The 71,878-nt window shown below is 41.7% G+C and overlaps 1 protein-coding gene across 2 annotated transcripts; it reads left to right on the top strand.

Moving 5' to 3' along the window:
* Positions 1–23,988: 23,988 nt before the first annotated feature.
* RASGEF1B (RasGEF domain family member 1B) lies at positions 23,989–59,446 on the top strand. Of its 2 annotated transcripts, none has more exons than XM_032997975.2 (14): positions 23,989–24,167; positions 36,805–36,987; positions 38,764–38,886; positions 39,834–39,971; positions 45,394–45,606; positions 45,705–45,779; positions 47,028–47,123; positions 47,724–47,826; positions 48,574–48,653; positions 49,952–50,047; positions 52,021–52,116; positions 53,379–53,502; positions 54,152–54,224; positions 55,413–59,446. In XM_032997975.2, exons 2-14 carry the CDS (start codon positions 36,811–36,813, stop codon positions 55,435–55,437), a joined length of 1,419 nt encoding a protein of 472 aa, XP_032853866.2. In that variant the 5' UTR covers positions 23,989–24,167; positions 36,805–36,810; the 3' UTR covers positions 55,438–59,446. The 2 variants fall into 2 exon arrangements, with proteins under 2 accessions (XP_032853866.2, XP_032853865.2); XM_032997974.2 differs by lacking the exon at positions 23,989–24,167 and adding an exon at positions 29,191–29,407.
* The last annotated feature ends 12,432 nt before the right edge of the window (positions 59,447–71,878 follow it).

Here is a 71,878-nt window from a genome sequence, read left to right as displayed (position 1 = left end):
ATCTTTTTTGTGGTTTGATCATATGAAGTTAGCATATTTCCCAGGGTTTCTAACCAAAACCATTAATCTAAGGCTCAGATTTTGAGGAGATGCTTTCCCCGTGCCAGTGAAGCACCACTCCTGAGGCCAGGGCTGCAGAAAGGTTCATTAATGTGAGGGGATCACCTGGGGTTCATTATAGCCCAGATGCTTGGCAGACAGACAACAGAAAATCTGGGCTCAGATTTTTGAAATATTCACTGAATCCCGACTGAATATCAGGGATACAACAGAACCACGGCATGTAGTGGAAAACACTTGTTTAGTTAAGTTTCCTGTCTACCTCCTGGATATTTAACTTGGCAATTTAACTAACGTTTCTGGGCTTGGAAATAGTAGTGAAATATCATTACGGTACCATCTGTTATCAACCCTTGAGCAAAGAGAAGCAAAGGGCAAACCAAAATCTTGTTCCACAAGAACATAAAGCAGTTGCTGTTTTTTTTAACTTCCTTCTGTTCTCTGGTGCTATGCTGTTTTCCGACTATAGGGGGAAGTTTCTGCAACCTAAAATGTGCTTTGTTTCTATATTTTGAATATTTGGTGTTCAATACTATTCAGCTTTGAGTGCTGCAGTGAAATGAGTGGGATAGGCCATCTTTTCTGTGAATTGTCTCAAAGAAGCTTGGTGGTCTTCACTGTATTGCAGGCATCTGACCAGGCAAAATGAGCCATTGCCTGGGAACGATTGTGTCAGGATCGGGCCTGCAAAGTGCTGAACATTCTGGCCTCCATCCATCAAAACACTCCAGGAATACACAAAATACCCAAGAGACCTCATTACAGACAGAAACTGTACTCCTAGGTTAGAAGTTAGGTTAGGTTAGAAGGATATCCTTGTCTGGATCGAAGCTTGAATGCTGAGTGACTTGGAGGATAAAACACTGGCTCATTTTATTTTCATGCATAGAGAAAAGGCAGACGAACAACTGCAAGTCCAGTTAAATCGAGATGGAATTTTTAGAGGCACTAGGATGCTTAATGCTGCAGCTCAGTGCCAAAAAGGCCTCTGAGCAGTGAGTGAGCAGCTTAAGTGTTGAACACTCATTTTTCACTGCTCAGAGAAGAATGAGACAAACTGCTCATCTCCACTGTGCTCCTTCCCTGCCTGATTCCATTGCTTTGGCTCTGGTGCTCATCTGATCCTTTTGTGAGCTGGTTCACCCTGCTCGGTCTATCTGCTTTTCCTTTTTAAGAAAAAAAAAAAAGAGGTCAGAGAAGTGCCGGATACAGAGCAAAAAGGAGGAGGGAGGACCTTCTGGGTGAGTAAATATTGCCAGCCTTAAACATACTTGATGTAAATGTCTGAATGAAATACTTATAGCTCAATGCTGTCTCCTGGCTAAAACCAAATGAAATTGGAATTGACTGCTTTAGGATGACAAAAGGTTTGAGGAGACTGACCTGCCTATAGAAGTCTTCTCAGGATCTTGATATACCTTTAATTCATGGATGCTTACTTTGATCATGTTGCTTTTTACTTCACATCAGATCCCTAAGACCAAAATTTGCCTTTAGTTCACTATCAGTTGCGTGCTTCTGCTAAAGTATTACTTCTGGGAGGAAAAAAAAAGTTTCTGGGGTGATACATACAGCTGAAAATTTCCCCTGAGTGCAAATAAACAGAATATATCTGTCATCTACGTCTTGATAACAGCTTTGCATCCTTCAATCTTGGGACAGCACATGCAGTAGAGTTGCCTATAGAGAATTTTTGGCTGTGTGTTACTTCCTAAAAATAAATTGATGATACGAAAGTCTTCTCAAATCACAGTTGTTACCCAGTGGAAATGAATTTAGCACTTCCTTGTGCCACAGCTTATAGTTTTGAGGGGAAAATCCTGATCCTGCTGGAGTTACGTGCCATGTATACAGTGGAAATTTAACAAAAGTGCTTTGACAGGTCTGATACACTCAGAGAAAAGAAATCTGTGCTTTGAACCAACTTCATTCATTCCATCATCTGCCAGTGCAGTCTGTGATGCTAAAACACATCTTCTGCCAGTATAACTGTGCCTAAATATAGGTTTTGCTCTAGGTGAGTGGGGATGTCACCACCACAAAGCCTTGGTAATTTGGCTGTACTGGTAGAAATGTATAGAATAACCAGCTGTACCAGGATGCTGGCCAGACATTAGGGAGATGTAAATGGCAGTTTGCAGCTTATTGGATATCAGGGAGAACATGCCCAGAACAAATTGTCCCCACATTCGTGCCATCGCTTTAATAAGAATGTGCTTTCATGGCTGCCTTAAATTAGTCTAGATGTAGTTCTGGACCTCTCAGTGGCTCTGCCAGCTTAAGTGGCCTCAGGCTAGTTGTTCATCTTCAGTTGTGGCAGTCCAACTGTTCATGAGACAAAAGGGGGATATGGCTTGGGAGGCTGACCCAGAAGTCTTCCTGTCAGTTCTTTTCCATGTCCAAGTGGTGTTCCTACCGCAGCTTCCCAGACAAGCTGTATTGGTACAACCACTGGCCAGTGATGAATTCAGAATGAGCTGCTAGGGGCAGAAACTCTTTAAACTGGTGCTTACTCTGAGACAAGCGGCCATGGCAGCAAGACTCTTGGCTCTTTTTATGAGTTTCAAGACAGGTTCTTTTTCTCTGTACCTGCTCCGCGTGCATAAACACAAAGCTGCGTGTTATATTGTTTATAGCATTTCTGTGCTGGCTACCACTGACCTCATCTGAATGAGTTCAGATTTGCTGTCATGTGTGTGAGTGCATGATCAAACAGCCATAGTAAATGTAATACCAACTGTCAAGAAGATTTAATCATTACATGAAGTGAAACATCTCCCAGTAATGCTACAACCTAATCAGAGGATGCTGTTTTGCATCCATCACTGTCAAATGCTTTAATAGTTTTAGTCAGAAGGTATTTCAGTGATTACAAGGTGCTTGTGATTAAAATTAGTACAATTACACTAAAGAAATGGGATCTGTGTAGTTGCCCAAAGATGCATTTTAAAAAATAGAACTACATTTCCTGTATAAAGGATAAAACAACCCTAACACAAAGTTCATTTGAAGGCTTATGCCTTGTGACCCATGTGTTTTCTCTGTTAGTGTGTTTGATTCTCTTGTATGTTGCCAAAGAAAATCCTTCCCTTTGAAATACAGACAGACTTCAAGACATAAAAATGGCATGCCTGTCAAGAAGAAAGAGAATTTTTATGGGTGAAAATAACCAGAGAAGGATATGGAACAGAGATGTGTATTTCTTCCTACTCTAGTATTAAGAATGTGTTTATATGTTTGTAGACTAAATAAAACCACATGTTCGGGTTAATGTCTGAGCTATAGTGACACTTTAATTTAGGATCAAATGTGCTGTACTGATCTTCTAAGGAGAGCTACTAAATATTGGCTCTACTGTGTAAGCCTGATACTTCGTATAAATGATGCAGGCCTTGCTAATGACTGTACCCTTGAAGAGGAGCTAGAATATTGATAAGAGGGCAGCATTCTGCCCCAAAAGACACTAAAGGCTGGATGATCACCTGAGAAGCATGAAGACAGCAGAAATCAGTGGTAACTGAGGGAAAGGTAAAGTTGGTGGTGGGGACACCACGACCACTGACTCAATTTAAGACTAAGAATACGTGCCCCCCCCCCCCCCCATGAGTTTACGCACAATAATTAAAAGACACTGTAAATTTAAATCAAGATGAGGTATGTTGTTAACCAAGGAGGGACAGAGTGATAAGAAGCTAACCAATGGTCATTACAGTAAATGTGTATTCATGTAGTTTGAAGTGTATAAATACATTAAAGTTCTTTTGTGTGGTGTGCTAGCTTTGTGTAATTACCACCTAGCACACCTCTTTTGCAAGCATGGAATAAATAAATATCTCATCACTGTGTGTAAGATCGACTTATTGCACACTGGATACCAAACCCTATTTGAGGGACAACATGTTGTTTTTCTGGACAAAACCAGAAAAACTTCAATACTTTTCTCCAACATTTATAAATGTTGACTGAAAATTGGCAAGTTAATAAGGTCTGGACTGATTCAGACTAAGGCCACAGACTTTAAGGAGCAGTGTGATTCTGTGTTAACTCCTTTCTAGCTGACACTCTCCTGCCCAAATTCTGATGGTGTTACCAGGTAGGAACCCCTGTCGGGTAGCAGCAGTAGCATAATCTTTGTAAGCCTCACACAGCTGAGGTCAGGCAAGAAGTCTTTCTAAGAGCCTTGTCTGGTCTTATCAGCACCGACTGATCACTACGTGTTCATTTCAACATCAGAACAGTAGTAATGGGCAGGAGTAGAGAGGGAATGTCTTCCTTCTGTATCTGCTGAAAAAGTGGTTGGGAGAGATGTCAAGGGTGCGGTCTGCTAAAGAGCAAAGCAGCGTGGCAGAATGGAGGAGAAGAGTTTCTGCCGCTGCTGGAATGAGGACAGGGCGATTTCAGACTGTCAGATAGAGCTGTTTTCAGAGAAGAGCACTGCAGAGCTTCTCCCCTTGTGTATCTATCTGTAGAAAGTAATTTGTAGGGCAAGCAAGCTGTGACATCGAAGGGTTAGCAAAGAGCCTATACATTTTCGTTTAGTCCAGCTGAAGGCAAGAGTTTCTTTGTCAAATAAGTGGGGGGATAAGAGAAAAACACAGATTCTGTTCCTCTGAGATTCCACTTAAAAAGACAAGATATACACCTCCTGGCCTCAGTTCTTTGCCTTGATGTTGAAGTAATGCTGGCTCTGTTGACTTCAATTTGCATTTCCTGGTAACTGGTATTTTTTTTGAAATCTTAGCTCCTGGAGACATAAACTTATATGAGAATCTTAGTTTACATTTTTGCTTTGTTTTTCTGAAGCAGCAAAGGCATTAAAAGTCTCCAAACTATTAGCTAGAAAGCCTCAAAAAACACAAAGGTGACTAGATATATTGAGGGGAAAAAAAAAAAAAAAAAAAAAAAAGAAAGTATTAGTAAGGAAAAGAAAGAGGATTTTATTTTTCTTATCAGGCTCCAGCTTCTGCTTCTTGTGAATCTTGCTTAGTCTTTTTGACTAGTTAAAGGTAGAAATGTTGTTTAGTTATAGCTTTCTTGTAATGAGGAACATTTTGGCTGGTTTTAGCTCTCTTTCTCTAAGGCAGTTGGCATTGTTGTCTCACAGACAGTTTGTCATAAGTTTTAGCCTGTGATGCTTTTGCATTTCTCAGAATCTGCTTTTCTTTTCAGTTCCTCTTCCACCAAGCTTTGTTTTAACTCACTGGGCACTCCACAGAACTCAGTCTTGCTTGCAGAAATAATTGGGAAATCAGCTGAAAGACTTCCTCCTCAAAACATTTTGATGAGTGCAGGATTATTAGTTCTTTGATAGGAGATTCTGAGGGCCAAGCATGTTTGTGTGGCCAGGGGAAAACGACAGGGACATTGGCTGGGAAGTTGAGATGCAGGGCAGGGGTGCATGTGGTCATGTTTTGATTTATGAATAATCTTGCTGAATACTTTGCATTTTGGTAATTCTTATGCATGGGATAGTAAGCAGAGCCTTTTCATTGCCTTCCACAAAGTTATGTGAATTTATACTAGGTGAAGTCTTGGATCAATGGGTGGAAAGCAAAATTCAGCTTATTTAGCTAGGAGATCACTGCTGAAGTATCTCTTGTACTTTAATCTCTTGCATTAACTATTTGGGTTTTGGTGTTTGTTGGTATATTTGGAGGGTTTGTTTTGTTTTCTTTTTTTTTTTTACTTTGAGTTCTCAAAAAGATTTCATTCAAGTTATACCTGACATAAAGTTCAGTTCTCAAATGATGATAGTTGAGTAGGACCTGTTTTGGGATAGACAGCATGCTCCTGAAGACCCTTCCAGTCCAATTGTGTATGAAATTCATGGCATCTTCTTTGGTTAAAAATTCTGTCAGTTCAAGGTCTTTCATGAAATCTTGTAATTGCACTTTTCTCAGAATAGCAGATGACTTTAGTGTCCTGTGACTTGCATGTTTGTGTGTGCTGTCCCTGATGAAGCTTCTGCCTTGTGGATTAGGGGAAAAAGGATAATGCATTCTAATCCTCAAGCTTTGGACTTGGAGCATAAGGTAAAGCAGCCTGGAGATTGCTCTTATTTAAGCCACTGTTTCTGTAACAAGTGAATATTCTCCATATGCACAGCATAAAGGCACAGTTGGATATAAGGTAATTCTTTACTCAGTGCATTGTTAGCTAGCCAGAGCTGAACTGAGATTGTTCCCCACCATTTGCGATCCACCTCACCGGCTTTGGTGGAGCTGCTCCTGCATTGTGTAGTGTCATCATGAAGTTGCATGGGGAGACCAAAGTGTGTTACTTGGGTAGCATGTAGCCTCACCTCTGTTTCTTAAGCTGGAGCGGTTATTTAGCAGGGAGAATGCCCCTAGAGTGTTCTGCTGCTTATTGTGAAGGTTATTATCAGTGTGACCTAATCAGAGGGACTTTTTTAATACCTCATGATAGAATCAATAAGGCAAGCAAGGGTTTTCTTCCCCTAGGAAGACACACAATTACTCCATTCCATGACAGCAGCCCTTCAGTGGAATAAGCAGGGCGCTTGAGATCCAACAAGTATTTCAGCAATAGTTCAACAGCCTTTTATTAGTGTTTTGCCTAATGTAGGGTAAAATCATTACCGTCTTATAAAATGAAACATTAGTACTGTTTGGATGCTTAGAAAGCTGCTGTAGTAAAAATACAGAACAAATCAGCAAATAAAAGTTTGATGGCTGAAGCAATACATCAGAAATTATTTAGATTTTGTCTTTGCTGCAGGAGAGAATTGCCTATGATGTAAGGGATACCTAAGTGTAACCTGACATGCAATTTTAGAAACTTTTAGCTGCTGAGCCAAATTAAGGCAGCCCAGGAGTCTCATGGAAGTCTTAATTTTTCACCTAATTTAGACCCAAAATGACACTACTTTTCTTGCAACTCTCTTGTAAGAATGGATGTTTCTACTGTGTTGTGAATATTAATGGTGCTAAAAATTGTCAGCCTGGAAAAACCCTCGCTGCTTTTGGAATTTCTTGTAGTGCTTCAGATTTCTACAGGTAGAGTTGCTGTTATGGTTGTTAATCAGAACCTTATTTTCTGCATTTCTTTGCATCAGGGTTTGTGACATGGCAGTGCTCAGCATGGTATGAACAAGAACATAGTTTTTGCCCTAGGGAACTCAGGATCTGAACCAATGCAGAAAAAAATGATACACCAGTCAGTACCAGCTACAGCAGTCTGTGCACATCAGGGCACATCAGTGGCCTGAGCACTTCAGAATTTCCTTTACTCATCACTGCAGAGGAGAGTTTTGAGGTGGGTTTGAAGAAGGGTAATACATTAGTTTTGAAGGAGTTCAGAAGGTGCTTTTCCTAGGCCTGAATTACAGCTCAGGAAAGAACCTGCCTGTGTGTGTTAATAAAGAGAGGAGGAAAGAGATGGAGGTCGGCTGGACATCAGGGCCTGACACCTGGAGAAACGGTGTGGCACCAGTCGGATTTCTTCAATGAAAAGGATTTTTGTCTGTTTAGAGGCAAATCATTTTAATGGTTTGTCATTTCCCTTTGCATATTATAAGTCATTAAATTTTCAGTAAATAATACAGTAATACTACTTCCTCTGCCTTATCTACCTGAGGGAAAAGTTTAGGGAGAGAGGATCATATAGGTTGGCATTTCAGCTCTCTTCCATGATTCAGGAACTTCCTTTACTTTGATTCATAAGACTGGGGAAAGGAGGTATGTTGATGTGAAGATGAAGCAAGCTCCTCTTTGCTTTATATCTTTAAGAGTACACTGGATTAAAAAAAAGAAATAAATAAAATCTTCCATTTGTTGTTATAATAGAAATAATTAGAGTGTGTGTGGTGGTGGTGGGTGTCAAAATAGTCCATGTTTTTCATTAATAAGTCATCTAACCCAAAACACCCATTCTAAATCCAGGAAGAAAAAACATTTTGTCCTTCAGCCACATAAATAATCTTCAGTGAGAAGTTTAATCTGGATGGGACAACAAAGAAGGAAGCAAACATGATCTGCAACGGTCTGCTCTCAATGTGCTGTGCAGTTTAGCAGCTGTTCTACTCGATGGCACAGTCTTGGAACCATCATTTGTGATGCAAAACAAGTTGCACTTTAGTTAGAAATATTAAGTGCAGGTATAGTCGGTGTCTGTTGTATTTGTTGTGCAGGGTTCTGTGTAGATATCCTGAGTGCTGGTTTAAATACCTGCAGTTGACAAGTAAAAGCAATAGCTTTCAAATCTTCAGCCTTATGAACTTTGGAGTGGGCTCTTCCTGTAATGCCAGATAGACTCCTTCCTGATTCTCTATCCGCAACTCTAGTTACAAGGTTCTGCGTGCCAAGTCTTTGTCAGGGCATGTCTTCTGTGCCCTAGCTGAGTTCTTCATGGTGATGTAAATACACGCTCAAAACCCATCTGCTAAGTATTTTGCCCAGTTTTCTTTGTGGAAGAAAATGGATGTGAAATAACTACTTAGAGTTTGTTAGCAAACTTATGCTGCTGTATAATTTCCCTTCAATCACCAGAGTCTTTCTTAGAAAATTCCACGGCAAGATATGTATTATGTTGATCCATCTCACCCCCTAGTCTCAGTACTGCCATCTATATCACTTGGCTAGAATAATAAAATAAAAGAGATTTTTTTTTCAATAGATACTGGTATTCAGATAAAGCTTTTCCTTTGCTGTCAGAGTTTGTTGAAAATACCAGCTTTCAAAAACCAAATGTTCTTTTGGAGAAGAAGAAATTTCTTCTGTTTAAACTGTGGGTTTGGAATTTCACTTGAGAAGGAAAATGGACAAAGTGGTTGCCTTCATAATAAGATTTTGTTTTCTTCTGGTTACTGCCAATGTAATGCTTCATCATGTGGCTGCATAGTCTATTTATGATTGCACTTTGTGACACAATTCTTTCCAGCTTTAGAGGGGCCTGGTCAATAATTGATGCTGATGGAAAAGGCTCCCATTGGGTCAGTGAAAATTGTCTATGAATATATGCGTATCAACTTCTCTGCCAAAGTAATTCGGACAATTAACTGCAGCATGAAGAAGCCTGTGCTGTCTGCACTGGTGTGGAAAAGCCTGGGTACATTGTCAGTTCGCTGTGTGGGATGCTTAATGCTGCTTCATCCCCACCCTGCAGCTCACAGAGGAATGGATTGCACTTCAATTCATTGCTCTCATAGTCATCACATAACTTGACAGAAAGGGGCAGGAACTTGCACTAGGAAAATCTCAGCTTCTCCCCCATAGCTACTCTGCACCCATGTTGTGATCTCCTGTGGATTTCAGGTCAGTGATGGATTGCATCCCACCTGAGGTTGCAATGCTTCAAGAATTTGTTCAGATAACTTAGAAGACACCCAGTGTATCAAGTCTTTGTTCCTTCTCACAAGCCTGTACTGCAAGTCTTTGGTATAGGTATTACTGCAGCCCTCCAGCACTCCACATAGCTATGTTTCCTCTGTAAAAAGGCCTCATCGTCTCTGAGAAACTCTGTTTTATTTGCCAGACGCCTCATAGCAAAGCGTGTATTATTCTTCTTCTATGAAATGTTTGTTTTCCAGGCTCTGAAGATATGTATCAGAGCATACCTATGCAAATGGATTCCCTTCAGAAATTTGATCCTGAGCTCTCTGAAACAACCATAAAAAAAAAAAGGAAGGCCTCTCACATTTGGGATTTGAGCACCAACACCTGCTCATGGTTAGTATTTGTGTGCTCAGTTTATCTTTTGATACTCCAAGGAGTTTCCAAACCTGTTTTTTCACAAATGTTGCATACAACTAGGCTTGACTGTTATTTCTAAGCTCTGGTCACCAAAATCTCTGGAGCGTGGGGGCTGACGTAAAGCTCCTTACAAGCATTATTGTGGAATAACAGGTGGAGAACTCTGCAGGTTGTCTTACTTAGTGGTGCAGTTCCCTCACACATGCATGGGTATGTATACTGCAAGGACATTGCTCTGAGCAATCTGAAGATTGCTTGATAGCGTTTATTTGTTGCAATGCAATTCTAGATGTTATCAAATTCAAAACATATTTGAACTTTCTGGTAAACATTTAGCTTCTCTTTGAAACGCAAAAGCATGTATCATGGCTCGTTCCATAAAAGCTAGCAACAGTGTCTTTAGAGCCTCAGGGGTAAATTCCGCTGGTAGCACTGATACATTTGGAATACTCTCCTTCATTTCAGCCACTGCAGAAGGACCTGCCAAATTCTATACTTGGAGAGGACAATTAATAAAATCTTATTAAAGAAAATTAGTAATGGATATTCCAATAGCCATGTGAAGAGTTATAAATAAGGTGGTACTCTGAAAGGTGAAGGCTATCATATTAAACCAGCTGGGTGACTTCTGTTTGCATTTAAAAGTGTCAGAAATGTGAACAACTGACAAAACATTTCCAGTGACTTGAGTCAGAAATGTTCAGGTCTGAGACTTCTCTACCATCAGCATCAGGTCCAGTGGTTATTAAGATGACTTACAAGACATAGAAAACCTAAACCGAAATCTGAACACCAGACTTGATTGGAAGGCAAGTAGAACATTGCCGTTTTTCATGTGGCAGCCTTTCTCAGGGACTTCCTCAAAACAGAATTGTTGATTCTCTCAGCTACCCCCAGACTACTTGATCAATTGATGAACTCCATGTTTATGAAAAAGGAACAAAATGGAAAAAAATTGCTTTCAATTAATACCATCCTAAATTTGTTTTAACTTTACTAATTTTCAGTGGCAGAAGTGAAAGCAGAGTTTGAGTGATAGTTTGTTATTTTGTCTCTACATCTATTTACAGTGAAAGTAAGAATAGCCTTTTTTCCCTCCTGTGTTCAAGTTGTTGTGACTCACAGTTCAGCAGCTAAGTGGGGCAAACATTGGAAGAAGGAATGGATGCTATGAAAATACTTGTAAGTCTGACACTTCCAAGGCAGTGCCATTGAATGATCTTGTGGTACTGAATTATTAGCAGATGTAGGATTTGTCCTTACTGCAGTGTCACCTTGAGTGTGGCCTCAGGCTCCACTCTTGCCATGAAGAAAAAAAAAAAAATCCTTTGGTTGATCCAGAGGGTGCTAACAGGTCTACTGATAGAAAAAGTTTGAAGGCTGGCCAGTGCTGTCCATCAGGATACCTGTGCAGTGGGAGTACAGCCACTATGTGCAGCTCAGTGTTGTGCAAAATGAGTATGCTGCCACCTGGGTTAACTCTTGAGATGTTACTGTGTGTGGATAACTGGGGCTAATGCTGTGTTGGTAAAATATACCTTGAAGGACAAACAGATGCTTTTGGGCAGTGTGTTTACATTGATATTTGTGAATAGCCCCTTGCATGCAAACTTTAGGAGCACATCACTAAAAGATACCTTTGGGATTTTGCCTCTGAGATACGTCTGGTGAATCCTGAGAACCCCTCATGTCTGTCACATCCCAGATTCTTGGGACGACAACTCATATTCACTGCTTCTCAGGTCAGGATTAAGGTGGAACAACACCAGGGATTCTTCAATTCAAAAAACTCAACTTTTATTTGCTCACAACAGATATTGGCATGAAACTTGTTAGTAAGCCTTGAAACTTCTGCAACAAGCAGTAAACCTTATAAAATACACAGACAAACTGCAAATCTTACAACATATACCGAGAAGCTTTAAATCTACACCAACAAGCTGTAAACATGCCCCAACAAGCCTTGCCTTATACACAGGGATACAGGGATAGAGAATGAGAGAGAAAATGTGAGAAAGAAAGAGAAAAGAGCAACAGAGGCAGGGAGAGAGAGAGAAAGACAAACCAGAAAGATTTCAGCAGTCCCAGTTCCAGCATTGGTCCAGTCAGCCTAGAGTTCCAGTTCTGGAGGGACGCCACTGCCTGGGGCTTTCATTCATGTCCTTTTACAATTCCTTGCCCTTCTTCCAGGCGGGCACTCGGAGGCATTATGCTATTTAAGTGTCATGCACAGTCTATGCCTCTAGAATTCTCTTTGCTTTGCTACATGCACAGTTTGTACATTCAGAGTCTTCTGGAAATGGGTTGGTGGGCCTGGGGGGTCGTCGGGAAGTTACTTCCCCGGTCCCTGCAGGTATGACCATTGTCTGACCTTTGTTTGTGAAAATGGCTTCTCTGTTGGCTCTTTACAAGGTAGGGAAGTCCAGCCTCAGAAAAGTGCAATCCCATCTCTGTGGGACCCTCTCTTCTTACCACATCATCCTGTCATTATCTGCACGGCCCCAGCATTTCCGTAGAGACCATTTCCTTTACCAAAATTCTCTATCAGATGTTTGAGATATTAACTGTGATTTCATTGGGCCATCACAATGTCACACACAACCTTTTCACCACAGCTTCTTAGTGATGTGCTCAACTCATTATAAGCCAGGTGAGTTTTACAACACCTTGTGTTGTATTTGAATTAGCATGGTTAGGAAGGTATGGATGTGTTGTGTTTAGGACTTTCAGAGGCAAGTAGTTAGCCTTAGTGTAGTGACACTTTCATCGACTCTGTTAGCGTGAAGATGGGCCGGTGGTGAGTGTTCTTGAAGATCCTGTTTCAGAAGTTGTGTTGATCCCCTGTTGCCTACTGGATTTTTTACCAGTTGTTCCAGCCATTTCAGCTAAGTCTTGGCAGAGGAGTCTGCATGACATAGAATCATAGAAGAGTTTGGGTTGGAAGGGACCTTTAAAAGTCATCTAGTCCAACATATCTTCAACTAAATGAGGTTGCTCAAAGCCCCGTCCAACCTGCCCTTGAATACTTCCAGGGATGGGGCATCTGCCACCTCTCCGGGTAAGCTGTTTCAGTGTTTTGCCACCTTCATCATAAAAAATTTCTTCACTATATCTAGTCTAAATCTACTCTCTTTTAGTTTAAAATCATTACCCCTTGTCCTATCACAACAGGCTCTACTAAAAAGTCTGTCCCCATCTTTCTTATGAGCTCCCTTTAAGTGTTGAAAGGCTGCAATAAGATCACCCTGGAGCCTTCTCTTCTCCAGGCTTAACAGCCCCAACTCTCTCAGCCTGTCCTCATAGGAGAGGTGTTCCATCCCTCTGATCATTTTGTGGCCTCCTCTGGACTTGCTCTAACAAGTGCACGTCTTTCCTGTACTGAGCACTCCAGAACTGGATGCATGTGCTGGTTTTGTGTGAGTGGCATGGGGTTTTTGTAGCAGGGGACAGGGCTACAGATTGTCACATGTAGGCTTAAGGTGCTTTAGCAAGTTCTCCAGCTAGGAGCAGGTGCTTCTTTCTAATGCCTCTCCAAATAACATACGGGCTTCAAAGAAAATTCAGCAGGGTTTTCAGACCTCACTCTTGTAGCTATGTCTAGTCAGACACTATAGGGAAACCCATCCGTGCCAACTTCCAAGATCCCTTTGTTTCATACTGCAGCTACCGTTGTGACAGTAACTACTGAAACGCAGACTAGAGCTCCTGGATGTGACAGTCTGTAGCCAGCCTGTATGTTGGTAGATACAGCTTTAAGCTCACAGGGAGAAATGAGGTTGTTGGGGGTGGGGTGGAGGTGTGGTTCTTTGCCCAGTAAAATTTTGAAACTTGCCTTTGTGCTGTCTAGCAAATTTTCCTATGTTTTCTATGGAGTAAGTGTATTTTGTAACTGCTGTGCTATTTCATTGCTTCCTCTTAATGAATGGCAGTGGCAGTTACTTGTGGTGAAGGCAGCTGGCACGGGACTTGCCAGGGTTACTGGGAGGCAATCTCTGAATGAAGACTGGAGAGAAACTGAGACGGTACTTCAGGAGAAAGCACAGTTCACCTTGGTGCTGACATACACACAGTGTCACTAACAAAGCAGCTTGCAGTGTCCACTCCCGAGCAGGGCTGGAGGGTGTTGAGACTGAGCAAAACAGAACCCCTTCAGAGCTTATGGCTCTGGGCATGACTACTACAAAAGCAGGTTCATCTCCCAGGTGTTGTTCCATTTCCTGCATGTCCAGATTGGCCCTTTGGCATTACTGAAGAAACCAGCCTTAGCTAAAGGACAGTATTCATGCCTGAGGTTGAGTGTAAAGTCTATAAAGCATTACCAACTGGACTTAAGCCCCACCATATCTCACATCCTGGGAACCAACCAATGTTGCAGAATTGTAGTGGCAAAGAGTGTGCTGTTTGTTCAGCCTGGATCTGAGTTGCAGGAATAAAACTTTCCCTTTGTGCCCAGAACACAGAGTTTGGGAACTATTAAACTGAAGGAAGTGAGCGATAGAGAGGGAGGCAGGCTTTCAAAGGAAGTGTGTGGTGGGATGGTAAAACTCAAGCAAAGCAAATATGTGATATCCAGAAGGGATCAGGACACTGATTGGATCCACATGTCACAACAAAGAGTAAGAGAAGAAATCTGCTTAAATGTGGACAGATTGAGCTGCGGCATTAGGGAGACCCAGCATGTCTTTCACACATCCTCATCCCTCAAAAGCACAAATTCAGCTCCACCTCTCTAGGAGCTCCCTCTAACTGCTCTGAAGCCTTCCCCAGTGTGTTCTGCAGATTACAGCCTCTTTTAGTTGGGGAAAGATAGCTGACTGCCACAGACCATAAACACCTCACTTCTAGTCAGGATTCAGCTCCTTCCTGGTGTTGCTTTTCCTTCCCTTTTCTCTCTTGTTACTTCTGCAGGGCTACACATCGTCTCAGGAAATGACTGGAGAGCATGATCCCATTAGAAACAGAGAAATCACCTTTTCTGTTCCATGGTACAATTTTAGCCAGGAATTCTAGAGTTGCCTTCTTGTACACTGGAGATAGTTTTATGTGGACTCAGCATTCTGTTGCGGCGTACCTTATACTTTTATAAAGTGATGTAACTTTTCATGGTACTTTTAAAACTCTCATTCCCAATTTTTTGTGCTTAAGGAATGGTTTGTCTGTCTGCTTTGCAAAGGCAGTAATGACTGCAAGGCATGAGGCAGAGGAGGGTTGAAATTTCGGTTTCACTGTGGAGCTTTCTCAGAAAAATGCTACCTAATTCACTTCACTAATATTTGGTGGAGTAGCGGCCAAATTTGACGTTGTTAGTGTACATTAATGAAATATATATACCAAAGAATACTGCATTTTACAAGCCCCTGCACCTCTCTGCCTATTTGCATATGCCACAGAAAACCAGCTAGCTCCATTTAGAGATACTGAAAAGTACTACATAGGAAAAGATGGCAGTTTTTGAAGTTGCTTCTATTATTCTTGAACATTTTGAATAGTATCATTTGTTCATGTGCTGCATGATTTTAAAACCATCTTATAGATACTTGCAGAATAGGAAAGCTATTCCCCATGCAGCTGCTGGATGCTGTGGTGACAGTTTTGAAAATGCAGATCCATTACCTGGAACTTGTCAGAGGTCACCCACCAAATTCCTTTTATGTAGGCTGTCAAACTGCTTTCATTTGTAATAAATCTTCCTTTTTCTTCACTGACCTGCAACTGAAGTAACACCTTAAAAGTAATAAAGGCATTATTTTTTTTGTTTCCAGGACATCTCTTCATTTTTCTTGTCTGTTCTGTTGAACTATGCAGCACATAATGGTGGAAAATATACTGGCTCCCTTCACAAAGTAGCAAGCACAGAGAAATGTGTGTGCATACCCTGTCCATACTTCAAAACAAAATTTGTTGTCTGTGAAGTGTTTTAATCCTTTGTGCACTGGTTGTGGGTAGAGATGTCTGAACTCTAGCCAAAGATTCTGAGGGGGCACTGTCAAGTTTATTAAACATCTGGGAGGCATACCATGTTTCCTGCAAGTCATCTGGTACAGAAGCTTCTTACTATAACCGGTGATTTGAGGTTTGTCTAAGAGCCATCACTGCTGCTGGTTAAAAGGATGAACTTCCTCCATGACATAGTCTGACGTGGTTAGTATGGGTGGAAGTGACAGAAGAGAATGTCTTTCAAGCTAATAGATCATCCATTATACCAGAGTCCCAGACTGGCTACATGCTAGGCATAAACACAAGAAAAATAAACCAAGTGCTAGTATAAGTTTTAAACAAACATAGAAGGATCATTTTCTCATTTTGATAATCCATTATAATGCAGACTATTTTGACCTTGTGATACTTGCAGTACAAGACTCTGCACTCCAAAGGCAGTTGAAATCTCTCCAATTCCAGTTCAGCAGTTCAGGGAGGGTTTATGAACATTACAAAATTCAGAAGGATTGGTTTTGGCTTTGGAAGGAGGTGGTTTATTTGTTTCAATGTGGGGCTTTGTTTTGTTTGGGTTTGTGGTGTTTTTGTTTTGTTTTGTTTTTTTTTTTTTTTTCCTGAAGACTTCTTTTGTTTCTATTTACTCTTTCCTGTTATTTTCCCAAACTAGTGAGTCTGTTTCTTGTAGCCCAGATCCCAGTTATACTGCAGTACAGGGAAAGACATTCAAAGTTTCACTGGCCAGAGATCAGGTCTTGCTGTCTGGACAAGAAAAAGGTGGCAGTTCACACATGTAGGTAATGTGTGGCCGCAGTCAGCTCTTCAGCAGCCTTTCCCAGCCCCAAGGATGGCAAAGTTTAGTGCGCAAGGGTTTTTTTGGCTGCCTGTGTGAGTGTAAAGTCCACAGAACATTATTATTCAAACCTTAAACCTGTACCAGACTGTTAATGTCTTAATGCTTATTCAAGTGTCAGGGAGTGCTGGCAGATGTCAGAGTAAACGGGAGGCTGTCAGTAAGGAAATTACTTACCACTCACAGCGTGATGGCTGCAGTCTGTCAGGTAGCATTTGAGAGGATGTCAGGCTGAAAGAAGACAGGGTGGGGAGGCAGCAAAACTTGTAAATGTTTCCTTGTCTTGAGGGGGAGAGGGAGAAGCCTCCAGCAATAGCAACTGTAAATCAATAACTAAACAGAAATAAAGATCCCAACATCCAGCTCTGCAATAATGCTACTAAAGGAGGAGTTCAGGGCTTTTAAAGCCTAAGGCATGTGGCACTGACGCATTTGCAGCTATACACCAGGAGCAGAAGCCAGGTCACATTCATCAGTACTCTTGTTTCTCCTGTACTCATACATCACATATATCATCAGACAAGGTCCTAAATGAGAGCTTTTATCCATAGTTAAAGATAGTAATTGTGCAAGGTATGTTATTTCTTTAGGATAGCCTGCTTTGCAGTTAGGCATACTTTCCAATCCATAAGATTCTGGCCTCCCAAGCCACAGAGGACTTGGGAATCAGGATTTGGTTCTGTTCCTGGTGTTAGGTGTTCACATGCTACATCATCTACCTTTGAAAATGCTTAATTTTCTTTAAGACAATGTGGAATATTTTTCAAATTTGCAGGTAACTGTAAAGATTTATTAGTTGAGATACTTTTGGGAAGTTTTATGTAAATAAACAGGAAACTTAATTATTTCACTGCAGACAGTTTATTCATCTGGGGACAGTTAAGTAGAGGCCATCAATAATGCAAGTGATTGCAATGAATCAACATCTCTTAGAGATAAAAGTCAGGATTACACCATACCCAGTTGAGATCGACTTTACCCACTTTCTGTATCTCTGAACTTGTAAAGGGAGGTCAGGAACTAGTGAAACATCATGCATCGAGCTGCACTTCTTTTGTTGGTTTTGAACTTGTAAAATGCCCAAACAGTGTAGCCTGTATAAATGTTTCTCATCAAACAAAAGGACCACTAAACACTGGCTCTGTTGTGTAAGCCTGATACGATGTAGGCCTTGCTAACTACTATGCTATTGAAGAGGAGATGAGAGACTAATAAGAGGTAAACATCCATTCCCAGGAGATGCCAGAGGCTGCATGATTGCCCAAGAAGCATGAAGTCAGCAAAAAAAAACTGTGGTAACTGGGACAACTTGCCTCCCACACCTGTATGGAGCATGTGTGCTAATTCACACAGCAAGTGAGGCTAATTCAAGTACAACTAACCAATAGCAGATGGAATGGTAATTATGGACCAATGAGTGTAAATTTAGATAAGTTTTTACTAATCATATAAGAAGAGAAATAAGCTGTAGTTCCTTTGTGTGTTGTGCTAGTTTTGTGGAATTACCCCCTAGCACCCATCTTTGCACAGCTATGGAATAAACTGGTATCGCGGCTCTGTGTGTGAGATTGGCTTTTGCACACCAGGTAATGAACCCTGTTTGAGGGACAGAAATAGTACTGCAAAGTTATGTTCACTCAAAAGGAGACAGAGCCATTTGCTCCTCACATAAATACATTTTTAAGGTATGACAAATCCTGACACTTTTCATCATGGCTAATGGTTCCACACTGCGCTAACACTGAAGGATTCGGTGAGATTCACGAGTCTATAGCAGCCTATACGCTGTCCTAAATGAAGGAGTTGCTGCTTGTCCTTGAGAGCTTAAAGATGCTTTTCCAACATAATTTCAGCCTTATCTGGCTTAATTTACAATACCTCACTTTCATACTGGCCAGACCTGGGGAAAGGTCAAGATAATCCATAGTTAGATGAGATGAAAGAGAAAGTGAAGCTGGTTGTCCTCCTTAGACTGACACTGTGACAAGCCATTGGTGTTTTCATCTTCAGTGCTTGACTCACACAGAGGTTTCACAGGAAAGAAAGCAGCACTGTGTGATACCCTAGAAAGGACAGCCTCAGGACACGTGAGCAAGGATTCAGATTGGCTTGCTTTGTCATTTGGGAGAGGAAATAACACTATCTCAAAGGGGAATGGCTTTAAAGATTTTATGTCCATTTTTACACTTTGTCACCCACTTAAACGATACTGTGTCACGCTCAGCTGTGTGAAATGACTGAATGGAGTCCTCCTTTCAGAGTTCTCTGTCTCTGAAGCACTGGCTCACGGACTGGAAATCAGGAGTTGCATTTTCCTCTTGCTGGCCTGGCAGATGACAGAATTTGATACTTTTGTGCCTTGCTTCGTTCATCTGGGCAGTGCTTACCTTCTTTGCCAATGTCACTGAGCTCCAATGGAGATACCTCCATTTGACAGACATCACCTACAGTTTTAATTTCTTCTGTAAGATTCCTCCTTAACTATGTTATTCCAATACTCAATTTCCTTATCGCATCTCATTTTCCCCCAACATATGCTATTTGATCCTTCCACAGTTTTGTCATTTTCCTCCTTTTCACACTGTCTTGGTGCTAAGATGGAGGGCACCGAGATGCTTTTGATCTTGTAAATGCCCAAATAGTGTAATAGAAGACTCTCTCCATCTTCTCAGCTCCGGTGCCCACTGAGCAGAAGGGGCTCACTTCAGTGCAAGTCCAGCTCAGCTCCTGACCGATGTCATCAGTCACAAGAAGGTCTGTAAGAATTATGCTGACAAATTCTCACATGTGCTCATAGGGCAGACAGAGAGCTTTCAGAAATTAAGAGCTCGTCTGAATTCGGGCAGTTTTTGAATTAAAGGCAAAATGTTAAAGGCAAATTACAGGGAGCATATTCTTTAAATTTTCAAGTCCCTGTCCAGGGCTTTGTCACAGAACGCTTTCCTTCAGTAGGTAACAAATAAAAAAGCTGTAGTCAACACAAGAACATGAACGATAACAGTAGTTTTTTGTCCACCACCTTTTCATATGAGCATAAATGAATGATTTTATCTGAATTTTGCCCTAGCGTGACGCGGGCAAATGCCATCAACGCACTTAGCTCCAATTGCTTAAATTCTGACAGAGTTGTAAACAGCTAAAATCAAAGTCTCATTACAAAAAAATCTGTTACAGGAAGTATTGTCTGCTTACCAGTCAAGCGCCCTGAGTGCTTGTATATCTCTTAATCGCCACACAGAATCACTGCACTGTCTCACTACTCCATCTAAACACTGAAGACTCTGCTTGCATCCCTCTGTCAAATTACTGAAGTATGCACTTAATTTCAAACTTGAAGCCAAGGCAAGGTTTAAGTAATTGGCTGGACTGATCCCTGTAATCTAAATGTTTACGGTGTGAATTGAATTTGAAGCAGTTTTTTGGAAATTCAAAGTGGTCAACAGTCTCGGTATCTGGTTCTGCAAATAATTCTCCCTGTGCAGGTGTCTCAGTGATTTCAGCAGGAGTTCTGTGCACAGGTTTAAATGTGTGCTAATATTGCCAGACCAATGTTTACTTTTGAATTTCAGAGAATTGACTTCAAACTCCAAATCCTTCCCTTCCATCCGTTTGTATCAAGTACTCTGTGTATGGGATTCTGCTGAGTACTTTTTGAAATGCCAAATACGTTGAGCACTGTTTATGAAACATGACTTCTCTAGAGTGAGTTAAATGCTACTTTTCATTTACTTTGACTTTGTTCATATTTAAAACCACAGGTTAGTTTTGGCAAACATTAATAGCTCTTAAATGATTTGTGATTTATTTTTAATATGGTCCTAGTTCAAGTTCAAAATGAATAAACATAGGTCTTAAATGAAACCTGATGGCTTTCTGCTTTATGCAAGGAAGTGCTACAAACCACAGGGTAAGGGTTGATGTATTTGCACAGCGACAAGTATTAAAATTAAAAAAGAATGGATATGGGCTGTTTTCTCTTGATTATTCTTCTCTGATTATTCTTTAGAGTTACAGGAGGCAGAGAGCAGCTATTTTAGCCAATTGTTTCGTATTGCTCTGACAGAGAACTGTCCAGTTACTTGCTGAAACAAGAGAGAATGTTCTCTCTTTATGCTTAACATTCAGCATCACTTAACTGTTTTACAGACCATGCTTGCATGATCTAACAAGTAAAAGATTACTAGGTAAACTGGGGGAAGTGGTTTCTGGTTTATCACTTGGAAATTATGAGTATTTGGCTGGGGCACATAGCACAAGCAACGCTGCATGGGATCAGGATAAACCCAGAGACAGGGGCAGGAGGGTAGGTTGTTTTATCAGTAGACAGATTTTCAAAGGAAGTTAGTCCACAACAGAATTTGCATAGAGTTAACAACTCTATTCTCAGTATTCCCAGGCTTGGTGATTTTTCTAAAGCTTAGTTTCCCCAGGTCATCTGATGCCATTAAACATGCTTTTCCCCCCTCATTCTTTATAACTTCTAATTCTTATGTCGTGGAGAAACGCTGGACAGTATGAATATGTTGATTAGAAGCTTATCAGCTCAGCTACTAGTCACCAGAAAAGTATACACAAATATCTTGAAATAATACATTTTCATTCTATGTAAATATTTACATTTTGGGAGTTAAACTCCTGCTTCTTCAGCAGTTGATACTGGTATTTCTGTTCCAACCCAGCCTGAAAGCCCATGAGCCTAGTTACAATTAGCCAGAAGTGTAGTTTGGTTGCACACATGGGCCTACAGGTTTACAGTGTCTACTAGATACAAAAATCTCTTCTATCCTAAAATCCATTTTGTTTTGAAGTAACACATTCAGTTTTCACATTCAGATGAAAAATATGTTTTTATAGTAATAATGGAGATAAGATGGGGCTATGGATGAAGTTTTCCGCAGCTCAAATACCCAGGCAAAGCAAAGGTCTGGTCTGCAGTCCAAGACTGTAGTCTGTATTTCTACCACAGTGGAGGGGCGCATGTTAAAGCCCAGCCTAGATGCTGGGTTTCATGCCAGCAGATACAGCCATGGGACCTGGGCCTGGATTTTAGGAGAACACCGCCTGCGCAGACCTTGTTTATTGAGTATCAGTCTAATTGGTTTAATCAGCCCTCTTCTAGTTTTTTAGATCTTGTGTGTGCTTAATTCCCTTCATCTGTGTTGCTGTCGTGAGCACTACCATATCAAAAACAGGAAGAAAAAAATAAATAAAGCATCTGAGCAATGCAGACAGGACATGTTCTGCATTTGACGCGTCGGTTCATAACCGTACTTCTCACCTCCTTGCGATTTTCGATCTCAGCTCTTGCCAAGTTAGTCATAACTGCTTGCACTACTGCAAATGAGGCCTGAGCAATGCCAAGCACAGCAGACAAACTACCTCCCTTGCTTAACATGATACTTGACTACAGCCCACTGAGCTGTAGCATTTGCCAGCCTTGCAGCAGTGCAGCACTGCTGATTCACGCACCATGCATCGTTTGCTGCACCACCCCTCGCACCTCTAGGGTAGTCCTCTCTGCCAGGGAGCTCACAGGCTGCCTTCACTCTTGTCAGCTTGCACCAAAACAAATGGGGGTAAATGTGTCTGTACGTGCAGTTGCTTCGGTAAAATATCTTTGCCTTAAACAAAGATCGCATCTGAGAGTAGAGGAGACTAGGGGAGGGAAAAACATACTTGTCCTCGAATCTGAGAGGGGCGAAAGGAAAAGGGGAAAACCCTTTATCTGGATGAAGTAAGAATCTTTTTCTAGTAGTTTTCTTGGAGGTATGGCAACAAGAGTTGTCTGGTGAAGGGAAATGTAGGGGTAAACAGGAATCAAGAAAGTTAAACGGTCTATTGCATTGGGAAACCTGTCACAGAGAGGAAATGGGGGTAGAAACATCACAGAGCAGAGCCTGAGGAAGATACATACTTCATCCCCTGACATACTACTCACCAAAGTGGGAAAAGGACCAGGATACGTGTGTAAGTGCTGTGACCTCTGGTTTGGCATTGTGTCATCTTCCTTCAGAAATAACACTGCAATGTCATTTTGTTATACTTCACATGTGACACTGTGCAAAGGGACAGAGCAGGCTTTTGTGTGAATCCAGAACTCCAAGACTTGCAAGTAATTTCTACAATTAACAGTGAGATCACATGTGCATTTAGTCCCAATTCCAGAAAGGGAGTTGTGTGAGCAAAGGCCTTTTGTGCTGGGGTTCCTTTCCCCTTTATCTTGACAGCTCAATTATTTTAAAAGTAGATTTTTAAAGCATTTCTTTCTAGATATTGAATTTAAAGAAGTGGAAATACAGGTAGGCAGGATTGTGTGACTGCTTCCAGAACAGTCCTGGCCAAAGGAAATCAGGTTTATGTGTTCCTTCTATGCTTGTGTGCAGAAATAGTAGCCGGAGGCCCCTGGCTTTCAAGCATTTAACTACTGGGGACAGTTTTTCTTCAATTAGTGAAAGATCTGATGCATGTAGCTAGCTTCACATGTAAAGTATGGGCTCTGACATGGCTGCTGCCACTCGGCCAGAAGATTGTGGTTGGGGGTTCTGAGAGGTGGCTCCAGCTCGGTGCCCAGCCACAGACAGAAAGGGAAACAGCATAGATGGAAAATTGCTAGGAGGAGAGGGAGAACAGGAAAGCTGGTGTACTGCTCCCTAGATCTGAGGTTCAACTGCACCTTGAATTGTGCACGTGCAGCTCTGTTTCCCTCATCTCAGAAGTACTGGAGAAAGGTTTGTGAAGGGTAACAAAGATTGTCAGAGATTTGGACCCTGGAGTCACTGGGTAGACCTGGACTTTTCAGCCTGTAAAAGTGGTGACTGAGAATGCTGTGCAAGACAGGGAGAAAACTCAGGGTGCTCTGCAGAGTGCGTAGGAGACAAGTGTTTGCCACTCCATGCAAGAGCAAGGGGGGCATCAGGTGGAAGCTTGTAAGCCCAGTTCAAGAGAAACGAAGGACAGTGGCTCTCTGAGGAGTTCTAGCAGATCTGCACAAGTCCTTTTCTAAAACTACTGCGGATGGGCTGCAGGGGGAACTGGACGAGTCCTGCACTGAACAGACAAACAGCACTGAGCTTCGGGAATCCCCCCCGTGCTGAAAACACAACCCGGGAGACCGCCTGAAGTGTGCCTGCGTGCCCTGGTCTTGCCCCTACCGCTGCCAGCAGCCCTGGGCTGGGCCGGCTGGGCAGTGACCGCGCTCGGGCCATCCCAGCCGAGTCCGTGTGCGGCACACGGGCGCGGTTCCAGGTTTGCCGCCAGCCCTGGTGACACCCAGAGCGGGCTCGGCCGAGCTGCTCCGACCGCCCTCGCCCTCCCCGCCGCCGAGGCCGCGGCCTGCCCCCGCGGCCTGCCCCCCGCGGCCTGCCCCCGCGGCCTGCCCCCCGCGGCCTGCCCCCCGCGGCCCGGCCAGGCGGTGGGGCGGGCCGGAGGGCCGGGCCGGGGAAGCCGCTCCTCCCGGCGCTCCGCCTGCCCGCCCGGGGAGTGCCGGCGAGGGAAGCGGCGGTCTGGGGAGCTGAGCTGAGACGAGAGGAGCCGTGCCGTGCTGTGGGCGATGCGTGCCTGTGGGCGGTGAAGCAGCGGCTGGGGTCGGGAGCGCCTGCGGCCACTTCCAGGTACGGTCCGGGGCGTCTGCAGCGCTCGAGTGTGCGTCTGTGCATCCATCCATCCATCCATCCACCCATCCATCCATCCATCCATCCATCCATCTTTCCAGCCCCGGCAGGATGGTCTCCTTCCCCGTGGTGTTTATGTCCTTTCTAGCTACCCAGTTCTGTACTGCCAGAGCTGCTCGTTTCTGGGGGACCAGGGTACTGGCAGGGGGAGAGAGACCATAACCCAGCAGAAGAAGCACTTGGCAGTGCAGTGATCGGGTCCTCCTCCCTGTTCCCTGTATTAAGACCGAACAGGATCCTAAAACTGCACGATGTGATCTTTCTGTGGCTGTAATCCTCAGAGAAGCTTTCGCTGTTTTTTCTTAAGCCTGTCAGTTCAATTGATGGCTGCTTTTTTGGATGGGAGGGATGAAAATGCACTACTAATTTGCCAGATTGTGGTTGTAGGGCTGCGTAAAACAGGTGTGTGGGGAGGACAGGGGTGGGTGGGTGGTGTCACCCAAGTGTGTTTATGGGCTTCTCTTTTGCTGGGCACCTGCTCTGTGTGACAGTGGTAAAACTTCAGAGCCCTGTGCTGAGTGAAGTGGGAGCAGTTCAGGGGCAGAAGGAGAGTAACGACTGTTAAATGACCCAAGACCAATGTGTTGCTCATGAGCTATGTTTACTATGTTGTGCTTAGGCCAGACTGTAATCTAAGGCAGGCCTAACAACAAGCAGTGCCTCCTTGTCTGCCGGTGTGTAAAACTAAATGTAGCACTGAGGGGTGTGGAAGACTCTTTCAGGAGAGTTCTGGATAAAGCAAAGGCGGGCTGACTCCTCTTGGAGGGGAAGAATGGCCTGAAAACTCTGAAGAGCTATGAACAAAGAGGTACTCTGTACCTCATACAGAGACCTATCCTTGTGAGGAGTGTTGCTTTCAGTAAGATTACAGCTGTAGTTGGCTGAGATAATGTGTCATCTGTGGGAAATGGGGACTTGGGCAGGCAGGACTAGGTCTCTAGTTCGTGTCTTTATTTTGAAAGCCAAGAACAGTGTTTGAGCGATTGATATCTTACAGCTTCCAAATGAGATGCCTTGGAGAGGAGTTGGTAATCAGCTGAAAATCAATGCTAAGCATACTCATGACAAGTAGCTAACTGGTGGGCTGTGGTGGAGAGACCTAATAGGAAAGAGGAAAGAAAGTACTGGTTTATCGAGGGTTAATCACACAGCAGTGCCACACACTGAGTAAAATGCTTTTTTTGTATGGTAAAATGAATCCCTGTCGGTTCATGTTCCTCATGGTTTCTTTCTGCTGAGGATTTTGAGGACAGCACATTGTGTTGCTACCTCTCCTCCAGCTCTATCTAAACAGTCCTTGGGGAGTGCAGTGAGTACCTGTTCATGGTGTGCAGGGTGAACTGCTGTCACACTGTGTCAGAAATGACAGGCACAGTTCAACACTGGATTGTCATCAGTGAAGGAATGTGAACTGAAAAAGCTCAAAACTTGGGAGTTCACTTTTATAACTCAGAGTAGTTAAAAAGTGAGTTTTTCTTGGAGTGATGTTAGGAAGGAGCTGGGTGTGGGTCAAATTGCCCATTGTCACATTGCTGTAAGGGTCTGGCATTATGACACCTCCTAGAGCCGACAAAATTGTGTGGGTGGCATCTTTCTTGGCTACCTTTGACTACATGGCTATTTGGGCATTGGTGTTACCCTGGGAAAAGCGTTACGAAGCTAAATGGTTAAAACTTAGTAGAACTGGTACTTTCAAGTGCCTCTGACATGATTATCTGTGAAAAGCTTAAGAGATGTTTGGGACCAAAGATGCTGAACATTTCTGTTAACAGGGATGCACTGTGGCTCTAAGGTTTTCTGAACATCAAGATCTAGGGGTCTTGTGCAAAGAGAGGTGGTGTAAGAAGTATTGAATCATTCACACTCCAAAGACTTCCTATCATCTAAATCAGAGGGTTTAGAAACTTTTCTTTGTATGCAAGGTTGCAGTCAGTCAGCTAGTGCAGATTTTAACTGGAGTGTCATTACGCTTAGAAGACATGGTGAGAGCTCAGACAAATGACTTGGAAAAGAGCAAGCTCGTGGTGCTCACTTCACTCTTGCGCATCCTTATATGGGTGTGTCATTCTTTGAAACTCTGTCCCTGCTCAGTTTGTAGAGCCTCTTCCATGAACTCTGATCCTTCCCACTGGTTTGGAGAGATTAGTGTCAAAGCTCTACTGTTGAGCAGGGTAGCTGTCATGGGAAATTTATTTTAAAGCACCATATCAAGAAGATAGCCCTCAACTTTTGGAGACAGAGATGATTTGAACCATTTATTTCCTTGTATCTTTATGCAGTGTTTCTAAATGAAAAGCTAATTTTTCCTTTTTTTCAACATGTCTTCTTTTTCTTCAGATATTTGAGCACTGTTCTGCTGTTCAATAGATGGTTGGGTAGTTCAGGAAGAAGCTGTCAGTTGGAATAGGATGCCTGTGTTTTAATGAAGGAAGCAGAATTTGTGATTGCTCATACTTAGGCATCTTTTCCCAAATGTTAGTAGATGTACAGGTGTACACTGCAAGCACTGACAAGTGCCCTTTGCTTGGTGTGGGTTTGTGGGATGGAGCTACATCATCTAATAAATACTTTGCTAGAAAATGACCTTGCAAACAAAAGTTCCAGAGTGCTTTTTGCAGCCGCAGCAAGGACAATACATAATTTAGAAACAGGAGGCAAAGCCGAAAGCTCTTTCTAATTTCTCCTCTCTTATAGCTGCTGTGAGAAGCAGTATTTAAAGAACTAAATCACTACAGTGAAGAGTGTGAACGGATGGTATTCAGTATGGCTGTATTTTTAATTAGAAAATGAGCAGGGTCATGGAAACAATACAGCTCAGTCTTCCTAGGTAGCTCTAGAATAGCACTGCATGACTCAGATCCACATGTTCTGACTGTTTTGGTTTTGATTCATTAAAATGCGTCTTCTCCCCACAGTAAAATGTTCCCCAGGTCACCTGCCCCTCCCATGGGGTCAGGTACTCTGCTTGCATCTTGTCACATCTTGAAAGAAGGCCAGAAATACCAGGATACGTACCAGTAGAGAGATGAGCCTGGAAAGCTGCATCAGCCAGCACAATGAGATGTTTAGATTCATAAGCAATGAGGCAGAAGATAAATATGCTTGAGTCAGATTGGGAAGTGGGATATTTTCTGAGATAATTGCTCTCATTGATACAAGGTGCTTTCCACATGAAAGCAGCGTGCTGACCTGACAGCACCTGCCCATCAGGGTTGCAGGTTGATCCTCCTTTAAACATCCTGCAGGGATTCAGACACTATTAGCCCCTGTTTACAATGATCCTTTCACAACCCAAGTTGGTATAGTTTGCTCAATACCATACCTGCTGTGTGTGACTTAATAGGTATAATTGTTTTGAGGCAAGGAGACTGACCCATGGATTGCAGAGCCCAAGGGCCCACCTTCAGTCGAGCATGGGAACTGCTGCCAGGTCTTAAATCCCAACACAAACCAACAGATGCATCATGTGAGTGGAGATTTCTGCTATGGCCCTGCCTAGACTAGGGGAAAAACTCTTTTCAGTCAGTTTGGGTGGACTTCTTGATTTCCCAAGGAGCCAGTCAAACTGATTGGAGATAACTGTTTTATAAGTCCCCTATACCTCAGACCCAGCTCTGGTCTAGAAACCACGGGCTTATATTCAGACCAGGTATCAACGGGTGTGAGGCAAGTATAACTGATCTGGATACAGAGCTGTATTTGCTTTCTTAACTGCTAAAGTGGGACCAGCCCTTTTTATCTTCAACCTAAACGTTGAAAAGTGCATTTTTTTTTTTGTTGTGGTGTTTTTTTAACTAAAGTACTTCTACTGCAGCAACTCTAAATATACTGCCTTCAACCTGCCGTATGTCTGTGTCAGTAAAAATTCTGTATTGTTCGTGGAAACATAAGGTCTTAGTAAATGGAAAAACAGATATTATGTGAACCGTTTGCCTTAAACCAGCATTTTTTCTGCATTGTCTAAATAGAAAAGAGATGTTCGGCAATGACGTTTTAGGTAGAACCACTTAAATGAAATTAAGTACTGTTATTTAGCAATATTATAGCTTGCTGTTGTAAATTATAACTTGGCTGTCTATTAAGATTATAAAAGAGAATGGTGCTTTCTTCTGAAGTATATTGTAGGTTTCACCAGAAGGCCAAGCATGGGTGTCTGCAGAGAGCTTTTGGATTTGGAAGGTGTCTTGCTTTGATGAGGTTGAAGAAGGAACCGTGTCAAGAGAGCTTGATGCTTAAGGCTAGTACCATGCTTCTGGCATTAATACAGGGTGATACACCTTCTGTACCCCTTTTGAAAAAAGATCTTGGAACTTAATGAAAGGAAATAACGCCACACTAATCCCTCTTTGTACTGTCAATCAGAGGAATGCAGTAATGAGAAACTGAGTGACTTGACTAAAGCCAGGTGAGGAGCTTGTAGCAGTCAGAAGCAGATCCAAGCTCCCAGCTGCCGGGCCTAATCACTGAAATGATGCTTGTTCTGTTGACTGTGGACAAATGTGTGAACAGTTCTCGATGAAGCGGGTTATCACTGTGAACTGGTTTGGGCCCATGCTTACCTACTGACCGTGCAGATAGAGAAGGTATATGTTTTGGCCTTGGTCACCTCATGTGGGTTAGGATTGCAGAGGTTCACATCCCTGTCCCATAAAATGGATGATATTCCCCAAGGTTAGTGGGAGTCTAATACCACATTGAAATCAGTGATACTCTTCTCATGATAATATAGGGGAAACTGCTCCTGTCTCTATTGACAACGTCAATTTTCTATTTCTTCAGTTTGAAGTACACAGGAGGAACAAAGTGTGCTACAGAAATGATAGTGTCAGGGTTCTGATTCACTAGTGGGGGTGGCATAGCACGGATGACTTCACAGGTCCCGGCTGTCCACCACACCTCACACCTCGTTCCTGGGCAGCTGAGCCACCGTGAATCAGCTGCTGAATCACTTGGTTTACAGTGTGATGTTTTGAAGTCAACCATCACTGCTGTTCGCTTGCCTTAAAACTCCTGGCTGCAAACTGCAGCAATTCATCAGCTGATTGATGAGCAGCCACTCGACTCTCTGCTCAGCAGCATGGGAGGCTGGGTTGGTAGCCTTCTCGGGTCTATAGAGCACTGCACCTTGCTGGCGGACGGGAGCCCTGACAGAGCCAGTCTGCAGCTGGCTGGATAGAGAGGTGAGATTTTATTTTTTTGTGACTGTGATATTTAAAAGCCCTCCATTCCAAATAGAACAGATGGCAAAACTCTTCTGTGTTTCACTGAGTGCAATTAGGGGAATGCTGTGTACTTCTGAAAATCCCGCCCTGCTTCAGTAAATTAAAAAAGCATGAGGCTTGAGTAGTGTGCTTGTGTTTTCTTTGCATTTAATATACTTGTTCTCTTATTTCAAACTTCTCAATTTTGCTATCAGCAGTTCCAGCCAATTTCTTAACACTTTGTGCCGGCCAGCCAGCAGGCTGTATGCCTTTCCTGATGGTATTTGATTTTGAACAAAATTTAACATGTAGGACTAAGGAGTTCATACTCAGCTTGTGTATTGGTTTTGTTTTAAACAAAGTCCATGGAGGATAGTCCATTTATGAATTTTTCTAAAGGAAATAGATCTGAGGCAGGTGGGGAGAAGTAATCAATCCCAGTGTTGGTTGTCTATCAAAACTTCCTTTGCTTTCAGTCCAGCTGTCTGCTCATAAATTTTGGTACAAAAGAGTAGCTACGTGTGTTGTTTAAGATGGGTGGTATTTCAGTGCATGCTTTGGCTGGTCTGAGGCCTTTGTGCATCCTTTCCTATTTCCCTCATCCTGTAAATCACTCGAGTTTTACAGGAGTTGCTGTGGAGCATGCAATTTGACTGGACTTCTCTAGAATCTCTGGTGGCTTGTGACATATAATTACTGCTGTGCTAATCCATCATGTCACTTATAATAGATACTTATCCTGTATGGCTTGGTTTAAACTTCTCCTCTGAAACCAGAAAAAAAAAAAAGTGGGATTACTGAAGAGATTTACAAGATTAAAAAAAATACATTAATGGGAGAACAGCCTTATTTTGAACTAAAAAGTAAAATGTTAAAAAGACATCATCCAGATGAAGAAATTGCCCATAAATTAAAAAATAACTTTAAAATGAACTTATTAAAAAAATGAATCAGCCTGTAATGGAGCATACTTCATATAGTGTTTTTTTTAATAATTGTGGCCTCCTCAGTTTTAACATATAGATAGAAATTGCAGCTGTGTTGTGATCATAGTAAGATACAAGTGTGTTGAGAAAGCCAGTATGTTATACATGTGGTCTTCTTTTCATGTTCTATGTTCCAAGGCTGCTGCTTTTGTGTGTCCATTTATACAAATAGTTTTGTGTGTTTTGGTTGGGAGGAGCATATATCCTGTCCTCTGCCTTGGCTTGGGTAATTTTCCTGCAATTGGGATTTTTGCCATGATGTAGTTTGCCTACATGCTTGGCTGGCACTGCAGCAATGCTGTGGCACAGACACCCTCAGCATCACTCTTCTGCCCCACCAAAGAAGAGCATAAGGAAGGGGTATCACATTGGCATCAAGAGGAACTTGTTTGCTTTCTTCCCTTCTTCCACCCTTGCAGATTTTGAGAAATTCAAGGCATTCTTAAACCCCCTGCACTTTTCCTAATGCTCCCAAGCATACACACAAATGCATTCATATCCATCACATTTTTGCAGTTTAGTATCCAAGGACTTTAGTTTCGAGTGATTCAGGATCCACTTAATTACTGTGCCAAAGTTCTCATATGTGAGTGATCAGTCAGCAGTGCTGCATCTGACCTTCCCACATCATCAGCTGGATCTATTTATAGATCCAAGAAAGAGTTCCTTTTGCACATTCAGGAGGAAGATGCCTTTCATTGAAATTCAGTTCCTGGTCTGTTCTTTGCTTACTGGGGTTTTTCTTTTTCCTTTGCAGCTTATTGTTGCCTGGGTAATTTTTCTGAGACCTTTACAAAATTGTTCACTTTACAAAATTGTTCCTCTCCTGTTTTAGTGAAAATGAAGGAGTATCGCAAGGCTCAGTCGTGTGTGCTGTCTGCCTCAGGACTTTGCTTGCCCTGCCAGAGACTGCAATTCACCGGTCTCTGCTGTGTGCAAAAATATATTCCTACTGTTATGTCACTGTCTAGCTGTATCACCTACGGATAGTTTAGTCCTCCTGTTACTCTGTGGTGGATTCCTTCTGAGTGCTTTTAATCTTGCTCTCCATTTCAGCCAGGAAATAGCCCATGTCACTCCTCTTTCCATCTCCTATGTGAGTATGAAATATCATTCTGTACTCTGCCTCTTACAAGAGACAGTTGATAAGAAGTATTTCAAGGAAGGACAATATATAGGAAAGAACTGTAAGTCAAAGGTGGTGCCGAAGTCACGCTGCTAGAACTGTATGGCAAATTCTGCATGGAAGAATGGAAGCAAGAGGACTTGAGATGGTATAGTTAGAAGATCTTAGTTTCTGCAAGTAAGGCATATGAAACACAAACACCAGTCTGGGAGTTTTTCAGGTTTCTTATCTTCTCAGTAGCTTGAGCTGTAGAATTTCACTTTACCTTTCAGTGCAAAACCAAATGCATTGTAAGCAAAGCAAACACACCCAGCTGTATGGAATGCAACCAGTGGTCTCTATGGTATGCTTTTGTTTTGGGTAGCCTGTGTCATTGTCTAAAATACTCCACACTTTTCAGAAACACTTAAGAGAAAGCTGGATGTCACTGGCAGGCACCCAGTCCCCACTTCCTTTCTATATGTGAAAGCCAAGGCTCATTCTGACTTGCTTAGACTTTCCCAGGTTGGTTCCAGGTGTTAAGATTTGTAGTCCTTTCCCCAGCAGTCTTTTGGTTTGCCATACCTCAATTTTCTAATGGCAGCAGTAAGAACAGTGGGAGATCGTAATCACCTGCTAAATGTGGTTTGGGGTTACTGACTCACTGGTGAAACAGCTCTGAGGGGATATAATTGCACACCTGAGGTCTGCATCTTTTATGAGGAGGTGTGCCTTGGGACTCAAATTCAGTCATCATTCCTCTGGTTGAGGGGTGTAGGATGGGAAATACCTGCACATAACAGAGGAGATAAAAATGTTTGGCAGTGGGTTTAAAGGCACCTTCCATGGTTACTATTGAACCCCTCAGTGGGTGCTTCTATAAAGGATATGAGTTGTCCATGTTTTTGGTTTTGTTTTAGACAGCTGATGTGCAGACTGAGATCTTTAATGTAAATGAAAGGAAAACAAGCCAGTGCAATCTTTTACTGTTGCTAGTAGAAAACAGATTTTTTTTTTTTTTTTTTTTTTCTGTTGCTGAACACAGAGGTTTGGAAAAGCACTTGGTGGCCTGGAAGCTGCATCTGGTTCTTTTAGTTTTGCCAAACTGGAACTCAGCTCCTGCAGGAAATGGTGGGGTTTTGACTGCATCGTCTTTGGCTCTGGTTTTCTATTTACACTACTGCTACTGGGAAGGTTGAGAGCTCTTCCTTGCCAGAGGCTACTCAGAGTCATAATTTAGACCTTAATGCCCAAGATCTCACATTCTCCATAATGACACTAAATGCAGAAAAAATGTTTTATTCCTCTTTCCGCAATGCAGAGTTATTGACTTCTCTCTGTCACAGGAGAATATCACTGGTAGAGCAAGGAAATTATTTAATTGCTTTTTCCTTCAAGTCAGATCTTTAACAAAAAAAAAAAAAAAAAAAAAAAAAAAAAGCCACTCTCTTCCTTCTTAAAAAAAGAAAGAAGAAAGAGAGGAGAAAGAAATGTTTTCCGTGTTAGTGATAGCCAAATGTTTCCAAAGCCCAGTTAAAACGTTGCAGTTTTAACTCAGGTTGTTTTCCACTAAAATAATATTTCCTGTCTTTATTTCTAGTTCCTGCTTGTCAGATATTGTATTGCTGTGGTTTATCAATATTCTTAGGTCCCAAGATACCTCTGCTCTGTATACTAAGGCTCTGTGGACCAGATTCTGCTCTGTGACCAAATCTGAGTTCCACTCACGTTATTCCAAAGGCATGTTTTGCTGTTATGTGTTTAGCTCCTGAGCTAATTAGAACTAAGCATGCTGCTTTGTGTCTCCACCTCCATATAAAATACAGCAAAGAGTCAAGGTCAAGGTAATAAAGGAGTCCTGCTGGAAAAGTACATGTGTTGCTTGAATCATCCTGTTGGCTATGCTATATTTATCTCTGTCACACTTTGGTATCATCCCTTTTCATCACATGGAGAACATGTCCTGTGTTTTGTTCACTTACAAGTGAAATCCTCAGTGTTTGAATGCAGAGCATACAGAACATCTCTTAGCTAGTGCAACCTGATGTCTCACTGAAGCAGAAATGAATCATCTGTATCAAGCAGCATCCACAAATAGATAGCAAACAAGTGAGCCAATATGTATGTTTCAGGGCCAGACTTTTGGGAATTTTATTTTATCGTTATGAATCAGTGTATCTATTAATGACCTGAGGACTTTTTTTCTTTTCTCTTGATGGGGCACTAGGAGGCTCTGTGTGTCTGAAATTTAGTTTTTTCTGAAGAAGGATGCACATGGTCATGGGAGTAATTGTTGTTCTGAGGGTTAGGGGACTGAAAACTTCAAAAAGGTCTCCTTCCATTTGGGAATTAGTTATTAGAATTTAAGCGCTGCCCACTGACCTTCTAAAAAGCCTTGTATTTTAATGGGCAGTAACATATAGTGTGCATGTGTAAAATACTTTGAAGAAAAATCCTTCTGTGAATCATACCTGTTTCAGTTCTTACCATGCTGGAAGTTAGTGGTATGGTAGAAGTGGAGGTTTTTCCCTAAGCATTGAACCACCAACGAAGTGAGATACTGCCTGAGCCTGCTCTGGGTGGCGAGGGTTATATGGAATCACAAGTAATTGCTGGCTCAGCTGGCTAAAACCTCTGCAGATTCCAGTCTTACCCTGAATTGGTCTGTTTTGGTTAATACAAGAGAGATCTGGATTGAAACAGCTACTCTCCTTGGGTTTTTACAGTGACAATATTAATGCCAAGTTGTTTTGCAAATGCAAACTAGCCTTTCTCACATTCCTTGTAGAGTATTACCTTGGAGCCACAGGGCTACAAATATTTGATGGTGGCGGTGTTTACACACGGTCCACTACCACTTGCCTTCTGGCTGAATACTTTACTACAGTGGCTGAAAAGACTTCTGAATTTGTGTGCAAGGAGGACATCCTTCAGCACTAGTAGGGTGCAGAATATTTTGGATTTGTTCAAGTCTGTGGTTTGTGATTAAAACATGGGCAGCTTTACACAGTATGAAATCCTAGGAAGTGCTACAGAAGGTTCCTGTCAGCTCCTTAGTAATATTTTGTTTTTTATACTTTGCTAGCATTGCAAAGAGCCTGAAAGACCAAGAGACTTTATGCATCAGAATGCTTTATTGTTGCAGAGTGTGGCCATGGTTGGGTTGCACCTCACTTGCCCAGTGATTTGAACTTTCTCGTAGGAGAACCTTGTTTTGTTCAGTCTTGCGCCTCATGCTCTTCTGCTGTGGCACATGTATTTACTTTATTCTTCTCCCAAGTCATTGGGCTAGATGGAATTGAATTGATGTTCAGACAGCTGCACAGAGTGACTAATGGCACTTTCCAGACATTGAGGCTCCTCACTCTTTCCCATTTTGATACAGATATCTTTTGGCATCTCACAAAGTGGGATTAGCACCGGCCATGTAGGCCAGGAGGCTCTTTTCACCATCCCCCTCTGTCTTTGCAACTGGTTTTGGCCTTCTCTTACTGTTTATTTACTGAAACCCTCAGTCTTGTGCTGGTTTGAATGCCTCCATTGTCTGGCCATGCTGCCAGCAGCAGCAAGTCTGTGGTTCTCTGTGGGGTGTTTCAGGTCCCCAGGAATCTAGCTAATAACTTAATAGCTTCTCATCTCCACTGAGCTCACTGAAAAGTTCTTTGTTGTGAGTTGCAGAGCACACAGATGGCAGCACACTATTTATCTCCAGGCTGTCACATTGCTAGTTGTTCTCAAAATGGGGTGCCTTCGCAGGCTGGTGTTCGCTGAAGTCTGTGGCTTTAAAGAACCTTTTCCCAAATAGGATTTGATGCAATGGAGAGAAAAGCAACAGCATCTGCACTTACAATGATGGCTCAGAGGCATTAATGCTTTCTCAGGCACACACACATGCTCTGTTAACACACAAGCAGGGCAGCCTGTGGATATTATCTTCTCAATTTGATCTCCCTTGCCTCCCAGTTGTGGGGAGGATAGGAAGCAGTGTGCAATACCTTTTTGCATTTGATCTGTCTGCTCCCTGAATGTGGCTGGCCCATTAGCACTCACAGCCCACTAACTGCTGTAGCAGAGTTAAAGCCAGCACATATTTGTGGTTAAAATTGAGCGCAAACTTAGCTTTCAGTCAAGGATATAAAACCCAGTTTCCTTAAACTGACAAGAACAGATACTCTCAGAGGGCAGGGGAGAGGAGAGAGGAAGAAAGGAGGGTAAAAGTCAACTCTTCAGTAATTGCAGAAATTTCATCTTTTCGCCTTTTCACATACTATGTCACCAAAAGAGGTCTCGAGTGCTCATAGCCCCCTTGCTGCCCACCCACTACTCTGGATGACTGAACCGCCCCTAGCACTGGCTGATCTTTTCCTTGGTAAGACATTTTTATTCCACAGGCACTGAGATGAAAACTGATGAGTAATTGCTTTGTTTTTCCTTAAGTATTAAGAAAATCTAAAGCTAGAAAACACAGGGCTGGATTTTTCATATTGTCACAGAATTTGGAGAAAGCGTTTAACAGATCTCTGACTCTGTTCGCATCTTTGGTATCACTGATGAACGTGGACAACATCGGTAAGCAACTATACATGGGCATATTTTTCCAAATTTCTGTGGAGCCACTCAGAGTGGATGAAGACAGATGCGCTGAAGCATCAGGCATTAGCCTGGGTCGCACTTGTCACAGTATAATTGGAAAAACCCAGCACTGATTTGCCAGGGTGGAGTTGGGAAATTGGAGCTCTTGATTGTAGTTACATGGCTGCCATGTTGCATAAAGAGACTGTCCTCACACATAACCTCTTCAGGCCTTCACTTCAGTCTCCCCCTTGCACTGCCCGGGGCTGCATCAGCCTGAACACACTTCCCCATCAGAGTGCTGCTCTTAGGTAGCTACTGCCAGGGTTTGCACAGAGCTGTCAATGAATGTTATGCCACGTCCCCAAAAGCTTTACAGGAAGTTTGAGTTCCCAAAACCTGTCAGGATTCTTGTATGCTCCTTCTAACTCTTAACCTTGACCTCCTGTCTGTCATTTAATGAAGAAACAGCAAGATATAAAAGAAGCACCTGGCAATTGCAATAAACAGTCAGTGATGAGAGCCTGTGTTAGCCCTTTCCTGAGAAATCTGCACGGGCTGGAAGAGAGTACAATCTTTACTGCTGTGTGCAAACAACCTGGGGTATGTCTTTGGGTTTCCTTCCTTGTGGAGTACTATCTCTGGAGTGTAGAAAACCTCTTACATTGCACCTTGTGGTAATTATCCCATATCTCTTTTGTGTGTCTCCTCAGGAAAGGATGCCACAAACACCTCCCTTTGCAGCTATGTTTGACAGCAGCGGCTACAACAGGAACCTGTATCAGTCAAAAGAGGACAACTGTGGAGGGCTCTATTACCATGACAACAACCTCCTGTCAGGGTCTCTGGAAGCTCTGATCCAGCACTTGGTACCCAATGTAGATTACTATCCTGATGTAAGTCTAGACACCCAGCTAACTATATAGCTAGGCCTGATGCATCTCATAAAGAGGAACTCTCACATGTACAGCAAAAGTAGAATGTGTCACATCAGCTTTCTAAGGAAGGGGAGTTCAAGTGACTGATTAGCAGTGGTAGAATGAACATGTGCTTCATGTGAGTGCAGCATGCAGTAACTCACCTGACCTAGGAAGCCTAATTCTTCTTTACTCCTGTTGTGAGGTGCACAACGCTGGTCTCATTTATAAAGTACCTAGTGTGGCTAACTGTTCGATGGACTGTGTGTACCCTTTAAAATCTGTCAGGCAAGATGAGGAGAAAGGCATGACCTCTGTCGTGACAATATGAACGTATTTAGATTAAAACCAAAGTTTTTTAAATACTTATTTCCCATTGTTCATCTGAGGTCCACATGTATCCTGCAATTAGCAACTAGTTGAACTAGTACCGCACTGTTTGGAATCACCAGAGGCTGGACACAAGAACAGGACATTTGTCATCTGAGAATTTTTGGCCTGTCTAGATGCATTGAGACATTTAATATAATCCTTAGAAAAGAAGAATGATATCAAAACATTGGGGCGGATATGAGGCATTGGGGAGAGTTGGGGAAGGCTGAGGAGTGATGAAGCTGCAACTCTGCTTGTTGAAGGGATCTTGCTGAAGACATAACTGCTTATATTCACTTTCTCTTATTGTCATAGGTCTATTCATGTTTCCAAGATACAATCTTTTCTTACTTGGATCAGAGTTAACAGCAGCACAGGACTGTGCTTAAACTAGTGCTTAACCATTACTGCTTAATGTAAAATCCAAACATTTAGCAATTTAGACACCAGTTGGTCAAACATGATGATTTATTCCAGGTCCCTAGGACTGGAACATTGTAGAATCTTTCTTGTGGGTGCCATAGATACTTAACTACTGGCAATGTAGAGAGTGAAGTGGATATTTTGAATATCCATCTCACAATGAGTTCAAATCATGATATATGGAAAATTAAAGCAAAACAAAGAGCTTCTTCTTGTAACCTCAGACTGGGTTATTAATTTTTGTTCTGTAAAATTAAGCTATGTAGTTCCCTCCACTTTCACCCAGGAGACAAGCAATACTATGAGAAATGAACAGTATCTGGGGATTCTTAAAGGAAGTACAAGTTCATAGCATGTGGTTTACTGAGGTCAGACGGGCAAACACAATGTAGTAAAAACGGTGTGTGTAGCAAAATTGAGTCAGTGCAACAGTCTGGTCAACTGGCACCTTTTTTTGTTCTTTTTCTGAAAACTATTTACTTTCAGTAGCAATGTGGAAGCAGACAAGATTTCTCTGTTGATTTGATACTCTAAGTAGCTTGGACTTGCAACATGACTTATTCCATTGTCGGACTAGAAAGAGTGATGTAATCTGGTAATGGCTCTCGCAAAGATTTACTGTAGAGCTAGATAATGAGCTGAAGTTTTATTCTGTGTAATTTCAGGTACTGAGCTTGTAATGGGGCTGTGTGCAATAGGAGAGCTAACGCAGCCCTGCTCTGCCTTGTTTTGCATAACTTTGCTGAAGCACAAATTTATAATGCTGATTCTGGAGCAATGACAATTATTAAATTAAGGGCTTACTGCTGTAATAATAGCTCTTGTCACAGCCACATGCAGAGTTTTCTTCTACAGATTGTAAAGTATTAAGAACTGATTTGTCAGGAACACATTTTGAGAAAATATAAAACTGGTGGAAATTTATCCTTATACCTTTCTCTGTCTTACTCTTGTTTGAAGAGGACATACATCTTCACCTTCCTTCTCAGTTCACACCTGTTCATGCATCCATATGAGCTCATGGCCAAAGTTTGCCATCTGTGCATCGAGCAGCAGAGACTGAGTGAGCCTGGCCTGGACAAGGTAAGATCTCTTATTCTCAGGGACTCCTGTTAGTTCCACTCAAATATGTCCACCCTGCCTGCAGAAAAATGTTCCTACTCAAAAGAGTCCTCGATAGGATTAAACAGATTGAAAACCTGATACAAGCACATAGAATTTGACCCTTTATTCACTGACATTTGGGGTTAATTTCCACACTGTTCAGCCTGTCCTCCGTTAAGACTGTTGCTGCTGCAGTTTGTTTTACCAATATATGGGCCAGAAATAAAAGTGCTTGCTGTTAATGACATATCCTGCACTGGACCTGCAGCGGTTGCTTTTGTTTCCAGGTTCCAAATGTCTTGACATATAATACCAAAATGTTGGAAAGACATAATGATGAATTAAGCATTTTGATGGGAATTACACTGACCTGTCTTGCATTCTTGCTACAGTCTTTGTGAGTGGCTTAGATTGCTGGCCACTTTGTATGTCATGTCTAGATTCGAAAGGGAGCGGGATGTGCACATTTGGAGAGAACCTCCAACCCAGTAGAAAATGACACAAATTAAATTAAGATACTTGAATAATTCTACTGCTTTCTCACTATAAAGTATAGTGTGTGCATAAGTCTTGGCAGAACTGGAGCTTATCACTTTAATTGTTGAAAGTTAGACAAAAGTTATGGAAACACTAAGTGTCTTGCACTGAGACACTTCTGATAATGAGGGGAATAATTCTAAGATTTCCACCTACTTGGGGCCTAATTTCCATGTTGGTTAAGCCAACAAGAATCTCTTCATTGGCTTTAATGGGTATTGGCTCCTGCCTATAATCCAATGCTGAATTAAGTTAAACTTAAAAATTTAACTGACCTTCATACCCTTATGCTCCACAGTATCCTACAGAAGGGAATTCTATTTCTTTTGAATTAGATATGTGCTGTATTGCTGTTACATGTAACATTCCTCCTTACCATTTTCAAATAGAACCGGATACAAAAAATTGCACCCAAAATCCTACAGTTGTTGACTGAATGGACAGAGACATTTCCTTATGATTTCCGAGATGAAAGAATGATGAGGAACTTAAAAGAGTTGGCCCAAAGAATAGCCAGTGGTGATGAGGTAAGTTGTCTGTACACAAAGTTACTGGATAAAAAGGCATTCCTTTAATGCGTTGATATTGTAGGTTTGTTGTTGTTAATAACATGGTATGGCTCTGGGTGGCTAAGCTAACTTATTATGAAGGTGCTGGTAGGCAGAAAGTTCTGTCTGGTACCTAGACCTAGGAGGAAACCACACAGCATAAGCAGATATTTTCCAAAGTACGGGCAAGGTTCACTCCATTCCTAAACTCATAATTTCATATTGTGCAGACACAACTTGGTAGCTGTTAGTATTTTTCATTTTAGTGAGTCTGGTTGGAAGAAGCTAGGTAAGATGCTGGGAAGCCTTGCGTATCTGACAAATCCCTACTGATGCTGACAATTTCTTCAATTTGTGTGTGTAAGGTGTGTTGGAATCGAGCCTCTGACCTGTAGGTCAATGGAAGGGTTATAGCAGGTTTGGGGAAAAAGTTTCTGAAAGAAAACTGTACCAGGAAGAATTGTCTTGCGCTTAAAGCATCAGATATAGACAGAGAGGTAGTCTCCCATATTCCTGCCTCTGGATAGAGCACATGAGGAAATCACTTGACCTTTTTCTAAGTCCCAATTCTCAGATGGAAGTAAAGTTTCACAGAAGTATTGTGAAATATTTTGATGCTTAACTGATGCTTGGCTTGTAAGTACTGAAATAAACTCAGCCAAAAGCCAAGACTTATATTCACTTAATGGAAAGGCAGTTAACAAGGTTTCAATAAGTAGATCACATGTAGTTGGCGCAATACTAAGATTACAAAAGTTACTGGAGTGGCATTTAGAAGAGCTATAAATACAAAGAGCACTTGCTGAATGGCATCACGTTTCTAGTGTTCCTCAGGGGCTAGTGTTCCTTATATAAGCTTTTAAATAATAATATGGACAGGGCAGCAAACGGCATGTTAACAAGCATGTAGGTAAGCTTTACTGAGAGGAGTTGTTAGTGCTGCCAATGGCCTGGAAGGATCTTGAGAGACTGTAAACAATGGTGGAAAAGAACAAACCTAAACTGAATTTGGAAGCTGAAATACATTTGCATTTTGTGAAAGTGGGGAGGGACTAAAGAAGATGGGACAAGAGAGTGAGATGCAGTGTGGAATAGGGACAAGAAAGTGAGATGCAGTATAGAATACAAATGAAAATGATACCAAATTTGATGAACGAGCTTAGAGATGCTGCAAGATAGCTACAGGGGGCTTTGGGCTGTGGGGAGCCGATAGGTTTGCCTTCACTGTGGGAGTGCCAGAAGGCACCTTTTTCTGTACAGTGCTCCTGCACTGTTGCTTTGTTTCTGGGTACTCTTAATAAGAAGATAGGGAACTGAAGTTCTGTTCAAGGAAAAGTAGTAAGATTGAGGACTCACACTCACTTGAAAAATACCCACTGACACAAAAAGAGAGACCTCTTTAGCCTGGGGGAAGTTGAGTTGGTGGATGCAAGAGTGAAATGACAACAGGGAAGGGTTGTCTACAGTGAAGTTTCTGGCAATACAGACAGCTTAAACTGTGAAATCATTTACTGAGGGGAAAGGAAAACATAGAAACTGCTAGAAAATGAGCGCTAGGGAGCAATCTTACTCTGGCAGTGGGCTATAGATCTTTTCTAGCTCTAGCTTTGAGCTTTTTTTGACTTTGAGGTTTCCTTTAGAAAAACAAAGGGAAAGCAAGTGCCGCAGTAAATTGACTTGTGTTATTGTGAACTGCTTGGAACAGTAAATGGCAACTTCCTTGACCTTGCTTTTCTGCAGACTGCTTGTGTTTGTGTGAGTCATTACCTTCAACGATACAAAAGAGGTGGTGTTTCCTACTTCTGTTCACTATAGCTCTTCTACTTGTAGCTTCTTAATTCACTTCTGGAATTATTGTGCTCCAGTACTGTTAGGAGCTATCAGTAAGAATCAAACTAAAACCATTCACCATGCTAACATATTGCTCCATCAGAAAAATATGTTTGGAAAAACCTTGGTGGGTTTATTTTTTTCCCCTTCTTCTCCCTCAATTTAATTCAATTCCTCCCACTTTTCCCCCCTCTGTGTCCTGAAAGGTCATTGTGCTCATGAGATATTTCTAAATTGTTCTCATTCCTTTTACCACTTACCTGTCCTTTATTTCAAGGTATATCTTTTGAAATCTTTCCCATCAGCCGTTGCCTCCCATTTCCTGATTAGTTCCATATAAACATTTATCAGTGCCTTTTTTTGTGAAACACTTGATGAGTGTATGCAGTCAGACCAAAGCCACGTCCTGTATCCTGATCTCTTTTCATGTGCAGCCCAACATTGCACTGACCTATCTTTTTTTTTTTTTTTTTCCCACCATGATATCATATAGTGAGATTGACTGTTGAAACTCATTTAACATGGGATATTCCATATCTAGCAGGTAGTAATGGTACTTCCAGTCACTATCCATATAGGACAGACACAAAAGAGTGACCTTAAAGTGGAGTGTCTCATCGCTTTCTCTCATGCTGTCCAATCCTCAGAGGTTTTTAAATATAAGTAAATACCATCGTTGTCAGTGTGGATATAGAATCAATAATGAGACTGTGGGAGAAATAAGTGAAAAAGGTAAACCTAATTTAGAGGAAGACCATATGTTTAGGCTGACTGGTAGCCATACTACAATCAAATTTATATCTAATTGATAAAAGACATATTCTGTGAGTTCATTGGTGTGTTGTTAAGTATCTATCTATCTATCTATCTATCTATCTATGATATTAAAAAAATGCATGAGTTTAATAGTCCAGCAGCAAATACGTTATGTGTGCAAAGTGCAGTACATACATATACTCACACAGAATGCTTTGAGGTCACTGCCTCTTTGCTCAAGAGGAGACTGAAGCTCAAAAGAGCAGAGGGATGCTGGTTTTGTGGGCTCAGATACATCAATGAGGTGTGAGAGGAAACTGTCATTTCCTTCTGCCTCTGTGCCAAGAGAGTTTTACCTCATCACTGGACAGAGGGATATTTGTTATGTTGAACTGCTGCTAGATCAGATATGGGCTGATTACCATGATTTCTTATTCTGGTTTGAAGGGTATCTCTGCCAGTTTGCCTTATCTCTGGGGTTTTCCAGCTACAGAAACAGATTGACCAGAATTAGGTGGTTCAGCTTAGTATCTTCACCCATTTTCTCCCTGATTTTGTTGTCAGTTCTGGGTTGACATGAACCACAAATTCGGGCAAGGTTTATTTTTTTGCTTCAAAGCTTAACCCACTGATTATTACATGATTTACATCAGTAGTCAGAATTCATCCTGAGTGTTTTGGATTTTTTTTAATTCTCAGTTGAATATCAGCTGGGCAAGAAAATGATTCATAAAGTTCTCTTACATTAAATCTCAAAGAATTTGGAAGGGAATGGATCAGTGAAGCAAGTGTCGTGGTTTGAGCTCAGAGGACAACTGAGCACCACACAGCTGCTCACTCCCCTCTTCCCCGCAGTGTTGGGAAGAAGAAAATAAAGCAAAAGTCTCTGGAATCAAGATAAGGACAGGGAGGGGTGACTTGTCCATTATGGTCATGGGCAAAAGGGCAAAAGACAGACTCATTCATTAGGGGAAGAAAAAAACCCATAAATTTAATTCAGACACTAACAACAACAACATTTAACACACAGAGTAGGACAGTGAGAAGCATTGCCACATCTTGAAAACACCTTCCCTCCACCCCTCCCTCCTTCCCAGGCTCAGCTCTGCTCCCAATACGTCTACCTCCTCCCCCCAGCGACACAGGGGGCAGGGAATGGGAGGTGCAGTCAGTGCTGCCACTTCTTCCTTCTCAAGGAGGGGGGAGTCTTCGCATTTTCCCCTACTCCAGAGTGGTTCCACTCTCGCAGGAGAGAGTCCTCCACAAACTTTCTCCGACATTAGTCCCTCCCATGGGCCACAGCGCTTCCTGAGCTGCTCCAGCATGGGTCACCCCCATGTGTTGCAGTCCTCCCAGCACCAAACTACAACAGGGGGAACTGCTTCTTCCCACAGAGTCCTGGCCTCCTTCGGGCACAGCCACCTGCTCCAGCGTGGGGTCTTCCACAGGCTGCAGGTTGGCATCTGCTCCACCACAGACCTCCATGGCTGGTGAGGGAGGGGCAGCCCTGCCCTCTCACCATGGGCTGCAGGGGGGCTCTGCTCCAGTGCACCCCTCCTCCTCCTTTCTTCCACTGACCTCAGTGTTTCCCAAGGTGTCTCCTCCTCTCAACTCCAACTCCTCCTCCCAGGTTCCCCTTTTTATAATACGTTATTGCAAAGGTGCAGCTAATTGTCTAAGCCTTGGTGCAGAAGTGTGTCCAACTTGGAGTCCGGGGAGCTCCAAGGAGCTTCTCACAGGGGCCACCACTGTAGCCCCCCCCCCCCCCCAAACACAGCAAGTCTCTGTGTGTGTCACCTAACACCTGTTGATGTAAGTGTAGCACCTGAAGTAATGCTTCTGTGTCTTCCTGAGGAAAAGGTAGATCCCCTTGTTCTCTTCATACCCATCCCAGTGAAAAATTATGCTGTGCATATTTGTCTAGAAAATCAAAATACATCAAAACAGAAAGCAATTATTTACCCAGTAGCAAAACAGTTTCAGCCTTGGTTGCATGCAACTGACTTCAACAATGACTCTGACCCAAGATAGTGCTGTTGTATTTGAGTAGATTTGGAAATCTGTATAAGTGGCAGCTTTGAAGGGAATAAGAATTTTGTTAGAATACAGGAAACATTCCTGCCTTGGACTGCTCACACTATACTGTGCTGCCAATAGGTTTTGCATGCTCCTTTTTTCAGCCACTTAGGATGGTATCTGGAATTTGGAATAGTAACTACCTTGGGGTCAGTTACACAGATCTATCTACTTAAGAGTCAAATCCTGCTCCTATTTAAATTTGTCACTCCTGTTAACTTAAATCGTCACACGGAAAGGCCTGCAAGGTGAAAGAAAAGAGAGATGGTTGCATTATCTTCTCTTTTTTCTCTGTTTTACTGCAAGTCTTAACTCTGACTTCAGTGAAACTTGTCTATGATTTACTCCAGAGAGAAGCAGGCCCTTTTTTCATCATTGAATGACCATATATCTTTTTTTTTCCATGGCCTTAAGCAGGAGACGATGGAACATTTGCATTTCTTGTATTTTGTCCAGTGATTGGTGGTACTTTTCATGCAGTAAATTGTGCGTGTCTTTTCTGCTTTTCCTTGAGCTAACCAGGTTGCTCTCGAATCTATGAGACAATCAGTGGTTAAATTCTTGACTGAATTCCTTTTGGTCTGATGAAATGCCAATGTTAAAAACTCATGTAGTGGAGCGTATCTTAACTTGGCAACAAACACAGGTATCAGCATCAATCTGTTTTGGTGACATGCAGACTTTAATACTATCGTTTCACATTTTGAAAATGTCTCCTGATTGTTTCATGGCGTGACAGATGTATCGGAAGAACGTACAGCAGCTCCTCCAGAACTTGATCCGGAAGCTTGCCACTGTTAGCCAGTATGAGGAAGTACTTGCAAAAATTAATGCCACGTCCACAGATCGCCTCACGGTTCTGAAGACCAAGCCCCAATCCATGCAGAGGGACATAATCACAGTCTGCAATGATCCCTACACGTTAGCTCAGCAGCTGACACACATAGAGCTTGTGAGTTGTTATACTTCAAGTATGATTTCATCCTTCCCCTCTTTTTGAAATGCAGGTTAATATAGGATATGACTTGGCTGCTTGTGTGCTTTGTTTAGGAGAGACTCAATTATATTGGACCAGAAGAATTTGTCCAGGCGTTTGTGCAAAAGGATCCTTTGGATAATGACAAGGTAATTGGAGCAGATCTGGAGCAGCTTTGAACTGCGGCATTTAACATCCCAGAGCTCACATGCCCCATGAGCTGGAAGTGAGGTCCAACAATAAATGAGGACCAGCAGAAACGAGATTTATAATTAAAATGCTTTAGTAGTCCTCTTAAAAATTTTGTTGATGATTTTTCTTCCTGGAGGACAACTCCTGGAGCTCCAAAACTCAGCCAGCAAATGGACTTGAATTAACACGTTTGCTTTTTCTTCTGATTTAAGCTAAGTGAGAACTTAATCCTGTGAATGTTTTCTCTAGGCCACCTATGTGGTCTACAGCTGGAAAAAGATGAATTTAACTTTGGCTTTTGCATTACTCATTTGCAACATCTGTTTTTCCTTTTAGTAAACTGAACTCTTTGCATTAAACTGGGAAGTGGGGCAATTTGCAGGTAGAGGACACATCACAAAAAGGGGGCTGTGAGCTCTAGGTGCATGTGAGATGAAGCACAAAGACTCAGTGTTTTTAGCTAACCATGCTAGGGTTGTCATCTCCTTGAGTGCTGCCTTCAAGGTGACTTATGCTCTGTAAATAAACTGTGCCAAAGCCAGGCAGTTAAAACTTGAATTACTGTCCTACCTAAAACTGATAAACAGAATAAAATGACTGAAGTTTATAATTTGATGTTCAGTCAGACTGCCTCTGAAAATGTTTTTGTAGGTAGAGATCACTAAAACTGCTGTCTACGCCTTTTTAGGCAATCCTGAGATGTGGTGTGGGAATCATTCCAAGGCACTACAGAACAAATAGCACTAGTTAGGAAAGGGAGAATCTAAACATAGTGTGCCAGTGGAGTGGGCTGGCCTCTGTTTTCCTTCTGCACTTGCAGAGAGCATAATGTTGTCTCTACTATATCAACGGGACAAGAGTGAGGACTGAAACAGCGCTCATATTCAAGGAAGCTTTAAGTAGATACTAAGCTTTGATTGTTTGCATAAGTCGATCTTAAGTCCTTAAAGCGTCCTGGTAGGACTTAGAGCAGGTGAAGGACTCCACATGCCTGCTTGAGTGCTTTACTGAGCCAACAGCTCAGAAAGAAGCTATGCGTGCTCAAATATTATCACTGCTGCTTTCCCTCTTAAGCTTTTTCTCACTTTGGGTAATTGAGTTATTCCCAGTTACTTGATGGTGTTTGCGGATGGCAAGGTGGAAAGGTGTCTCTCAGGGAAAAGATGAAGATTACACTAAAGTTGCTATTTTTCTTCTGCCTGCAGAGCTGCTATGGAAATCGAAAGAAGACCCGGAATCTGGAGGCCTACGTGGAATGGTTTAACAGGCTCAGTTACTTGGTTGCAACAGAAATCTGTATGGTGAGCAAAGACATTTTCTGCTAAAAGATTTTCTTTAGTTGTTTAAAACTGTGAAGCCTTTCCAGGTGCCCCTTCAGTGTGCCCTTTACTTTTCATTCTCTCAGCTCTGTACTTTTTCCCACGTGGATGAAGTCAGCGCAGGGCTGAAGAGGAAACAAGTTCTGTGTTTTCAGCATCAAACTCCTGCTTCAGCCTTGTTCGTGTGACACAGTGGTGATGTTATGCTGGGTTAGCCATTCTTAGCAGAGGAGTGCATCTGGCCTGCCCTTCTCTCCTGTGAATACCCCATGTGAATGGAGGCATCTTTTTTCTCCTCTGTGCTGACCCCCTTCTCTGCTCTACTGTTCTTCATACCTTTCTTCTTGGCAGAGCTTTTTTTACCTGTTGTCCTTGCTCTCTATCTGCCTGGCATCTGGGTTGTCTTTGTTGTCCTGAAGGCTTTTGAACACAACAGTGTGGCTTCCTCTACATGTAAAGCATGGTGAGAAGTTGTGGTACATGTGGAAAAGACTTTTAACAGGGGTGTTGTTTCTTTTGTGGATGGGTCAGTGTGCTCTGTTTTCTGCTGAGCATAAATGATTCTGATGGCATCTCTTGCAGCCTGTGAAGAAGAAGCAGAGAGCAAGAGTGATAGAATATTTCATTGATGTGGCACGGGAGTGTTTTAACATTGGCAACTTTAACTCCTTAATGGCTATTATCTGTAAGTATGTGTCCTGAGATGTTCTGTCCCTGTTTGAGTGCAGATGAAGGAAGCATGGTGCCTTATACAAAAGTCTGCTGCTTAGCACACTCAGCAGTGTGAAGTTGGGAGGGGAAGTGGAGGAGAATTGGTCAACATTATTGTAGTGTTATGTGTGTAAGAAATTATTTACTGACATAGCGTAAATTACAAAAAAACAAAGTTTTCGTTGTAGCTGTTCAAAGTCCCCACTTTTTTAAACCAACTTTAGTGCTAAATTGGGATAGAAACTCTTCCTGTAAGATGGAGGATTAATGTCTCTGATCATTTCTATCATACCATAAATATTCTAGTAATTAAAAATTTCCACACCTTTTTTATATCTTAATAGGAAAATATCAGGAATATTTTTTAATTTGAAATGTGAGAACTTCATAGGTATGTGTAGTTTTCAGTGAAAGACATAAGAGATGGTGTTGAGGGAACTAATTTGTGCTCTTCTACTGTATATTATTGTTTTATCAAAACATTAAATGATGTCATAGCATTTTTTTAGACATTTCATTGTGTACGAGATGTTGATACTGTTTCCAAAGTTGCTCCTAATGATGGAAGTTCATGAAAATGATGAGTCTGATTTCTAAGTAGCTCTGCTGAAAGTATTTGTTATTGTTAATAGCTCCCTTGCTTTAGAAATACTTACTAGCCTTAGCTACTTGAAAGTTTTTATTTTTAAATATCCCAACAAATTCTCTCTCTTATATCAAGCTGGCATGAACATGAGTCCTGTCTCTCGGTTAAAGAAAACTTGGGCAAAAATAAAGACAGCCAAATTTGATATTCTTGAGGTAAGTTTGACCAATATTTGGACACAGGGCTGTTAATAGCATTCTACTTTTAACTGCTCTAAAATGCAAGTTTGGCTTCTTTGTGACATACTTAATTTAGTATATTTGTGTTCTTAATGGAAATTCTAGAAGATGTAGTATGAATCGTTCAGGCAACTTGTGCTCTTTTGATTTGGAAGAAGGAAATTGAAGTAATTATTTTTAAATCCCAAAACCACCTCCTAAGAATTATTACCAACAAAAAAGAAAAAAAAATGTAGGCAACCTCTTGAAAGGGAGATGTATTTGAGAGAGATGCTGTGGATTGGCCTAATCTGTCTGCCTTTGGAATTCAAGTTGAGCTGTAAGCCTTGCCCTGTCAGAGAAATTTGTCTTGAACTAATTGATTCCCATTTACCTTCAGGTAATAGAGACCTTTGTCAAAGATAATGTAGGTGCAGCAATGTATGAGTTTGTGATTTACCCAACAGATTATTTACCAACAAGTTAATTATTCTCCTGTAAAAGGAAATTGGTTCATTCGGGTTATTTATTAGCAAGATAAAGAAAATGTAATGTTTTGTACTTGACACAAGCATGAAATGTGTATTGATATCATCAGGAGATTTGACTTGTGTTATGACAACAGATCAAAACTGGCTGACTGTAGCCACCTCACACTTTCTTCCCCCACCCTTGGGTGGGAAATATCCTTCCTTGTGTCAAGGGTGGCTGCACAGCTCGGGATGTTGCTCTTAAGGTTACAGCCCTATTTCATTCAACCTTATTATGCAGGCTGGATTTTGCTGGTTAAGGACAGGCTTTGTGAGCCATGCAGTCGTCCTAGTCATTGAGGTGCAGCAGTCACTCTTGGAGCAATGAGGTGGGGGTACTAACAGCTTCAGGTGTCTGATCTTACTCTGACATTCCAACTGAATCAGCTCTGAGAAACCTGCATACTAGGAAGATCAGAATATTAGTGCCAAGCACCACTGTTGTCTTAGTTTCATTATTTTGGCCTTTGAAGTGAAGCTGAGCCTACCTTCTTTGTGGAGAGAGAAAGAAGCTTCATGAAGCCTGCCTTTGCTTTCCTGCCCCTGACTTGTATTGGATCCGTTGCTGTGCTGAATGAACGTTTCTTAAAATAAAGTTCTCTCTGATTGAATGAACAGATAAAGAGATACAGCAGTCCTCTAAAAGGCTGCATTTGTGGTGCTGTTCAGCAGACCTCTTGCTTTTTAAAATATTTGCTCAAGTGAAAAAGAATTGTGTGTGGTGATGCCACTGGTTCATTATTTACATTTTTTCATGCCTTGTAGCATCAGATGGACCCTTCTGGCAATTTTTATAATTATCGAACTGCTCTGCGTGGAGCCGCTCAAAGGTCCTTGACAGCTCATAGCAACAGAGAGAAGGTATGTTTACAAATGACTTGGCAGTAGGCAAAAAATGGAATGTGCTTGTTAAATTGCATGGTAAGCTTTTGTCTTGGGATTCTGATTTTCAGCAACTCTACCCCTGATGGGCTTTTAAAAAGAGTAAAAAGCCTCAGAACTGAATCCCTCTTTATCGGTAATGTCTAAATATTACCTGTAAACTACCGAGAAAGTAAGCGGAGTATTTGAGGAAACCAGGTGACTCAATGAAAATGACCATTTTAGGGCTGCCAGTTCAGTTTGGTGCTGACTGAAAGCTGCAAATAGTAAGTGATTGCTTTGATTATTTAAATAAAATTAGTACATTGTCTAAGCTCATTTCTTTTTTGACAGAGAACTTTATCTTGCAAACCAATAATACTGATGGAAAGGCTAAGGACTGAAATGAGTTTGCTAGTGATTTGTTCTTATAGCTGCTACTTGTGCTCAGTTTTACATGGTTTATGGTTTAGGGTGGAAAAGCTTTAAAATTTAATGAGAAAAGGTAGTCTAAAACTCAAATCTAGACAGAGCTTCTGTCTAAATTCTGTGGAGTCCCCTTCCTGTGTACAGGCTTTAGGTGACCTTTAAATATACTCTGGAGATTTTTAGTGTAAATGGTGAGATGAGTCAGGTGGTTTTGTAATGCAGTGGGTTAAAATCAGCCTTCCAAATTCAAGAGTGGCTGTGAACTATGTGTTAATAGAGGTGACATCTTTCTTTACTCCTTAAAATAAAATAGCTTTTGAGAAACAAACTGGATTTGGTCACATATTAATGCAGAATCTCAGTTGTAGTTCTTGTGGAAAGGAGCCACATAGCTTCCTAGCTGCTCCCTACTTCGAAGCAATTGCATATAGTATTAGGACTTCATGCTGTGTTTAATAAACCTGATCTTGGTGCTCATAGAATAAACTACAAGGCAGGATGAAGCAAATCCATGTGCAGTCTTCTGGCCTATATTGTTGTTTTACAGGTGTAAATAAAAACAGTGATTTTTTTCTGAGACCTAAGCATCTGTTCACGTATTGTTCAAAGCACCAGAAGTTTAAATGTAAGATGCTTACTTCTTTTCAGAGAAAAGTGAGTTTTAAGGGTTCAAAGAACGAATTTACAGGTATAGATAGCAATGGTGCAGTGAAGTCTTCCAGGGAAATAGTGATAACTGATACTTGTTTTATCCCCAATTGCAACAAGAATGTGCATCTGTGAAAGTTTTGATGGGATACAAATTAAAATACAATCATTTTAGGAATGTAAGAATGTTCCAGCATCCTCCAAAGAAAAATACTTTGATTTGTTCAGTTGGCAGGAAGTTCTTCATTTTGAGCCAGTCAGTGCCAAGGTTCAGTTTCTTGCATGAGCTCAGGGAACTGTAGTTCAAAAGCCATTTGTGCTGCTAGCCCCAAATTTTCCATGTTGTGCTTTAATGTGCATCTCCCCTCATTTACCAATCAAGTTCCTGTCAAGAGGGAGAGCTGCACTGAAGTACTCTGCGGGAATTACATGTAAGAAGCAGGCACCTCTGAGCTCTTATGTTCTGGAATCTGCCAGGAAGAATGAGAAAGTGAAAACAAGAGGGATATGACATGGTAATGAAATGAGTTAGGTATATTGTTCTAAACATGTCTCATAGCCACAGTTGACAAGCAGTGGAGTGCCAATAGGTACTTTAATTGTGACCTTGAGTGAGCTACATGCCAAGAAGAGTTCAAAGTAAAGGCAATGTTTGGCACAAAGTTGGAAATAAAACTATAGTGATTAGCTCACCATCCAAGGGAGGACTTTCTTTATAGAGAAACATAATGTATTTTAAGATGTAGTGAATGCAAAATTTTTGTGTAGTGAAAGAGGGGTCCTTTGGTATTTTGCTTACGTTTCATACATACCAGCTGACTTCCTTTTATTTTTCTCTTTAGACCATTATGTTTTGATTCAGGACCAGACTGAGAATAATGTTGTTCTTTTCTTAGATCGTAATACCTTTCTTCAGCCTCTTGATCAAAGATATTTACTTCCTTAATGAGGGTTGTGCCAATCGTCTTCCAAATGGTCACGTCAATTTTGAAGTAAGTAGAGCACCACCTGCGGTATAGGTACAGGGTTAGCCCCTTTAGCAGAAAACTGAAGCAGATCATGATTCAGCTTCCACTGGATTTTGGGAGAGCAAAATTAGACTGGAATTTGAGTCTGTCTGTTACTTCTCCCAGGAGCGGGGAGGTAGCCAGGAAAAAGCAGTTTTATTGAAGACGGAGTGTTTATAGAAACCTTTCCAATTGTCACAGTTTTTTAGGGGGCAAAAAAGTCTGAACTTTTTCCCAATGCTCAAATTCATATAAACATTTCAACTCACAGGCTTATTATACTTAATGACAGAAACATTCAAATTAGTATTTTAGAGCTTCTTTTTGTATTCCCTATGCAAAAGGTGAGTTCATCCTTTGTCAAGGTGTATGCAGTATTTTTGTACATGTAAGTCACAGATTGTCTCTGAAAAAACATGTGATAGAGCAGCAGTGAAGGAGTTTTGAGTCCCTTGTCTTTCCGTAGCTCTTCTGCTTCCGATTTCACACTTGCTATCTGGCAGTGTGGATTACCCAATGATTTGTTCTCTGGTGCTTTCAACTTTCAAGAAGCCTGGGTCACTAGCGCAAAATTACAGGACATTTCACTTGTAGTCATATGACTAACCTGGTTTAACCTGGCCTGAATTAACCTGGTTCTAAAGCTAGAGTATGTGATGATCTGGAATCACATAGTGATGTGATTGATGTGATGTGATGATCAAGGAATCCACACATGTACTTGAGACTTTAATTAAAAGAGGTTATCAATGAATGACATCAACACACTACACGGGTAATGTTTATTTTTGGCATAAACTTCCATTAAGAAAATTGAGCATTTCAGATTAACTAACTAAAATGGAACATCTGGATTTCAAAGTGTCAGTATTGAGCATCTAGAGACTTGTGATGTGAAAATTACTAAATGTTTCACTGTGAAACAAACAAGCATGAGCATCGTCAAATTGAAAAGTTGAGTATAAGGAGTGTTATCAGCTCCTTGAAAAGAAACTGAGTGCAGATCATGATCTACTATTTATATTCATAAATAAAAACAATTTTACTAAGGTGGAGTGAGAAGTCATCCTAGTTTGAAACAGAAACACAAAAGTTAGAAGCTGAGTTCACATGCAATTCTAGTTTAAAAGCCAGGGAGAATCCAAGCCTTGGACTTAAACCAAGATATCTGTCTCTCTTTTAAAAAAATGTTCAGGCTAACTGTTCAATATATAGCACCTCTTCTGTTTTCTCTTCTGTTCTGACAGAAATTTTGGGAATTGGCAAAACAAGTCAGTGAATTTATGACATGGAAGCAAGTGGAGTGTCCTTTTGAAAGGGATCGGAAGATTCTGCAGTATCTGCTCACTGTCCCAGTCTTCAGTGATGACGGTAAGGAGCTCTGGACTTCTAGCAGTTCTGGTGTCACTGGCTACTGCTTAGTCTCTCTCCATGTTAAGTTGTTGCTTCCTCACAGTAAAGAAAGACTTTGTCCTGAGATGTCTCTGTCTGACAAGTAAAAAAATGCTTCTCCCTTGCAAATGAGAGAGAAATTAAGATTTTTCTTTTATGTGCACATGGTCCGTGAGAATTGACATTATACTTTTCTCTGAAATAGAATGAAAAAATTTATTGGATAGGTGGTCCCTGTAAATATCATCTCATCTGAATTGTATTTATATGGACTTTCAGGATGCTTTACACTAAAGAATGCTGTTTGAGAAAGAAAATGGGGACTTACAAAGCACCATGTCCCTGGGCTCAGTTTTTTCTTTTGAGTGTTTCCTTCCACTCTTGTGCTTTTGAGTTTTCACTAGTTGTTTTCTTCTCCCTCAGGATAGCCTTTGTTCTCATGCACTGTTTGTTAGTATTGTCTGGATGTAATTATAAGCAATGCTATACTTCTTAATGGGATTTTGGAGCCCTAGTCTGAGGGATGGATAATACAAGCCTGCTTCGTTTAACTTTAGTCCACTTTCCAGGGAGAGCAAATTTTAAAATGCCAGTAGGCCTAATATACTGTATTTGCTTCTGATTGCAGCACTTTACTTGGCTTCCTATGAGAGTGAAAGTCCTGAGAATCACATTGAAAAGGACAGATGGAAGGCACTGAGGTTTGTGTCAGAGGTTACTCACATCAATAAATAAAGAGAATGGGTTACAGAGCAAGCATTAAACAGTTAAAACCAAATGGCATGCTACGTTTCAACAGCTGGGGCACAGCATCAGTGTAAATCCCCCCTTCAATCTGGGACTCTTGGAAAAAAGAGAACAGTCAGTCTTTATCTTAAACCCTCTCAAGCTTTCTCTCCCTTAGGGGATGGGAATTAGAATAAGTAATTATGTATCTCAATTTCTTGTATTATTCAATGTAGGAAAAAATACTTTCTAAAATTCAAAAAAATCTCTACTTCCTCACAAATACTATACAGAGCAGTCTGGTTATTGCATCCCTTTATGCACCTAGCCTTTCACACAAGGTTGAGGTTTGCACAAAGATCACTCTGGGGCAAATGCATTCATGAAACCAGGTAACAATTTAGAGTCCAGGCTGGGAAAAAAACCAAATTTAAGCAAAATTCTATTTTTTGGCTTTTCTTCTACTGCTGTTTTAACATAGCCTCATCAACTCTTTCATTTTATTAATTGTGGAAGGATACACGAACCATTATGGCAGTGTTTTAGCTCATGCTTTAGCCAATCATCTTTTTTAAAAAAAAAAAAGTTCATGGCAGCAGAGGAGACTGATCAGGTGCATAAATGGAGACAGAATTGAACAGATATATGAACAATCTGTGTTTTCACCCCTGAATCATACCTCCACTTTAGTCTTAAAACTACTCATATCCCAAGGAACTGACCGCTAGTCAGGTTTTCTTGTCACTGTGGCAGGTAGCTGGTACGTTAACACCTAGAGGTACCCATGGATATTAACATCCCAGCTCTTCTGATCCACTCTGCAGCACCTCAGAGAGACAACTGTACACCACAGCCTTAAGGATTCTCCTCAGGCCATGTTGGTTTTTCATGGGATATCACAGGGGGGTGTAACAATTCCATGTGATTAATCCCAGTTATTCTGAGGAAAGGACTGAAAGAGAGTTACTCACATCAGTGCACAGACACTCCGCATTACACAGGCTAGGAAAGATGGACAGACAAAGACTCTGAGCTTAAAAATCTGTGGTAACACAACCTCAATTTCACAGGATCCTTATCTGAGGCTCTCTGAAGCTGTCTGAGAAGATTTACATCATTCTAATGGTTATATTTACTTATTTACATTTCCCTCTTCCTTTCAGGTCAGCGCTTCTGGGCAGAGTCTAGTGCACAAGACAACTGCTGTTTCTGCTGTTGCTTTTTTATGTGGATTACTAAGGGGCATGGCTTGGTTTATTTTTCTGTACACCGAGTGACATTCAAAATGATGAAAAATGTGCAGTCAGTTGTGATATTGTGTCAACAAAGATGAAACAAGTTAATTCAAGAACAAACAGGCAGCTTCTCACATCTGACAGATGAGATAAAATCACAGCCCACTCAGCTGTGATTCAGGCTTAAGTATTGATTGAGTACAGCACTGACAGAATCCTTTGAAGAGCTCAGATGCTGCCTATGAATCATTTCACACCTGAATGGAATATTTTTCCCCTTCCTTTTGCTGTATCTTGCTGCTACAAGGACCTTGTAGAGTTGGTAGTAGATTACAGATGGGAAAAAAAATCACCATTCCTTTCAGTGAAACCCAAGTCTGCAATGAAGAACTTCCTATTCCTAATAAGCTGAATATAGCCAGGAACTTTGCCTGATTGGGATTGCTAAAAAGGGAAAGGACTGGACACAACAAATTGGCTGCTGGGGAGAGTTTCTCCTCACCACTGTAATGGTGGCTGTGATTTGTTTTCTTTTTCCATTATGTTTCTGAGTTGGCTGCTGGTAAGCAAACTCATTATTTTTCTGAGTTATTTAAAATATATAAAGTAATAAAAATCAAGGCTGTGGTAGAAGACACACCTGCTATGGAAGTATAGTAGCTATGTTGCTTGGACTATTTTACAACTTCTAGGGTGGTTTTTTCTTTCTGTCTTTCAGTTGTTTACAACTAACCACTACATGCTACAGACACCCTTGTTTTTACTAGATGGTTTTTTTATTCTCATTTTCTGTACTTGATCTTCTTCTTATATTAGGTTGAACAAGCTGACTTTTCTAGAATAGTCTTTGAGAAACTGGTGTACAAACTGTGTTGAAATATGAAAGTATATTTTTATCAAGTCATTTTTATAATTGCTTTTTTTTGAAAGGATAATAATGGAGAACACAGTCCCCTTTGACTAAAATAGCAAGATGCCAAAAGAAAAAGATGAGGCTTCTTCCCAACTACAGCTGTGAACAAAAGTCTCCCTGTGTGTTTGCTTTATGAATTATGTTCATGACTGTGAAGTAGTTCACTGTGTCACACACCTAAAAAGTTTGTAGTAGCTCTGAATACTTAGTCACTCTATTTATCCTAGGAAGAACCTGACAGAAGAAATAAGGATAAATATATCTATTCATTGTACTGCATCTCCTGAGTTTTCAGGCAAGCTGTTTTTTATGTTCTGTCCCTGCATTTTCAGGCAAGTATTTAGTTTTTGAATTCTCTAAGAACATGCTGAAGTAACATTCACCAATGGGGATGCTCTTCCTAACTAAATCCTGTTTCCTGGTACAAGGTGCTGGAAATCAGTTACATATTCCATGAGCACTAGCACCAGGGCCAGAGAAGTGGTAGAGGATTCCTCTCCTCTCCCATTCCCTGAGTCAGGGCGAAGGAGGAAGAGGCTAACCCTTTGAAAGGAGGAGACTGCTTCTGCAGTTCACAGACTTACCTCCCAGCTTTCATCAGGTGAGGTCTTTCCCATCTTCCCCTCTACATCCTTCCCCCATTGTTGAGGCTTGTAGGCAGGACTTAGTTTATGTGAGAAGCTGGGGGAAATTGTGTATTTCTCTTCCACATCTTCTGGAAGTAGAATGATATGGTAATGAGGTACATAAATGAGCTTTCATGATGCAATATTTGCTATCCCCATTAACCTGCTTTTTTACATTTTTGGTTCTAGGGAAAGCCAGAGGGTTGAACAATGAGTTAGCTTACCTGTAAAAATAACTTCTGTCCTTCCCTCCACCACTGTAATACAATTTGACTGCTAGCCTGGTTTAGAAATGGATTTGTTATTTATACAGTTGGAATGAAGCCTTTGTAAATAAAAGGAGAAACAGCATTACACAGCCTCTTTCCAGAGTGCAGGCTCTGCCTGTTGTCTTGTGGGCCAGCTTTTTGCCGAGAAGGCAGCACATGCCAGAGTGATTGCTGTGGAGGAGGCAGCTGCTGTCTTGGCACAGAAGCTGGGTGGTGGGTGCAGAAGCCTGTGACTGGTGCTTGAAAGGGGAATGCAAATTCCCTAGCCGCAGGCAAGCCAGAGTCTGCTGTGGTCATTAATGAACTCAGTGTTTGATGTTAGAACAACACGAGTCTTGTCATGCACTATACCCTCTGCTCCATCATTCAGTGCAGCCAGTGTGCCAAGCTTTAATTTTGAAACTCCTGAGCTACTGTCAGACTGTTGAACTGGTGGCTTGGAAACAGCCGTTCACACCTGCCTGTGGCACATGAGAGAGAAAATGACTGACTCTTCTATGGCTAACCATCTCCTAAAGGAAGCATCACAGGGACCTTTCTGAAATGTGGAGTTACAAGAATTTACTAACTCTTCAAGTTGAGTGTTCAGCCAGGACGGATAATCACAGCTCAGTGCTGACAGATGTTCGGTGAACAGATACTCAGGTGTGGACAGAAGGAACACTGAAGTCTCCTATGTAAATGGCTCAAACATTACTTATTTCTTTGTGGTGTAGAGACAAAAACTGTGGGTTGTATGAACCAACTTGTTCAAAAGAGTCCAGATATCTGGCTAAGCCCACAAGAACAATACCTATACTTATCCAAATATTTCCTTTTTCTCCTACTTGGATACAGCGTCATGGCATCACCATGAAAAGGGTAGTCTGTTGCATGCAATAATGTGCAAAAGCCTATTGATAACTATCATCTCTAAAAGAGAAAGCAAGGACCTATACCTCCATGTGGTTTTTGGTGTGTTGTTTTTTTTTTTTTTTTCCCAGTCTTCCCAGACATCCTGTTCTTGACAGAGCTGAAACTGGTACTTAATCTAGCACTAAAAAGAACTTTTTTTTTGAAAATAAGATGTAATTCATTTTCCAAGACTTCTGGGTTATTTTCGCTGTCACTTTGGGTGGCTTTCCTTACACTAGTTGTGTGCAGCAGGACTCCTTGTGGGCTTCTTGCAGTATTTCTGCTGGAAAAGAACAATCTCTTGGTAGTGGACCGGTGTCTGCTTTTTCTCTCAGCTCCTCTCTGCCTGCCCTTGGTCACGCTGAGCAGATTTTCCCCACATCAAAGGAGAGGCTAATCCCTAGGGATGCATTCCCTCGCCACTGCATCTGTCCTGCTGCTGTCAGTCGGATCCAGATAGCCTGCTTCTACCAAGCAACTGTATCCTAACTTGTGCTTTATAGTCACGGGGTCCTGTGTCATCATTTTTTTTTAGCTTGAGAACACTGCTGGTAAGGATTTTCAAGGGAACTAGTCTATTTACACGGTTACTGTTGTTAGGCATCTGTTAAACTGACACTTCACGCTGGCACTTCATAACCAAAATTGATAAAGTTCAGTGAGTTTAGAAGCAAGAGTTTAGTGCCAGAAAGTGTGTCTTTAGATACCAACAGACACATTGCCATTATTCCACTGTGCTGCATTAAGCTCTTCCAGAACATGTTTTTTTCTTTCTCCTTTATTAGAAAATTTTAGCTATAGTATGACCCAAAAAGATGTCTCATGGCTTACCGAGTAAATACAGTCCTTCTCTCAGGGACATTACTTTTCAGGAAGAAAAATGTAAAAGATAATGTGAATAAAGCAGCTGTTTTTCATCAATTATTTATGTAGCCAAAGCAATCTGAGTGTCAATGACACAATGAGGCAGAATTTTCTGCTCTCTGTTAGTGCTTTTCTCTCCTGCCCTGTGAAGTCCAGAGGTTGGAAAAGGAAGTGCTTCTTAAGTGGGCTTCTTGCTGCAGTGGAAAGCAACACCTGGAGCCAGTGCACTGGCAACAAATAAATCAAAGCATCTGTCTTGGTGTTACAGCACGATCCTCTGTAAGCCCTGAATTTTGGTCTAGTGGTCAGAAGATTAAATCACTTTCCTTAGAAAGAACCATAAACCAGTCCAGGGAGCTCTAATAAACACTAGTGGGGGGAAAAAAAAAAAAAAAAGCCCCTTGGCCTTTCAACTGCTTTTCCTTATTGTCTGATAACTCTATAGAATTTAAATTTGGGATGCCTCACTGCTTTTTAAATGTGTTTTCCTGGGAGAAAAGTTTATGAAGAAGGCCATCACAAAGAGCTGTGGTTGAAAGTTCAAGGCTGGTGATTCAGAACAGAGTGAATGTTGTGGGCAAAGAAGTTCAAAGAAGCTCATCTTGTTGTCAAACAGATCAACCCCACTTGTATCAATGATCCAACTATTGATAACGCTGCCTCTAAGGACGGAAGAATGTTTTGAAGCTACTGTGGGAGGCATTGAAACAACCACCTTGATACTTTGTTTTCTATTTAACCATAAAGGTACTAACACATTTGAACAGCCAACATTCCTGGGCAGAGCCTTTTTTACTTTCTCCTTGTGTATGCAACCATGACAGAGGGTTTTACTATTTCTCTAGTAATAGAGAAGCACACTAACATTTTCTTTGCTGTGTCTTTCAGAACTGGACCATCTTCCACATTCCTAATCTTGCCAACCTACTCCAAATTAAAAGTATGAAAGCAAGACAGAATACATGTGAAAAACTGTGTTTCTTGCTGATTTTAACATATACAGAAGGACTGTTTTTACTAAAGGTTGGTAGAAAATCAGAAATAATTAGAGCTGGGAGCAAGTCAGTCATTTCAGAAGGAGTTACACTTAGACCTCTTCCCCAGACAGTTCAGACAGTTGCAGTTCTGCTTTTCCATAAAAGAAGTTAGAGGAGGATCTATGGAGTAATAGAAAAGAGGATCTGGTAGGAAATTAATTGGCATCCCTTTCCTGAGACAAACATCACCTAATTGTGGCCAGTGGTATTGAATAGAAAGAAGCCGAAGCAAGCAAAGTTTAGGTTACAATAGTTTCTTTGCCATGCGTAAGTTGAACTTCAGGTTTGCTGGCAAAGAAGCTCCACTCAGAAATACCACAGCGACACTCTTATAAAGGGAGTCAGAGATATGCTATATCTGCTAAACCAGGCAATAGCGATCTTTTGCTTAAAAGGAAATAATGTGAAATTCCAACAAGAGTAACCTGGTAATATGACAGCAGAAGTTGAGATAATATCAGAGTAATTAGTAAGGAATACACATACCAGTGTGGTTAGGTGATAGTTTAGAAAATTAGTATGTGAAACATGAGAAAAAACAAGTAAAGGATTGGGTGCATGCAACATGCTGTTTCTTGCTACTGCTGCTGCCAGAGTAAGGATCTACTCTGATGCTAACAACGGAGGATGTTACTGTTTCCCCTTAACTTCTGTCTGAGCAAATGTATTGTATTTCTTGGTACTCATTTCTGTGTGGCAGTTCAGAGTCAGGCCTAGAGGAAATAGCAGGTGATGCTGCTTGATCCCTGTGTAAGCCCAGAGAATTTGATAATCAGCAGAACTAGCATTCAGAAGCTGTTTGTCCCCCATAAAAACATTCTTGCAGCATTGCATATTCTCAAGCAATGTCACAGAGAACAGATCTCATTTAAAAACCCAACATGAATTCTGAAGGCTGAGTATTAAGGAGATCTGATCTGTGAATGTCTGTTTCAACAGGTTTACGGTAAAAACTTGAAACTGCAGTACGTGTTGAGCAAGTTTCAGAAAAGACCGTAACGAAAATATATTCTGGAGCAATATTGGCAGGGTATGTCATTATATTAAGTTTAAAGGAAAAAGAAAGGTAAATGTATGAGAACAGTGCATCACAGTGTTAATTTTTTAACAGACAAAATGTTCTGTAGAATCCATACAGAATCAAATATTTTAATCCCAGAAGGTTACTTTTATAATACAGAGGTTTAGAACACAGTACACCTTTTGTTGATATGCTATTAGATCCTTGTTATACTCTAAGAACAGTCGGTCACCTACTTTAGAAGCAAAGCATGCATTTAATGTTAGTCCATTTATATTTCTGTCTTCACAGAATTTCCATTTATATAATAGAAGCATATTTGACTGGATTATTTAAATGCTACTTTTCTTTGGAAAAAATAAAACTCTCCTTTTTATTAGCTGCCTTGCAAAATAATACTAGTTGCATAATGTGCATAATATCTTGGGAAGAGCAGCAGTTGTATATTTATCTGGTTTTCAGTAATTATTTGTGAATATGTTGTCTAGTAATTAAATTAATATATCAGGGGCTTGGCTTGTTTTAAACAGCTGCCTGGCCTCAGGGACCAAAAGGTATAAAACTAACCAAGGGGAAATGAGCAAAGTAATGTAACCTGAGGGAACTGGAACAACTGATGCTGATAATGGGGTACAAAAAAAGGTTTCTGCTCCCCAAGATTTTGGACAGTTGGTCTTGGAATTTATTCTGGGAAAAAAAAAAAAAAAAAAAAAACAACTAAACAAACAAAGAAAGAGTTTTGTAGCTCTACATCTTCAAATGCTTCAGCGTATACATCTTCAAATGCTTCAGTGTATAAAGGGCTCAGTAAACTACCCAGGCAGGAATATTTTCTTTTCCTGTGAGTAGTGTGAAAGGCTGTGCACACTGTTAATAGGAAGAGGTCAGCATTCATCACCTTTAGGAACTGCTCCGTGACACCTAGCTGTGGTACTGTGTTGAACAGGTAAATACTGGTAAACGTACTAGCAGGAATGTTAGTGAGGGAGTAAACCCGATGAGACACTACTCTTCAGATTTCAACCAAAATTCACAGCAGTGTAGGAGAAAGGAGGTATCGCTGCCTTCATGTTGGTGGCCTGCCAGTCTAAAAGAACTTTCCTTTACAATACGGGGGGTGGGACCTGGCTCATGGATGAAGGTATCTAAATGCAGGTGCCAGCATCTGAGATGAATATGTAAACTCTCATTACTAGTAACGGACATATAGTTAAGCTATTGAGTGTTCAGTGATGTCTAAAGCTGGCACCCTGGGGGTGTACTACAGGCAGAGCAGGCATTCAAGTGCCCTGGGCTATCAGATATTTTTCACCTGCCACTAGCAGGCTTGGCTCAGGAGCTAGGGGAGACCCAGGTCCTTCCAGAGAAGCTGCAGGGAGGGGCGGAGAGAAATCTTCAGCATGTCTGGAATGGTACTACAGGCCTAAGGGGCAAGGTGGGCCATTACATGCATGTACTTGTGGCAAACAGGTTATTTCAGGCAGGATTCTCACTAGGAGCCTGGGACCTCATGGGCAGGGGAGAAAGCCAAGCAACTGATGGCCAAAGTGGTGCTGTTTGCATAAGCTGGCAAAATAGTTTTAAGTTACTTTGGCAGTTGAGTTGCTTGGAGGTCAGTTAACACTGAAGGAAATAAAGGAAGGGTTGCATTTCACTTAGCTTCAGCATGACTGAGAGAGCATTTTCAGTGCAGTGTTATACAGTTGTTGTGTTTAAATGCCTTCTTTTCAGTCTGCTACTTTTGAATTCAGTTTTAAAAGTTGCAGGAGTCATCTTCCTACAGGGATCATGCAGAGGAGAGTGAATATTTATCACTCCCAGTCGACGAGAGGTCACTGCCACTGCAGGTGCAACTGACTGTTCACTGGTGGCTCTTCCTTGGGTCCCCCCCTCCCTGTAAACCCATTTCAGTTCAAGGACTTCCCCGTTTTCAGCTTTTGCCCTTCAAGCTGAGAATGGGAAATTTACTGTAGTCAGGCGAAGGGTGCCCTCTTGTGATAGGAATGAAACAAATCGGAGGTACAGGTGGGAGGCGCTGAGGAAATAAGAATGAAGGTCCACAGGAAGAAATGTGTTTGGATTGAGCCCATGTGCAGCAGCCAGGAACTGCTTCATTTACACATCTTCAACTTCTGCCGACACGTTTTAACTTAGTCCATATTGCAGCTAATTCCACTGAAGGGGCAGGGGACTGGCACACTGTGGGAGGAGTTTCTGGGTGTCTTGCATGGGATAGAGACAGTCCTCAACTGGGTACAGACAGGGTGAGGGCTGGAGCAAACTGGCCATCATGTAATGATTGTCCTTTCAGTCTGGAGGCTGGGAGGGGAGCTGTGGAGGAAGCAGGAGAACCTTGCCACACAAGTGTTTTCCTGGCAGGTAGGAAGGCTAACTGAAGGAAAATTGAAGGACACAGCTTCAAAAGACAGATAGTCATTCCCAGTTGACAAGACTTAGTTTCCTGGGATGGCCGTACGAGGTGTTTTGTGAGAAAATGCAGCTTTTCTTTCTGGTGTGGTGAGAACCACCCCCCGGGCACCACCTCAGCAGCCCGGGGCACCGTGAGGAGCGCCAGCGTGGCGTGCTGGGGGCGGCCGCCGTGGCCAGGGCTCAGGGGCACTCGCCCCTGGGCCATCGGGCACGCGGAGCGCTCACGCATGGCTGTCGGAACCGGAGCCAGACCGGCGGCAGCGGGAGCTGTTGTCCTCAGTCCTGGGGAGCGCCGCGAGGCCTTGCCGTGCCTCGGCTCTCACGTGTCGCAGCAGCCTCAGGGAGCACCAGCAACACAGTCCCGACCCGAGGCTGCCCACAGGTGGGTGCCGGTGCTGGGGGGATGGGGCCAAAGTGGGGTGTGGCTTCTGCACCCCTTGTGTGAGGCTGCCCCATGCCTCACGTAAAGAATTACGGCGAATGGGAGGGCATCATTTTGTTCCTGTGGAGGGTGATGGGGAGTGGTTGGGAGAACGGACTGGTTTCAGCCTGTGGAATTTGGAGCTGACAGCGGGAGACGTAGCTCGTCTGGGTCCCGCAGAAAACGTGGCATTTTGGCCAGCTGGCTGTCCTGGGCGGCTGCTTGGCAGAGCGATGTGGTGCACACACTGACACCGGGAACCCCAGGGCAGCTGCTGGGTGGTCTGCGGTCCCATCGGAGAAGTCCTGGTCAGGAATCAGTTGCTTTCACAAACAACTGACAAAACCAGGTCTCTCCCTGATCATTTTTAGTTTACGGTACTTCAGACTACTTGAAAACCTTCTAGTCAGGTGAATTTCATGTGGAGAGATGGCAGATCCGTAAACCAAAAGATCTTGAATGTAAAAAACTCTGCCCATCTCATGTGTCACATCAAGTTACCATGTGGCTTTTCACTTGGCTATGGTGAATGGCTTGGTCCAGCATTTTCTGGTACATAATTTCTAAAAGCATGTGCGTGCATGTGTGTGTATAGGAATGGAGAGGTTTGTGCAGGGTTACAAAGCCCCTTTTGCTATAGTATTAATATATATCTGTCCTAGGACCTTTGCGTTTGAAAGCCTTTGCTTAGCACATGGTTGCATCTGTATAACCAATGCTTTAGCTCCTAAGGTGTCACAGGAGCTGTGAATTCTTCATAGGTTGTCTGACTGTTTCTGTTTGCACATGTAAAGCTAGCCTGTTATCTTCTGCACAATAGGGAGGCAGAACAAATGTGGGGTGAATGGGCCTTCTCAATTAGATGAGGGCAAAGGGAAAGAAAAGTACTGGAGCGGTGTGAGGGAGTACATTTACCCCCAGGGCTGTAAGGTTGGTCAGCACAGAACAGTAGCTCCACCAGGACGGAGAAGATGCAACACATCTCAGAAGGGTCTGACTGAAGAAAGGTGAGATTCGTTGTTAGCCATCCGGTGTTTGGACCAGCCTGGGTCAGGACTGAGCAGACAGGCCACAAGGCTTTGGCAATGTCGTGTTGAACCCTTCTCCATACTGACCATGGCTACTCCGTGTAAGGATATAAATTGCCAGGGAGCCTGGCGTACAACCTCGGCCTGGTGCATAAATGGTTGTAGTGGGTTGTTCAAGCCAGCTTCTGGGGGGTGCTTTTGCATGCTCTATTTCTCACTGCTAAAGGAGGAGAGCCAGCACACGTGAGATTCCCAAAATCGTTCACATGTGAGGAGAAGCAAATCAGATTTCCCACTCCATCTTCCTCTAGCCACTGTGCTGCCTAGGGGACCAAGAGGTTGTGCTGCGATGCTCTCTTTCACCCCATGTGCAGTCCTTGGGACTTCAGGCTTCAGCTTAGACCCAAACTGAAAAGGGAGCGACAGTATGATTTGTGTGAGACAGTTTGATGTGTCAGAGCTAGTGTATGCCCAGTCTCCAGTTCAGACTTGTTCCTTCACGTGCATCATCCGTACTACTTAGAGGTAACACCTTTCTTTTCCCTGTCAGACTAAGCTAAGATTTAAAGCCTCATTTACATCTTCCATTACACTTCATAGTCATCCATGAAAGAAGTCAATTTAGCTATGAAAGATCTTTCAGTGGTTCTGAAAATTCAGTGGTACGCCGTATGATACTCTCTCCTTTTCTAATGGGTTGAAATTTGCCAGGACTTACACTGTTTGATTCATATAAAATAAACTGCTTGATGTTTGAAGAGCTACACAGTTTAGTTCTAATAGCAGGCTGGGAACATTTAACTTGGTAGCAAATCAGTATGAATAATAATAGAAAACCTCATCATGAAGACTAACTTCACAGGTTTTCCCCTCTCTGTAATACAGTGGGGCTTTCTGTAGGAGGAAGTTCACATGCCTTGAAAGGTGGATCTTTTCCAGGAAACTGTCTGAGGCTGTGGTGTGAAGCCAATGAGAATTAAACATCATACAAAACTTTACAAGGTCAGGTAATAATAAACTTTTCCTAGACGGTCTCATTTCTCTGACCTTTTCCTTTCAAATAGGTACCTTGTAATTGGAATAAAGCTAAAAACAAGCAGCAATTCAGTTAGGATACTACAGCCTGTTTTGCACCAACTGGGAAGTTGGCTTCTTCAGAGTAAGGAAAATGAGATTCGGCACATGACAGATGTTATCTTGCTTAATGTTATCTTGCTAAATGCCCTACTGAAAAATGTACAGATATTCTGGAGATAGTGTCAAAGTAAAATGCAAAATGAAAGAAATGAAAGAATCGAGAACATGAGCAGAGCTTTCTGTAATTTGACATACTACTGAGTCAAAATTTAACTGATTGAAATGTTTCTCTTGGGATTGACCAAATGGCGCATATGATTCAATGTAAATTTTCTCTCATAATTCCTTTTTTCCTCTAACTACAAAAGGAGAGGTGGGCTTCAGAAACCCCAAACAGAACTCAAATTTTATCTGGGGAAAAAAACAACCACCCTGCAATCACCGACATATTTAATTTTTGGAAACAAATACTCAAATATTTGGGGAATCAACCCAATGAACATATAAAAATGTTTTTAGATAAATTCATTCTCCCTCTTTCCCCTCCCGCCACCTCCTGCTCTGCCCCATTTACCAGCATTGGTCAAAATGCAAAAAGTGTTTTCTAAGTGCTGTCTCTCACCATGTTGCTTCAAATCACATTATTGCTACTTTTGTCAGTCCATTCATGTATCTGTTTGATATCACATTAGTTTCAAAACCTCCTGTAAGCCGTCAAGTCATCTAGCTTACAATTTGGAATTTACTTAGTTATAGAACAAACCATATGATGTAAGAAAGCTCATGGCAACAGTCTGGCCAGCTCTGCTCCTGTTTTTCCAGGTACAGACCAGGAAATAAAATGGCATTTAAAAAGTCATCTGAAGTTGAGAAAATTGCGTGTCTCAGAAACACGCTAAGTTTTTGAAGAAACACTGAACAGAAGTAGAGACAGAAAGCAGCTAGAGTTTGGGATTATCTGCTCATTCTTGAGATTAGTCTAGTCTTTTGTGTCAAATGACATTTGTGTTTGACTCTTCAGGCAAAAGGGCCTTGTATACCGAGCGTTTTACCTGATGTCACACAAGCCAGGGTGTTGCACTTAAATGTAGTTTAAGACACTGGAAAGAACCAAGATCTTCCAGTATTTCATTCATTTCATCTCAAGTGAAGTGAAAGACATCTCACTCTTTGCTACACTTCCTGGCAAAGGTAAGAATAGGGTTGATGCCACCTTTAGCAGATGGCGTATGGAGTTGTGGTGGTGCAACCCCCCTCCTCTCTTGGGCTGCTCGGTGCTTAGTGCAATTTCCACCCTCCAGGACACACGCCAACCCAAGATGAATAGGGAAGGGTAGGGAACCAGAGCATAAAGGCACTCCCTTAACACTCCTGATTCCTACCTCCCCTGTTGCTTGGGAATGGACCACATGCCAACCCAGATGGCTTGGGAAAGGCAGTAGACCAGAGCGTTAAGGCACTTCCTTAGCTCACCTCTTTTCTACCCCCCTCTCTTAACCTTTAAAGAATAGGAACAATCAAAACCTCCTGACAGTCTAGTACATCTGTACTTGGGTTGTGGCCCAAATGGGGTGATACCAGAACTGCAAGATCTAGTAAGTTCTGGGCCTGCACAGCTGGTAGAAAGTACCAGAATATTCCATCACCCAAGCTGGGTTAAAATAGAAAAGTACCTGAGGAAAGCAAATTATCTCAGGCCCGATAAATAGTGACCCTAAGCAACACCCTTTGTGCTCTCCTGGATCATAGTGGACTGTGACCAGCATCTCCCCTGATCTGGAGTGCTTCTCAGGCTCAGACTTCTCCAAGTTTGAAGATCGGCCCACAAACCCAACGGAAGGCCAGGGTGAAGTCAGACTTCTTCCTGAATCTCAATTATCACCCGTTGAGAAATACTGACGCATTGTATTTGCTCTAGACTCAAGAAGAGGGAAATTTTAACGATAGGCTAGTCTTCTATCCACCTCTTTACTTATCTATGTGCTTAAATACGCACAATTGCCTTTACAAGTGTGTATGTCTATATATTTTACTGGATATCCAAATACTTCCATGCTCTGTGTGTGTGTGTATGTTTTGAGTATTTACATATATGCATATATATATATATATATTTGGATTTAGAATACCCTGCACTAAGTTAGTGTGAATCTTGTCATTCCTGAATCTGTAATTAAATCACTATTTTAATCATAATGTATTTTACTAAATCACTTTGTTAATCCTTAAATCGATCAACCATTAAGTGCTGCTAAAATTTAACCCTTGATATACTTCACACCACAAATAAATCTTAAATTGCTATTAAAGCATAACCATGTGAGATACTTTCATCCACAACAGGAGTAGTCCTTGACCCTATACATTTATTTCAATTTATAGAGTACTACTAGTTTCAGTGGGAGAGATTGAAGACCCTTCCAGATGCATCATACATTGAAGGATCTGTATCTTGCATAAGCAGTTCTTCTTCAGCATGTACCAAAACAAAGTAATGTGTTAATGCTTCTCATTTCTTTCTAGAAATAATGGGATCTATCTTGCAGAAGAATTCCACTTTACAGACTGCACTGCACAGCTGAAGCAAGGCTGGCAGAGCTGCGAATGTTACAAATAGCTAGTGGATAATATGGACAGATTATTTCCCCCGCCGTTCTCATTTATATTATAATAATATATTTAATATATTATATATTATAATATATCATTGCATTCACTGAGCCAAAACCAAACAGTGCCAACAAAGCAATAGGGTTTTCTGTTCTCCTGTGGTCATCTTTGGAATTTCTCATTTCCTGACAGCATTTTATCTGTCTCAAAGCCAATTCGAAAGGAGAAGCACAGTGAGCAGGCAGACCAGCTGGCCTGACCTGAACACATAGACTTGGAATGGGATCATAACAGAGAACCAGTTGCAGCGGGGTGGGCCCACCAAACCACTGGGCATGCTGCAAAGGATTGAATTTCTTACTGGGACAGAGAACGGTGATTAGGCCTGTCTTGGGAAGCCATAATGCAAGTAGTGAGGCAGTGTGAGATCTGTGGAGCAATCCGACATGCTCACAAAGTCTGAGTGATGAAACAGCACACATGATGGGAGAAATGCATGTTTGGAGAAGCCTGGCCAGCAGGTTACACAGCCCCCTTTGGTTCCAGCAAGACCAGTCCCACAGTGGTACAACTATCACCATGGTAACTAGAAGTTTTCCGCTGGAAGCAGCATCTTAGGAGGAATAAACAAGCATATCTGTCACCATGAAGTGCCACTTGATCTAGCATCAGATAATGAAAGTCCTTTCAAAAACAAAACCAACCAAGAATGTGCTGCAGACCATGGAGTACATCATATTCCCTATCACCCCTGGCCAGCTAGAAAGACAGAACAGTACAATGGCTTACTTAAAGCCATGCCTAAGTGCCCCGGAGAAAGAGTATCTCCAGGGGTGAGAACCTCCAGGAAGCTGTGTGCTCCAGCACACGGCCAGGAACCTGTCACCAGGAGCGTCACCATCTTCTGCCCTGCAGAAAACCTTACATCCCTGGGTGGAAAAGTACCACTTAGCTGTGCAAACACTTGGATTGGGAGGTGCATTTGTGTTTCTCACCCTGCAGCTGTTGAAATCCCTTAGGAGGAGATGAGATTTTAGCCTCTAATTCCAAAGGGTGAGATTCCTTTAGCACATAAACATGTTCTTGTTTTCAGTAGGAGCATGTACTTGGTATGAGTAGGTACATTTTTATATTAGGGGGGGGGGTGGTGCATGTTTAGTTTATTCAATGTGTATGCAATAAATAACTGAAATGTGACCAAATGCTGACAGCTAGGTTATTAAAATGTGTAAAACTGCTGTTGCCTCAGAAGTGGGTTAACTGCTCTCTGCTGAGGAGTTAGAAACTGCATTGCTACAAAGTTCGTATTTAAGTAAAAATAGCTTTTCCTACTTTGTTGCTATTTCATATGGGATTCATTATTTGGGGGAGTATTCTATATATGCTGTATACTCACTTTTGCTATTTCTTGCATCTTGGCTTGACCAGGTCATGGTTTCTTTTGACACAGTAGATGGGCAAAATAAATGTACATTAACACTGCTGATGGGAAAAGCACTACACTTTGCCATATCACACATCCAGATAGATCCAAATCCAGAAGGATTCATTCAACTTGATTATGTTTGGGAGAAAACAAGGGAAAATATGGGATTTCTTTGAGATCATTCTGAATTTCTAGGAACCGAGCACAAGCTGAATTGGAGACAATGCACATCCATCCCTTGCACACTCAGATACTGTATTGCTTATGTAGATAAACAGCTCTGAGCATACACTTTTAAAGAGCTGTCTGTTCATCCCTGTGGAGCTAGGTCTAAAAGTTGTATTCCTCTTCGGTAAATAGCTCACCTGTTGTAAAGATTTCCTAAAGCTAATAATCCCAGTTAACGTTCTCAGATTAGGCTTCCTGCAAGTAACCCATGTAGGATTTTGTTCTAGTTTTGGCAATTTATTCCAAATATTACATTATTTACTCATCCATGAGACTCTTATTTCTTAGAAGAACTGGAGGTACCAGGGAAATTAATTTTTAGTTTGAATATAATTGAATGTGGGGTAGATAATACCAATGGAAAACATGAGCAGAACAAGAAAGACCCAGAAACATTTACTGAATTAGAGAGCAGCACAGATAGCTTCTGGGGAAAATGAGTGCACTAAGTGGAAATCTTTGTGCTTTCTGAAATTGATATAGTTTTTGTTTTCCTTATAAAATAGACAGTGTTACATTTTTGCCTTATATTGTCAATTACTTCTGGCTACAGATTAGGTTGTTGTTATGAAGAACACTGGAGCACAAGTAGCTCATCTGAAGCTGAGTGTGGTAAAACAGGATTAGATAATCAAAGCCAAATTTTCTAGACCCCAGAGTAGATACTGCTGTAATTAACTGAAGACAGAGGTGTCTTTACTACATGAAAGTCCAGTGAAGTCAGACTGTAGCTGTAAGAAAATTCAGTTACTGTAGTCATGCTCTGTCCTGTAAGTGTATGTGGTGAAAAGGGGAGTCAGCAACAGTACTTGGGAGTGTTTTGTGAAAATGTACTTTCCTCTGGTTTTCTAGCTTGATTCTAAAATAGGATTCAATTTATCCATCATCTTCATGCCCCACCCAGATAATCAAAACTGCCATTGTGCAGAAGCGCCTGTTTTTTTCTGTCTGTAGCATTAATTAACAAAATACAATTATGTTCCAGGAAAAGGAATTCTCAGGAGGCCTATGTGCGAGGAGCTATGTTGTGGCTGCAGGTTTGCACAGGGTCTTAAACCCAGCCCAAACCACCTTACAGATGTTTATAAATAAACATCAGGTACAAAGATGTCCCCCAAGTCCTCTAAATTAAAAATAATTGCAACAGGTACATTTAAACAACAGATTTACAACGAGCTTCTGGAGCAACAAAGGTGCTGTGCACAGCTGTGAGACATCTGCAGCCAGTCTTCTCCTCCCTGAAGTATATGGAAAATGGTCTTTGCCTTTCCCTCTGTACAGTAGAGCCTATACAAAAATACCGTCAAACAAAATGAGTTGTTTCCCTGCTTACTGAAGTTAAGGGCAAAATTCTCCAATGGACTTTGACAGTGGAGGACCAGAGGCTGATGTGGAAGGGTACTGTGAGAAGAGTGTTTGTTTCAGCGAAGGGCTATGCACAGTTGATACCACAGCTTCATCCTTGTCCAGTAACTTACTATTTCCCAGGGTAGATTTTTGTTCAATATGGCAGGTAATCTAGGTAGCACTAACTGAAATCAGTTTGGATT

Source organism: Tyto alba, unplaced genomic scaffold (assembly GCF_018691265.1).
Source record: "Tyto alba isolate M040663 unplaced genomic scaffold, T.alba_DEE_v4.0 Super-Scaffold_23, whole genome shotgun sequence".
Lineage (NCBI taxonomy): Eukaryota > Metazoa > Chordata > Aves > Strigiformes > Tytonidae > Tyto > Tyto alba.
The sequence above is the reverse complement of the archived record's forward strand: the minus strand, read 5'-3'. Positions and strand labels throughout refer to the sequence as shown.

Excerpts from the sequence above, each read along its gene's own strand:
- RASGEF1B (XM_032997975.2), top strand. The coding sequence starts at position 36,811 with ATGCCACAAACACCTCCCTTTGCAGCTATGTTTGACAGCAGCGGCTAC. Across the intron at positions 39,972-45,393 it reads GAATAGCCAGTGGTGATGAG|ATGTATCGGAAGAACGTACA; the intron begins GTAAGTTGTCTG and ends ATGGCGTGACAG. Across the intron at positions 45,780-47,027 it reads ATCCTTTGGATAATGACAAG|AGCTGCTATGGAAATCGAAA; the intron begins GTAATTGGAGCA and ends TTCTGCCTGCAG.